Source organism: Taudactylus pleione, unplaced genomic scaffold (genome assembly GCF_031769625.1).
Source record: "Taudactylus pleione unplaced genomic scaffold, aTauple2 ptg000206l, whole genome shotgun sequence".
In the NCBI taxonomy this organism is placed as follows: Eukaryota; Metazoa; Chordata; class Amphibia; order Anura; family Myobatrachidae; genus Taudactylus; species Taudactylus pleione.
Genome location: NW_028284608.1, coordinates 2394267 through 2466355, shown reverse-complemented (window position 1 = coordinate 2466355; position 72089 = coordinate 2394267). Strand labels below are relative to the sequence as shown.

Sequence of the window (72089 nt, the reverse complement as noted above, 5' to 3'; positions counted from 1 at the left end):
TCTTTTTATAGCTGGAATTAATTGAATATTCATTCCCTAAGGTTTTGCCCAGAGTTGCACAGGTTAATATAGGAGTGCCGGAGTTTTAAATATGGCGGCTGGTTAAGAAGTATCCAGAAAGATGGCCGCGGTTACAAGATATCCTGAGGTGAATAGGATCCATAAAGATGGCCGCCGCCAGGAGGCACTACGCATGCGCAGTAGCAAAAGGATAAGCGGAAGTACCGTATCCTGGGAGCGGAAGCATGCACCTCGACAAGCACTATTAGCGCGACTGGACGAGTCGCACTTTGATGACGCGGCTACCAGATCGAAACCCAGGGTGGAAGTGCGTACCTATACAGCACTGTAAGCACGACGCAATGAGTCGCGTGTTTGGTGATGACGGGATCACAAGACTGAGCATCAGGGTGGAAGTGGCCGGACTTCCAAGACAAAACTGGCCTGACTTTTGGGCGGAAGTGATGACAGCCCGCAGTTTGTTATTCAATTTATATTTTATAAAACTACTAAATTACATGCTTTTAGGACTGATGGACATAACGTGACTACAGAATATATAGATTCACTGTAATATATCAGTAATAAGGAAGATTTAAAAAAAAAAAAAAAATTACTGACAGGAAGTGATGTCATAATGAGTGTCAATTGTCCCTATTAGTGGGGTTTATAAGCCGGAGGGCATTAACAGCTAGGTATCCCCTTGATGAAGTCATAGATTGACGAAACGCGTTGGGAGTCTGCTCATACATCCATGAACTCTTCAATTTCTTTTTTATCTAAAAGATAAGCTTTTTTCAGTTTATTCCTCCTTTTTATCATATGTATATCATTTATTGCTATGTTTTTATGTACTTTTCATGATTGTAGGTGTCATATTTATGAATTAAATATTTTTTTTAATATTTAGATATATTCCTATTATTTTAAACACGTATTTATTCACTTGCATATATTATTTATTGAGGTTAAATTATTCACTTGGCACTTTATGTGTTTATTTCTGCACTTTGTTTTAAAACACTACATATGAATTACTAAGCGTTTTTCACAGATTTACTGAATTATTTAAATAGTTAATAGAGTGTACTAAGCACTTTTGTCGCTCACATTTCAACCTTTGTGTACACTATCTTTATTTTAATTTATGGTGGCTAGCCACCACCAGACTTTTGTTGTTAAGAGCTGACACCTTTAATAGAGGAGTGCAATACACTGAGAGTCATTATAAACCCAGAAGGGTTATAAGGTGGTAATTTTTTCTGCTGTTGGCGCTGGGTACATCTACAATATCAAAATATATATATCCTTATTGTTTCCAATTCCTCTGGGATGTTTATTTATTTATTTATTATTTTCTTGCATTGCCGATTTACTGTTCCCCCTAACACAGCTGTTTTAGATACAGCAATTAATGAATGACTGTGGATTTACCTAAGTCCTCCCATTGAAGGATACTATTGGAGGAAAGTTCCTTCTCTCTTAATTGTACTATCCAATCAGCTAACAGCGGGTATTATTTACATCCAGCTAGCGGGATGCATGACGAGCTTCCTTGAAAAAGCCCCCAGCAAAACTTGTGTCGGCAACGCTCACGGGTTCCTCTGTGCACACGGAGGTCCCCTTCACCTTGGATCACTGACCATCCTGCCGTATTATATACAATCACTACAAACCAGGTACTTTTCTCCCTCCCTGCTCTCTCTCCTACTATGGCTCAGTACGGGCACACTGCACTGCTTGTCATCAGTGTGCTGTCACGAATATAAACAGCAGAGGCAGCAGAAGCAGCTGCTTTCTTTCTTCACTGTGCCATTAGCCTGAAACTCTCATTCCCAATCCTCTGTATATCAAGATTGGGAAAAGCAGATTTCATGATATATCAGAACACAGGTACTAATTTCCACGAGAGAGATACATTCTATTGGGGGAACCTGGCACCCCTTTCCTAGTACATTTATACCATCTTATTGATTAAAAGCAATAGGAATTATACAATTTATGTTTTTCCAAGTTCTATATTCTACATCTTTAAACAGCTGGGTTTATTCATATGATTATAGACCAGGTACTTTTTCTCTCCTCCCTGCTCTCTCACTGGCAACGGCTCAGTATTGATACACTGCACTATTTGTTAACAGTGTCACAGCCAGAGATCAGCACCGGCAGCAGAAGCAGTTGCTATTCTTATTTCACTGTGTCTGTACTGTGGAACTCTCATTCCCAATCCTATGCTTTGTATGATTGGCAAAAGTAGATTCTGTGGTACCATACATAAGAACACAGGCACTTTTTTCACTAAAATTAGGAAATGTTCTATCTATTAGGGTGATCTGGTACCCTATTTTCTGATTATTTGATACCTGATATTTCACATTTTCCATTTCAGGATGGTCTCCAATTAATGACATATTTATTTAGAAAATTAATTATTAATTTTTTTGACATTGGTGCATTTTAATATGTGTAATTTTTTCACTTGTATCTTTTCTATTGTCACTTATATTTTCGCTGATATTTACACTAGGTAATTATTCACCTTGTTTACACAGTACACTATTTGTGTTTCCTTTTCTTCATTGTTGAATTTGTCATTGTCTTTTTTACTGGAATTCTTTCCAGATATTATGCTCATCGTTTTGTACAATTTTTTGAATCCTTTTTAATAGACTTCAATAAAGATTTATCTTTTATCTCATTAATAGGAGGTGTGCCTCTTAATAGGAATACCTTTTTTTGTGCTCTTGCCTACCCTGTTTATGCCTAATGGAATGGTTGGCCTTCCACTGAATGGATTTAGACGACATCACATAATAATTAGCAAACTAGTATTCTGCGCCGTTGTGTATATAAATAAATAAACAAGTATATTTGTTATTTATCAATTGTGTATTTATTTTTATGAAGGGTAAAAATAGAAACAGACATGTATTAAGATAAAACCATAATATAATAGTTCAAAACAATATTACGTATATTGTAAAAATTACCCTATGGACTCAATAAATTATGAAGTGAAAAATAGCAATATATAAACTATATAACTACACTGAACAAGACCTATATGTGTAGAAAGTCCAGTGCAATAGTAGCAGCATTAGTTATCAGTGCAAGACTTCCAGACATATATCAATTATATCCAAATGTTGCAAGGTTTAAAAATGCAAAAAGTGAGTACCCACAAAAAGAAAAAATATCGCTCATAGAGCTAAAACAGATGGATGGATACTTGTACTATCTCCAGGTGAATTATTATTATGGTGCCGTCTTGCTGTTACGTTCTGGGTTGTTTGTGGACCCGAGGTGGTAGCAGGAGCGATCACAGAAGCGGATTTGAATAAAAAACTAGGTTTTTTAATAAGTGCTTGAGAAGACATAAAATATGGCAGTAAATAAAAGTCCAGGAATATATAAATGTGTACAAGAGTTCTGTGGTGGGAGTAATGGGTTAATGTAAAAGTAGAAACAATTAGAGCTGTCCAGGTGTGCAGGTAGTGAGACTGAAAATAATCAACCAGGTATGCAGGTAGAGATGCATGAAAATAATAGCCAGGTATGCAGGTAGTGAACTAAGGCAATGAGCAGGATGTCAGCAGGCTCAGGCACTCAGGTATGGGCAAGGGTGATGGAGGAAGCGGGGTAGTCCAGCGGAAGCTAGGAGCTGACAGGCAGACTGGCAGACAGCGAATTCACAGGAACAGGATAAGCACAGAGAACATTGCACTGGCAAAGAAGGAAGGTACTGACCCTTCCTAAATACCCCATGCCGTGCTGTTACTGGCCGGAGGGAACATGTGACTCACCAGGATTGGCCAGCCGCATCACATGGCCAGAAGGCAAGATGGCGGTGCCCATGCCAAACGGAACGGAGACGCCGCCAGGCCTTACCAGTGCAGAGTGACAACAGGCCCGCACAACAACGTGCGCAGCCAAAGCCCCCCGCCAGACACCAGCTCCGCCACCAGACAGCCCGCGCCACAACGACCTCACAGGTAACACCCGCCTAGCGCCATGCTGAAATACCCTGGCCGTGACAATTGCCAAGGTCCCCACCAAGCATAGGGGTCTCTAGTGGCAGCCAGGGAGTGTCCTCCCTATTAGATGTCAGTGGCCAAATGAAGCTTCTGCCGTGAGATAGTTCAGAGGCACCACTGCTGATATTCCAACTTGTCTCTATAATGTGGGGATTATACAATAATAGGCTAATCGTTTTTTGAAAGCTAAACTCATGCAGAAAAACGGCACAAATGCATATTCCCAATAGATGGGCTTAAACCAATGAGAAGTATGTGGGTGTGTAGCAGTAGACCAATCAGACTATGACAAAAAATGCATGCAGAAATAGAAGAGGACACACAAATGATGCTAGATGCTATACTTTTGGTGAGAATAAGCAAAATGGCCTGAATGAGAAGGATCAAAAGTTTTTCTTTAAAAAGTGAGCATTAAAATAATTCAGCAACAAAAAGGCTTGCACTAATAATTGGTAACCTTCAAAGTTTAAAAAGGACAATGCAATCCCATTGGTAAAAAGTGAAACACATTAGTTTATAGCTGTTACAAATGCAGAAGCAGTAATAATACCAATACACTTACAAAGAGACTAGATAGAAAACAAAGGAAAATATAAAAAAGAGCTACTTTTCAAACTCTTGCTTTTTAGCTACAGTACAGTACCTTATCTTGGTCAATGTGTAATTAAATCAAATATACTTGTGCTATATGAATACATTTTGATAAATAAATGGGAGAAAAAAAATAAGTCTCTCTAAGGGGCCTATTCATGATGAATGGCCCCCAATACTTAATATTTTATCTTGTTGCAAGCCAATTCATCATTGTTCCAGTGTGGAAGTGCTAGTGCGCCTGCATGAAAGCCCCGGCATCCAGTGGAAGGAGCCAGGCAGTGGCAAAGGGATCCGAACGGGACTCCTTCACATAGGAGCTTGAGCAATTTAGGTCCTCATACTAGTGTATGGGGACAGAGGGCCAGATTGGCTAAAAGGTAAGCAGGAGATATCAGTGATATCTCCTGCATTACTTTTATAATGAATGGCCCCAAAACTTAATTTATACAAAAGTAGTTGAAAATTTTAATTTTCACCTGCTTTTGTATAAATTAAGTGATGATAAATAATACCCTAAGAACTAAAGGCCCCATTTAATTACAAATGATATGCTTGTTACTTGTTACTAATCTTAATTGGTGCTTCAACCAATCAGCTCCTAACTGTCATTTTTAAAACACAGCCTGCAAAATGACAGTTAGGAGCTGATTAGCTGGAGCACCATTTAAGATTAGTAACGACTACGAGTGATAACTAGCATATCACTTTATCATTATCCTTAAAGAAATTTATTTTCCTTAAAGATAATGTATACTCATTTTAATTCCCCGATTCTTAATGAGATTTTTTGCAAGCATTCTATTAGTTTTCTCATACTTATGAGTTCTGCAGCACTAAGGCGTGAATCCCACTGGAGTTATATCATAGCAATTTAAAGGCTAGATTACGTAAACACGTTGGAAAATGAAAGCCATAATATTTGACATGATTATTCAGTACCATTTCTTATCGTGTGCACGTTTACCTTCAGTTGCATTACAATATGTTTTTTTCAATGTTTGCTATATTTTGATGAGTTCAGGTCAATGCACTTAAAAAGCCTATTAATTTCAATGAGAATGCATTGTGCTCATTAACCAGCTGCAAGTACAGTATACCAAAACACGGCTTTACAAATCATGAAGAAGCAAAGGCTCCAACTTTAGATGGAAAAGCCAGGGCCATCAAAAGCTCTGCCAGGGCATGGTGCTAAGGGGTGTGGCCACAAATAGGGACATGTCTACACCAATTGGAGGGACCTTTACAGAAGCAGTGATGCTTGCAGAGGAGGTTTGGCTGTGCCAATCTCACGGGCAGGGGTGGGCTGGGACGGGGGGCAGGGTGCCTTCTGCCCCCCAGGCCAGTACAATTTTAATATTCTTGTGCCATTAGGCTACGGCAGGCAGAGGATGCTCCTGCTCCCCAGCCGCTGCTTAGCTATAGAGAGATCCGAGTAGCAGGGGTTAAAAGAAATTGGATGCCCCCATATCAGGCTACAAAAAGATGGCCACTGTCGACCAATGGGGTGCCAGGTTTCCCTACCTAGAAACCCAAGAGGCTGGAGATGGGAAAAAGGGCCATGGCTTATCAGGGGAGTTGGAAGAGGAGCTGAAAAAATAAATGTTGTGGTACCACATCCATGGAGGAGAGAGTCAGAGAGGGCAGAGATGAGGAGTACCACAAAATGGAGGAGATTCTGCTTCCTGTCTTCTCCACCCATACCAGGTAAATGGAGGGTAGAGTGGGGCTTATATATATGTCACAGTTACATAAACTTTGCAGGGGGGCGTTGTTTTGTTATTTAAAAAATGTGTGTGCTGACTAAGTGTGTCTGTATGTTGTGTGTGTGTATGCATATAGGTTTGGGTATGGAATCCTGGCAGTCAGGAAGACCGACAGCATCATCCCGATGCTGAGGATCCCAACAGGGGATAAGTATGCTATCCCTGCCCCCTTCACCCCCTAACCATCCTTTTCTTTACCCTAACCCTCACTATTCTGCACCCTAACCCTCCCTACTCCACACTCTAACCCTATCCCTTCCGCTTAGTGCCTAAATCTAACCCTTCCCTCCCACTCGGCTTATAGCTAAGGGCACCCGCTGTACTTATGATCGGGATGCCAACTGTTGGGATCCTGGTGTCGGCATCTCATCTCGTGTTGGGATTACGGTGCCGGTCTTCTGTCCACAGTTTGGAATTCTGGTGCCAGGATTTCATTAGTCGGCATCCCGATCTTAGGTTTTTTAACTACATCCCATATATATATATATATATATGGTCATAAAACTCGTTAGTAAATGGGGGCCTAAATATTAAATATTAACTCTGCCATATAGCTTAAATATGCACAGAAATATTAACATTTAAATATGTTAAGCAGCTCCATCCTGTGCATCACAGTGAAAGGCAACATTTTCATGCTGTACTAATATTAATCATCACAAAACAAAGCCACCACAGCTCATCTTTGTAGTCTGAATATGTAACTAAACTCTATGAACAAATTAAGATAATTGTTTATATTTGCTCTAAAATACAGAAAAACAAAAGTGTCACGTGCATCACACAAATCAAACTAAATCTGGGAAGTAGTAATACCCTCTTGCATTTGCAACTTCTGGAGGCTGTATCTTTCATACAATGTTGTCCTGGGTGTAAAACACCTTATCCTCCTGTGTTGGCCATTTCCACTGTTTAGTTCTACTGTGCTGAATCATTACTGAAACTTCAACTTCAGACCCAATAACCTGAAGGGGTTAAGGGTTACAGGAGGGGCATCTCTAGAGCACGGTGGGCCAATACGTTGATCGCGATCTACCAGTAGCTCGTGGAGTTCCTGCTGGTAGATCATGACCAACTTGCTGCAGGAACTAGGTATGCTGGTCTCTGAAGTGATCAGAGACTAAAGAGGCCTCTGATCACTTCAGAGACCAGCGTTCCCAGTGGTGCAGTGCGCGGGTGACGTCATGATGTCACAAGCATCTCTCGCGATGAGAAGAGCCTGTGCGTCTGGATCTACTACTTAGATCTAGTCAGCGGCAGTCAGCGACTATGCAGGAGAACTGAACAGCAAGAAGAGTGGTAAGTATTGCTCAGGGGAGGGGGCACGAGTACTAGGGGCACTACTAGGGGCACTACTGGGGGCACAGCATTAGGGGCATTACTGGGGGCACAGCATTAAGGGCATTACTGGGGGCACAGTATTAAGGCATTCCTGGGGGCACTATAAAGGGCACTACTGGGGGCATGGTATAAAGAGCACTATTGGGAGTACTGCATAGAGGGCATTGCATAATGGGCACTACTACTGGAGGCATTTAACAAGGGGCATTACTACAGTGGGCTTTATATAAGGGGCACTACTGTGGGAATTGTGTATAAGGGGCACTACTCTACTGTGTGGTGTAATGTGAATAAGATTGTGCTGCTGTGGAGTAATTTGAATTGGGTATACTATGTGTGATTTCGGCAGGACAGACATCCCTTGCTGTGAGATCACGCCCCCTTTTTTGCATACCACGCCTCCTTTTTCAGGCTTGGTAGATCACAAAAGGTTTTTAGTTTTAAAAGTAGATCACCGAGTCCAAAGGTCTGGTCACCCCTGATCTAGAGGATAGAGATATAAGGAACATGGAGGTTTCAAGGGGGGGTGTCACATTTCTAAAAGTGATTTATTCCCTGTATAGTCCTATATGTGAAACACTGACATTAGACTTACAATTTTTCTTGTGTTCATGTTGAACTTCTGCCTGAAATTGAATCCAGCAGTCTCCTGTCCGGACAGTCACTGTCTGGGGGTGGGAGTGTATGCGCTCTGATTGGCAGAGTGACTGTGTTTGATGTGTCACTCAGCCAATAGGAGCACAGCAGATACTGCTGAGTAGTTCCTGCACTAATCAGGAATCTCCTCAGCATTATAGCAGGGCAACCCACTGGGTGCAGCTCAGCAGCTGTCAGTGGGCAGAGCTACAGAGCAGAAGCCATTAGAAATTGACCCGATAGCTCAGTCGTCTGACTTAGGTGAACAATAACTTGTCTGGAGGGGCCAGGGGGCGGAGCTGGCAGACAGAGTTTTATTTCATACAGAATGTAGGGTGGACGGAGCTTCGGCCGGCCAGTTTGAGAACCTCTGAAGTATATTTAAATAGAAAATGCATTTCACAAGCATGTACCCTTTCACACTTCACAGAATTATTCATTACATTTTGTTAAGGTAGAAAATAATATTTTCTATGAGTCCCATACATCACATGCTTTTAAATTTGTTTTCCTTTTAAACTGGTCTGTTAAGAAATAGTTGTTATATGAAAACTTAATTGCTTAGTAACAATGCCTTACCCCAGTGGTTCCCAAACTTTTTGCAACCACGGCGCCCTAGAGTATCATGGCACCCCTAGGCCAAAAGTTTGTTATTGAGAAATTAAGAAAAAAATGTAGTATAATGGTAAAGTGAAGTAATTAGTGCTTACATTTCGTCCTTAGGGGTCAGTTCTGTGGTGGTGGACAGGTTTGCACTTCTGTTAGTCCACATATTTACATTACATTGACTATAAATAAATTGATATTTTGCAGGGACCATTAGCGCTGCTCCCAGACTCTCTTCCTTTATTTTCCTCCTATACCTGCTTACACAGTAATAGAGGCACACAGTACCTTCCCATGTGTGCCCATACCCACATTACGCAAACCAAACCCCCAATTTTAAAATTGCATTTGCTGGAAGAAAAGCTGGGCCACTTGCTCTTGTTTGCCCCCCCAGCTGAAAGTTGCCAGCCAGCCCCTGATCACGAGGCCTTTGTTCTGCCTCCCCTGCACTCCCACTCCACAAAGAGGCCCAGGGCTGGGTTCATGGCTCCCCTTAGAGCAGCTAAATGGATGCCAAGAAACGTATAATTTGATGTTACTGGATTTGACGTTGTCGAGAAGAGGTGACTAAAGATTTTACAGAAAGAATGCAAACTGTATTCCATGTCATGTATGTTTATCAGTCATGATGTATCAATAGTGTGCACACACACACACACACTCTCTCTCTTTCTCTCTCTTTTATTTACTTACAGATGTGCCCTCTTGCATCTTTGCCATTGAAAGAGAGAGAAAAGGGAGAGGATACTTACTACCGGTGTCGGGATCTCCTACTGTCGGCCTTCCACTGGCGACTGTTGAGCCGTCGTTATTTCAATCCCATTCCAGATTACTATAGTCCTTTTTGAGAAAATTGCTTATTAATGCATTTGTCTTCTTTTTTCTACAAATAAACTTATTATTATTATTATTATACTAGATTTGGATTGTGAATCTCTTTGGTCCAGGAAAGGCTATTGGTGCTATTGCTTCCTAGTCAGTATTAATATTATGCTGATTAAACAAATTCTATTTTGTTTTAATTATTTTTTAGAGGTGAGCATTTCGGATTTGGAGAAATTAATTGTGGGGTACCGAGTCGCACCGAGTCAGCGTTTCTCCCGCCAAATTCTGTTCTCAAAATGAGGCAAACCATCATATTCTTGGAAATCCTGGATTTTGCATGTTTTGGATTACCTATATATGTCCCTCCCTTGTGATTTCAGGTGCCACTTTACACAGGAGAGTGAATGGAAAGGGTTGTGGGCTGTGGCTGTACTGCAGTAGTCACCAGTGGAGAGAGTTGTAGGTGGTTGGAGTGGATGGAAAAGAAGGTATCTGTGTGTCTGTGAGAGTCAGACACTAGCAAACAATCTGCAATACAGGCTCCTCCTGTGTATGTTTAAAAGTGAGCTGCACAATAACTATCTACAGTATATATTAAGTATGAGGGCAGAGAAAGTATTGTGATTTCAAGTTTTGCTGAACAAAGATTTAGTTTGCTCAGTGTTGTGTCTTGGAGGACCAAACAGCAAAGTCTTTTAAATTGTACATATCAAATATAGGAGATAAAGGCACAGACACTATAGCTAGCAATCAGCACAGGCTCCTCCTTATTGTGTTTCAATCTAAGCTGCACTTACTGGGCATGATACATCGTTGGCGGGATACATCCCTGCGATGCATCCTGCCACTGTTTGCATGCATGCCCCTCTGGCATCCTTCTGAGCATGCCGTGAGGGGTGCTGGGAGGGATCCAATTGGATCCCTCTCTCAATACTCTCCCGAATGAAGCCCATAGGCTTCTGTAGGGTAACGCCATCAGGAATGCGGCATTACCCACTGCAACCAAGCCCCGCAGTGCATCACATCCAGGGCTTGGTGCATATGAGAAATGCAGTCAAACCCCCATTTTTGAGGTTTGACCGCATTTCTACTTTCCCGCCCACTGTATATATATTTTGTGCATTAGGGGCAGAGACAGTACTATGATTACAAGCTTAGCTGACCAAAAAATACTGTGCTGTGTCTGAGTGAGCTTTAACCCAAGGAAGATATCTTTTTTCAGTTTTTTTTCTTTAATTCTCAAGTATTTTAATTCATTTGAGATATTTCTAGAGAATATTGTGTGTGTTTGAGAGGCATACTTAGTCAGTGTTTTCGCTCTAACAGCTGCACCCCAAAATATTAGAAGCTGAAGGAAGACATTTTTTCTGGTTTAAAAAAAAATCTTAAGCCTCTTAGTTAAACTTTATAATATATATATTTTGGAAGATTGTCTGTATTTGAGGGGCAGTGGAGATTTGCCAGAAAACAGTTAAATGCTATACTTACTGGGTCTCATGGCACTGTCAGCCACACACCAAAATAATAAGAGTTGGTTAACCCTTGGATACACAGACACCAAGATAATTTCCAAAAATGCTGAGTACTGTACCTCCTTTTTTCTATTGTTCCTCCAAGTTTGAAATTATTTTATACATTGCTGTAAATAGTAATGTGACCCAAATTGTTGCACCTACGAGTCTCCCTGAAGCTGCTATTTTTTGGGGCGCTATCACAACCCTCCCTCCTCTTTAACAAATATTTGACCATGCAGTACAACTTGAATATGTGCTTCTGTTGTCCACATGGGATCCTGTTTTGTCTTGTAGTGTTCTATATGAAGGAACACACTAATTACTTTTTCATTTAAGGTTTTGTAATAAGATTTATTTGAAGCTAATTGATATTTGTGTAGGAACATATTGATTTTTTTAATTTATTCCTTTTTAATATTGTTAACGTGCAAATAAAAGATATGTGATTATCGGATTTTCTTTATTCATTATTTTAGAATGTTCATGTGAAGATAATATATTCATGTGAATGAACATATTGATTATTTTTTTATTTATTGATTTGTACTAAAAAAAGAATGTTTTTTTTTCAGAAGTTGATTTAACTTTTTTTTTATTTCAGTAAGCTATCCAAATAAAAATAAAGCAGACAACACTCAACATAACAATAAGGTATTCAATATTTTTAGAAGAATACCATTGTTTGACATTAAGATTAATGAAATCTCATTTGCTGTTTGCCATCATGAATTCCATAGTTCTCAATCATTTTCCACCTGGCTACCACTTTTCAGTGTATTTATTTAAAGGCCCCCATACATCTGATATATAATTGGGGCAATTCCCTGATCCTCAAATGCCGGGGTCGGTGCTTCGGTGAAATCCAGCATGTTGGATTTCCCTGATTTTGGGAATTTTCACATGAAACATTTCACTGATTCCCAGACAGATCGGTAGTTATCGATGGGCACCGATCAGCATTTTCGATTCAGTCCAACTGGGAAAATGGCTATAAGTAAGATTTTCTTAACCTAAATTACATAAGTACATACTTACATATTTCTCACATATTGCAATTAAAGAAATAAATTAAATTGACAATAAAACTATAGTCCACATAATGATTTCTTAGTATCTGTTAAGGTATGTTGTGTTCTAATAATTACAGGTATACAGAAATAGACTATTTTTTTTTAACTTTAATGTTTACAATTTTTTTACAACTTTATTTTTGAATAAACAAGAAACTAGTAAAACAGATATAAGATGCAATAGCTTAGGGTGATGTTCTAGTCATAAATTCTAACATAAGGGGTCGCAGTGTCAACCATGATCTGATTTCAGAACATGCAGATGATTTTTTTCATGCAAGAAACACCAGTGATCATGTCACTGAATTTCCTTGCCTGCTATCAGGGTCATATTGTAATGCATAGGGGTAGAGATCCAGAGGACATGGCTTTATCTACAGTATGTTTCTAATTATCACCCGGATGCACCACTCCTGCCCTTCCCCCTCCCCCCCCACAGTATAGATTATTCTCTTTACTGTAGTCCAGGTTGATAACTACTGGTCTAGATGAAATAAGCAGATTCCACAAGCTACATATATATATATATATATATATATATATATATATATATATATATATGTATATATACACAAATGTAATTAAAAAGTCCCAGGGGTATCCAATAGTGCAGCACTCCATAGTAACCCTTTCCTCAGGCCAGTCTAATACATGAAAACAGAAGAAAGAAAACGCACAATGGTGAAGTACATTTTTAGAATATAATCTTTACTTCACAACATGAACCACTCACATAAAAACACGTAATATGCAAAGATACCACAATAAGCACATGAATCACATTTGTCTCCCCAGTCCTATCACCAGACCTGGCACGGCTGGCGTCCACACTGCATGTCAAGCTTCGTTTGGACCCCATGAAGCCACTGCATCCATGTTCTGATGGTCCTTTCCAAATGTGTTTCATCTCCTTGACGGGGGTGCACATATAGTGACTACAACGTCAGACTCCACATAAACACAGACATAGGGACTCGCAATCCCTCCAATCCGGCAATTCATGCAACTAATAGTAATAATGCATTATGTCCAGCACAATAGGTGCAGTGCACATTGCACTCATGGCACACATGGAAATTAATATCAGACACCACTACACACACTATGCTAGGCTGGTTACACCAAGAAGAGGAAGACATGCTCAGACTCCACCTTATAATGACCAAATACCAACAATAAAAAACGTTCATATAAAAAAAAACCTCAGATATCAGTAGGATATAAATAGTGTGGCAGTATCACCAGAGATGGCACTGGTGAGCAGCAGATTCTGTGTGTGGCAGGAGAGATCCACCTACACAGAATACAAAAATATTCTGGGAAGATGTGTAAGGGCTGACTTGTGGAGAGAGCTCAGGTGTGGACTGAAGAGAAGGAAGACCAGTCAGGCTGTGGGACTGTGGCAGCCAGAGAGCCCAGTGAAGCTGAGCAAGCCATTGGGGAGGCAGGAGGCCTGGATCTGTACCTGCGGGAGGCAGGGGGAACCCAAACTCTCAGACTGTGTGACAATTAAGCAGTGAAGCTGCAGGCTGAGGAAGCCAGGGCCTATATCTGTAGGATACAGAGAAGGCCACCAAGACTGACTGTGTTTGTGTAGCTGTGGCAGCCAAGCCAGGCTGGAGCTGGCGATAGACCTGCAGAGAAGCAGGCAGAGACTGTGTTGGCAGACTAACTGCACCATGATAGAGAGGGTTCAAGAAGTGAGTTAGATACCCTAAATAGGGGCTTGGTTGTTTATTATTTTCTATTTCTGTTTCCTGGTTTGCATGCTGGAAGTAAAAGCACCATTTTCATTTATTTTACTAGAATGCCATGTGTAGACTCTAATTCTGCACCTAATCACTGCACCACTGACACCAATCTACCGAGCTAATTATCCCCAAGTAATCACATATGGTGGAGAATGCGAGCATAAAGATTCTATGCAAGAATACAAATGGAAATATGGATACTTATTGCACTGCATAATTGGCCTCTCCTAGAAAGCCAAAAGGAGACTCACTGCACTTGCATGGTGGAATGCTCATCAAGGTTGTGAGTGAAGATAAGTTTGTTGTGAAGTGTTATTTAAAAAAAAATGTCTGCAAGTGGAAGGGAAAGAAAGAGAAATAAGTGTTACACAAGTTGCTGGAGAATTGTTTTGCTTATGGGAGAGGCAAAGTTTGCCTGAAACAGAAGTATTCAAGTGTTTTGCAAAAGAGAAAAGTGCAAGTATATTGTCTGTGCAGAGAAATGTGCACTTCCTTAGCATTGGAAGGGTTAAAAGAAATTGTGTGGTTTATACTGGTGAATTGCTCAAGCTCATTAAGTCAGGTGTGGCTAATCAAGTATGATATAGTGAAAACAAAACCAAGTTGTTCCTGTGTATTTTGTGCCAAGAATTATGGGAAAGAAAGGAAATATTCTAAAGGTAGACCAACCTCAAAGGTTCATTCTCAGTCTAGAGAGATGGAAAATCCAGGCTGGAGTTTACAGTCAGAATGTGAAGAAAGTCGGTTACATGGAAGTGATTTAAAGCTGTTTGAAATCCTCTGTGGTGAATCCTTTCAAATTGATGGGGTAAAAAGTGTTATTCCATACAAAGAGACATTAAAAGAGACATTTAATAAGCAGAATTAAGACGTCAATGTGTGTGGTCAGTGTATGGTGCAAGGTCCACTAGGAGAGGACTACGTCAACATGGAAAAAGTTGACTCTCTGTGTGAAGTTTGGCATGAAACACTTATGCGCTATTGCGACCAGATAAGTGACTTGGAGGACAAGTCTACAAAAGAGAAGCTTTTGCATGCGCAAATTGAAAAGTAGTTACAGAGTGAATTCTCGTCTTTGAAAATAGCATTGGTGCAAGAAGAAGAAAAAAGACTTGAAGTTCTTAAAGAGACAGACCTCAAATTAGCGGTTATGTCTGAACACCTTGAGAAGGCTAAAATGTTCCAATGTGTTACAAAGTATGAGAATGATGTGCTCCTATCAAAGAATGATGTATTAGAGCAAGACATTATTGAAGTGCAGCAAAAGTGTGTGGTACTTCAGCAGGAAGTAGAAGAGTTGAAAGAATGTGTCCAGAGACATCAGAGTGATGTAGAGCGCACGCAAGTGAAAGTGGTGGATCTGACTCTGGTGTTAAAAGAAAAAGACTCTTTAAGTGTGTCCACATAAGTAAAGCTTAAAGATTGTGAATTGGAGAAATATTCTCTGGCGGAAAAGTTTTGTGAAGTAAAAGAGAAGTATCTCCAGATGCTGCAGACTCGTGCTCAGTGGGAAACTGACCATGAAGGAAAAGAGATGGAGATGGTCCATCTTAAAGTCAGCTGTAAGGAGAAAGTCCAAACTCTCCACTCCAATTTAGGTGCAGCTAGAGCAGTTTCAGAATGTCTGACGGAAAAAAAATTATTCCTGGAGGAAAGTCTGCATAAAGCCGCCAAGTGAATCTTTGAAGAGAGAGCTTAACCTTGCTCATGGCAGGGCTTGGAAGTTGCAAGAACAGAATAAGAACCTTGAGAAGTGTCTGCTAAGTACATAGGACATGTTGTAAAGATTTCAAGTGGAGATGCGTACCAAAGAACTGGAGTTGCAAAGTGAATTAAAGTGAATTAAACATAGCAGAGTCAGAAATAATTGTCCAAAAGTTGCGACTTGCAGAACATGAAGTTGTGGAGCGCAATCTACTGCAATCTGAGAGCAAGTTGGAAAGCACCATGGTGAAAATTTCCCAGCTGGAAGAGCAGCTGTCTATGGCTCAGAAAAAGTTCCACGTGGTAGTGGGAAAATCAAAAGAGGAAAAGAAGTTAAATAACATTCTGAAGTTGGATTCTGGAACCAAAATTACGTCTGATGTGCTCGCTAAACCCAGTGTGGCAGAAGTACATAAACACAAGCAGCAATTGTTACATATTGATCCTGAAAAGGCTGGCATGCAGAGTGATATGCTACCAGTACAGAGTGTCTTGTGTGATGAGCAGCGGACAAACAGTGAATTGCGGGAACTAAATAACATGTTCCAGAGTTATGTCTTTCAGAAGCAATGGGACCATAGAGATGTCCTCATTAACGATACCAGTGTACAAGAAGGGACAGAAGTATCGGAGTTGGGAAATTCCCTAAAGGTCCGTCTTGGAAAAGTGGATGAGATTCCTTGCAGAGACTTTCAGCTCACAGTGATAGCTGGGGTTATGAAGTAACTCTAGTGTGTATGTGTGAATGTGTGTTAGGGAATATAGATTGTAAGCTCCACTGGGACAGGGTCTGATGTGAATGGCCAAATATTCTCTCTGTAAAGCACTGCGGAATATGTGTGCGCAATATAAATAACTGGTAATAAATAATACAATAAATAAGTCCTCCAAAAGGGGCACAGGTCCAGATTGCAAAACTGCAAAACTTCGGACTGTGTCCGAAGTTGATAATAAAGAATTGACATATACAGATTGTGATCGCATGACCTGTGAAGTAAAGGTACAAGATGTACAAAATTCTACGAAGTTAGTGATGGCCTCAAAGGATGAGACCCTTTTGTTGCCGGGTGTTCAGAGTGATGAGAATCTGACTCAATCATACAGTTTTACAGGGAAAAGCAGAACCTTGGAGAAAGTTAATGCTAAGACTCTTGTGAAGAATAATACTCATGTATGTGAAACAATGCCATCATGGAAGCAGGATGGAATTTGCAGTGCTGATGAATATGTCTATGAGGAAGTGGAGTGGTCTCACATGATAAAGCTTGAAGCAAGTAGTCCAGCTAGACCAGTGGCGTAGCTATAAATTTTTCTCCCCCCTGCCAAAATATTTCTGGCGCCCCCCTCCCCTCAAAAAAAAAAAGAAGACGGCGTATAAAGATTACATATTTGTTATAGTTAAGAACTAAGTAAATTTAAAAACTTTGCAAGCCCCATACATTATGATGCAGCTGGTTGGAATAGTAGTGGGAGGCAGGGGGCAGGTTGGGAGTAGCAGTGAGGCAGGGGCAGGATGGGGATAGCAGTGGGAGGCAGGGGGCAGGATGGGAATAGCAGTGGGAGGCAGGATGGGAATAGCAGTGGGAAGCATTGGAGTGGAAGGACTCGCTGGGAAGGTCACACACAGTATGCTGAAGGAAAAGCTATGGGGATCACCTCATCTCTGCTGCTCCCAGATCCCAGCCGCTATCTCTCTGTCCATGAACAATGCTGACTGCAGCAGCCGCCCTCACACAGAATAGCCAGTGTGACCAGAGAGCAGCACCTGGCATTTCCTGCTTCTCCCATCCACACCGCAGCATGCCAGCTCCTACCCCTCTCCTGAGTCTCCTCCCCTTCTGCTCCTTGCATGGTTCAGCGGACCTCCAGGGAGCAGCTCTAGAGTGCAGCGTAGACAGTATTACCTCCCCAAGTAAAAAACAAATACACCCTTTCCTTATTGAATAAGTATACTATCCCCCTAGTTCTGATGGGCAATGTCGCTGACGAAGCGCAGGAGCATGCCTCGTCAGTGACATAGCGGGTACACACTGGCCTATGTGCCCGATATGTACATATCTTCTAGCGTGTACTAGATATTAAGTTTAGGGAGGGAGAGGTTAGGTTTAGGCACTATGGGGGAGGGGTAGGCACTAGGGGGGAGGGTTAGGCACTAAGGGGGGAGGGCTAGGCACTAATGGGGGAGGGTTAGACATAGTGGGGAGACTTAGGCACTATGGGGGAGGGTTAGGGTGCAGGGAGGGAGAGATGAGATTTAGGCACTGGGGAGGAATGGTTATGGGTAGGGAGAGGGAAGGTTAGGATACCGACTGGCAGGTGTAGGTATCCTATCCCTGTTGGGATGCTGGCATCAGGATTTTGACCGCCAGAATCCTCAGAGCTGGCATCCCTTACTCATCCCAAAGGAAATGCTAGGTTAGGTAAGCAAGACATAGTAATGGGGAAAGGGAATGAAAACAGAACTCCGCACAGACCAGGCAGTAATGACAATGCGAATAAGCCTTGAATTTTATATAAAAAACATAACTGACAATATTTATTCTCCAGGAGCAATTAAAGAGATTTAGTTTAAATAACTTGGTAACACAATGCACCACTAAATAGGGCGACCCTGTGACTGAAATTACACAGCCATCCGAGAGATAAAGCATAGGGAGAACACAGCCCCTGCGGGCACAGTTATAATAGACACACACACACAATGGGGCCCATTTATTAATGATCGCATTTTGCAATGCGATCAGGGCATCTAGTACCGCCCATGATCGCATTGCAAAATGCGATCATAGTGGCTGAATGTATTATCCGGCACATGCAGGGAGATGGGCTCCAAAAGGAGCCCGTCCCTGCGATGTGGCCAGAGTGCATGCGGGGCTGCTGCGCATGCGCAGTCCCACGGACTGTACATGAGCGGTGCCCAATGCCGGCGGAGGGATCTGGGAGATCCCTCCGCCGGCTGACATGCGGTAAGTGCTCATAAGCTACAGCGGCTAACGCTATCTTCAGATGGTGTTAGCTGCTGGCGCCAATATTGGGAATGCGAAGCATTCCCGATATTGATACAATTGGCAGCATCACATCCCCCATAGAAACCTATGGGAGAGGCGCCTGCCAGCGGCAATGGAGGGATCACAGCAGGTCCCTCCTTCATACATCCGGGGGATACTTAGTATTTGAGGTAAACCATGAAAACAGGTGGGGAATTTACCTCAAATGAACTTTGATAGCTGGGCCCCAATGACAGGTAATGCTCCCCCCCCATCTCAGCTACTCCTCCCTAAATTATTTACTTCCCATTACACGGTCACCTATACATTCATAATAGACAATAGTTACTGTACTCACTGCAGTGCTTTCTCCCGGTTCCTTCTCTACTTTTTCCCTGACTGGGAGCCGGAGGTCAGGAGTCACGCTGGGAACAAGCAGGGACAGTGTACAAACTACTTGCCACTATTCAAGTGTAATCAACAGTGTGTTAAATTGAATACACTTGTAAACTGGCATATATTTTGCAGACTGACGATCTTTTAAGCCGGGAACAGGAAGAGAGGGACTCACTGAAGAGAGAGAGAAGGAGCAGATGCTCAGCTGCCATCCAGGCATCCACCACGGCGCTTCATTTCAGGCTGATCATCTTACAGGTGCTGTAGCTAGTCAGCGCCCTGCCTCTGACACCCCCTCCCATGGATGGGACTGTATGAAGAGCGCTGCTCAGCCGCACTTTTCTCCACAGTAGGCTGCCGCTGGCTGTTTCAGTGTGACAGGCGCAGCGGCAGCCGGCAGAAAACAAGAATTGTATCAGCAGCTGCTGCAGGGAGAGCTCCTCTCCAGCCTGGTGCCTCCCTGCAGTGCAGGACCTGCTGAGTGGTTTGCACTGTCCCTGGCCCTGCGACTCCCACTCTTAATCGCCCCCAAGCCACCGCAGGGTCTGTGTGCGCTGTTGTTACGCCACTGAGCTAGACAGTATTTGAAAATTAAGACTTCTGTGGAGAGTGAACTCCAACTTGTGCTGGTGGAACATGTTGAAATTGTTCATCAGATTTTCAAGGCTCAAATATCGGGAGCACAAGAAAATCCAAGAGATCTATGCCTTAATGAAGTGGCAGATAGCCATCAAAGTCGTGAGATAAATTCTGTGGATCAATGGAGTAAATACTCAAGTATCTTATGTGGACATGAGAGTCTGGAATCTGAGGGTGGCAGTGCCAGTACATGGTCGGTTGACATAAAGCCAAGGTCCAGAAGTTGTGATGCTGCTGCCTCTCATGATACTGCAAACCCCTTGAAAGAAGAGGCGGTATCAGTGAAATATGCCATAAGCCAATACAGGGCTTTAAGGCTGAAGGTTAAAGATATGACAAGCAGAAGTTGGCTGAAAAGTGTGCCTTTTAGAGGTTTGAGCAACAGGAAACTTTGTTCTATGAAAAATAAACAAAGAAAAAGCTGTTTTTGATCTGAATCAGAAGATTCTGAGGAAAACAACAAGATGAATATGTCCCTTTGGGAAAAGTAACTTCAAGTTTTGATGCCTGATGTGGTACCCAGGTTTGACCCTCAAGTACTGCATAAAGAAAGCAAGAAGTACCATTGCTACCATAAAGTGAGAAAAAAGTTTGGAGGGAAATAAATTCTGGAATCTGGAGGATTTATATGACTATGAATGCGGTGGATTTCCCTCATCAGGAGAGTGAAGCGGGACATCATCATGAGAATGCCTCATCCATGTCGCTGAACCCAGGGGTTTCAAGCTGGGGAGAGGGAAATGTGGCAGTATCACCAGAGATGGAGCTGGTGAGCAGCAGATTCTGTGTGTGGCAGGAGAGATCCACCCACACAGAATACAAAAGCATTCTGGGAAAATGTGTAAGGGCTGCCTTGTGGAGAGAGCTCAGGTGTGGGCTGACTAGTCAGGCTGCTGTTGGAGACAGTCTATGTGGGACTGTGGCAGCCAGAAAGCCCAGTGAAGCTGAGCAAGCCATTGGAGGGTGTCAGGAGGCCTGGGTCTGTACCTGCAGGAGGTAGGGGGGACCCAAACTCTCAGGCTGTGTGACAATAAAGCAGTGAAGCTGCAGGCTGAGGAATCCAGGGCCTATATCTGTAGGATACAGGGAAGGCCACCAAGACTGACTGTGTTTGTGTAGCTGTGGCAGCCAAGCCAGGCTGGAGCTGGCGATAGACCTGCAGATAAGCAGACAGAGACTGTGTTGGCAGACTAGCTGCATCACGATAGAGAGGGTTCAAGAAGTGGGTTAGATGCCCTAAATTGGGGCTAGGTTGTTTATTATTTTCTATTTCTTTTTCCTGGTTTGCATGCTGGAAGTAAAAGCACCATTTTCATTTATTTTACTGGAATGCCATGTGTGGACTCTAATTCTGCATCTAATCACTGCACCACTGACACCAATCTACCGAGCTAATTACCCCCAAGTTATCATAATAGCTACACATTTAGGGCCTTATTTATCCTTGCATATGTTAATGGTGCTGCAGCCAATCAGCTCCCAACTGTCATCTGTTTGAAAAATGACAGCTGATTGGCTGGAGAACCATTTATCATACACAACGAGTTTTATCACTCATTGGTAAATGAGGCCCTCAAGTTGGTTTTGTTTAGTCCTAATACAATAGGAGGTGTTAATCGTATGTAAAGAAAGCAAATGTGCAAACTAATTTTCTCTAAACTTTATCCTCTAATAAGTCATACACGTTACATGCAAGTGTATATGTGTATCCAACATAGTAATACCTCACTGCTTCTGTTCAATAAGGGGGGCTCCATTTTACTTCAGCATTCAGCAAAGGTTATACAGGCCCAGCAGACACTTCCTTGCTCTGGTGCATCCCATTACAAGAGCAGTACAATAATGAGTATCTTAACAGGCAACATTGAAGCATGGTGGAGGTTCCTTACCTATCTGGATCTGCAATTCTGCAGATGGAGTTGGGTATTTGGTCAGGATAAATGGTGTCCTCAATGCTGAGAAATGCAGACAGGTACTTATTCATCATGCAGTACCATCAGGGAGGCATCTGATTATCTCCAAATGTATTCTGCCGCAGGACCGTGTGCCCAAACATACAACCAAAGTCATTAAGAACTATCTTCAGCGTAACAAGGAAAAAGGAACAATGTCATACAATAGCAAGGGTGGTTCCAGTGGAGCACCTGCTCCAGGTGCCTGCTCTGGCCAGGCTACTGGAGAGTAGCCACCCTACTGGGGTGTAGATCACCTGCTGCTGAGCTCAGTCTAAAGCACATAAAGAGATCAGTGCCTTCAGACAGGGGGCATGGTGTGGGCGGAGTGGCACTTGTGGCTCCACCCACACCGCGCCCCCAGTATGGAGGCACTGATCTGTTTATGTGCTTCAGGCTAAGCTCAGCAGCAGATGATCTGCCCCTCACCCTTTCCCTGGTTGGATGGCTGCTCTATGACACCCTGCAACAGTCAAGAGGGGGGAGGAAAAAGGTAACATGGGAAATCTGTGTATGTGAAGGGAGGAGCTATATTAAGGGGAAGAGCTGTGTGTGTATGACAGTGTGTGGGTTTTGCTTTGTGTGAGGATGGTGAGATCTGCATGTATGTATGTGTGTAGGGGGACGCATGGGTTAGGGGGAAATAAGTTGTGTGTGCAGATCTCAATGAATAAGGAAAGCTGTGTGTGAGGGAGAGAGCTGTGGGGGTGGGTTCCCAGTGAGGAGGGGATCTGAGTGATGGGGAGTGCTGTGTGTGGGTGGGGAGTCTGAGTGAAGGGGGAGAGCTTTGTAAGGGTAGGGGGAGAGCTGTGGGGGTGGGTTCCCAGTGAGGAGGAGATCTGAGTGATGGGGGAGTGCTGTGTGTGTGGGGTAGTCTGAGTGAGGTGGAGCATTGTGTGTGTTTGAGGGGAGTAGAGCTGAGTGTGTGGGGGGCTATGTGTGAGAGGAGAGAGATCTGAGTGAGGGGAGAGAGTTGTGTGAAAAATGTATATAAGCAGGGCTTAAAGTGGCCCTGGAGAGGTGGCTGAACTCATCTCCCACGCTGCCTACTCCCCCCTACCCCCCCACGCTAGGCAGAGCTACTCTGAGAGGCCAGAACAAATGTGAAAACTGTTCTTTACACACACTGTTGTGTATAAGAAACTTTAAAGTGAATGGCCGGGGGCCAGAATCTTTGGGGGTTTTGACAGTGTGAAATACATTTTGGATGCTTTTTTTAGCACTCCTGCCATCAGCTGAGTCTACAATGGGGGTCATTCAGACCCACTCACGAGTGGCAGTACGCTTGCAAGTGGGTCGATGTTCCCCACTGCGCATGCGCACGACAGAGGGAGCTCCGTCGTGCGCATGCGCGAGACCCGACGAGCGAAGGACTTTCCTTCGCTCGGAGTGTCTCATCAAAGGGGGCGTGCTGTCGATGGTGACTGACAGCACGCCCCCTTTGGTGGGCGTGCCGGGGGTGTGCCTGCCAGACGGAGGCGTTCCCAAGGGAACGCCTACCGTCTGAAGCCGGCCCCACTGACATCACTAGTGATGTCAGTGGGAGTGATTTTGGCTCTGATAGAGCCAAAATCACTCCTGGCCTTGCGGTTGAGAAACCCAACCACAGGCTTTTACTCGCAGTTCCGATGGTTGCGATGGTCAAGACCATCGCGACCATCATTTTGCACGCTCGTATATGCTGTGGGTGGTGACCCACAGCAATATGAGCGTCCAGGAGGACGCTCCATATTAATGGAGGTGGGCCCTGATTCACAGCGAGCACTCTGGTCAGAGCGTCCGGCTCTGAATCAGGGCCAATGTTAGGTCACTTAAAAAGAAAAAAAATGTTCTATATCATCAGTGTAACTCTTAAATATTTTTCTGCCGTGCCTCTGAGTTTTTTTTATGGGGTCCCCACAAACAAGTCTATGCCACTTGGGTGCCCCATGTTTTTTACAACTACTATGTATCACCTGCGCTTTCTTTGCAATGAGGGACCTCTGAAAAAAATTGAGCCTCCCTAGGTAGACAGTGTCTTGAGACAGTATTCAGTATGAATATAAAAGAACAGTAGCCACCAGTTTGGGTAGGATATTCAAACAAGATAATACATAGTAATGTACATTTTAGGGTTAAGCAAAACGTGAACTTCCCTGAACAAACATCCTGGAGAGACATCCTCCAACGTCTCTCCAACATCATCCCTCTGCATCTCTACAGTGCCACTCCCCTTGCTAGTCATCAGTACCATCCCCCGTATCTCACTAGCTTCAACCCCCTTGTGTCTAACCAGCTTTATCCCCTCTGCATCTCTCCAACGCCATCACCCCAATGTCTCTTCAGGCCCATCTTCCTTGTTTCACCCACATCAGCTCCCCCCCTGCAACTCACCAGTGCCATTCTCATATCTTCATTCCAACACCATCCCCCTGTGTCTCTTCAGCTTACTCCCTTGTGTTCTTCCAGCAGCTACCTGGTCCAGTATCTCTCACCATCAACTCTCTGGTCCTGCTGCTCCCTGCCCATTTTTATTCTCTTGCAAGCAGCTTATAACACCCCCCTGCCCGGGGCCCTCTAGCAGCAGCTACCTGCTCCTGTGTCTCCTTTCCCACCAGCAGCTTACCCCCTGTCCCTCTAGCAGAAGCTCCCTGCACCTGTGTCTCCTCTCCCAATAGCTGCTTATCCCCCCATGTCCCTCTAGCAACAGCTCCCTGCCCCTGTGTCTCCTATCCCACCAGCAGCTTATCCCCCCCCTCCCATGTCCTTCTAGCAGAAGCTCCCCTTCATGCCTGCCATGGCCCCAGCTCCTCCTTGCGGCTCCTCAGTACACTATGCAGCTTCGATGAGGGCATGATGTCACACACACCGTGCTGCAAAAGGCCCACAAAGTGAGTGACAGGAGGGGCGGGCCACTGGCGGAGGAACATGGAGGCAGAAACCGAGGAAGGGGAGGCTAGACAGAGTGGCTCTCAGTTTGTGGGGGATACAATCGGGAAGCCAGCTGACATTATACCGACAGCCGGCTTCCCAACTGTCACATTCCAGTTAGGGTGAAATGCCCGGCATCTAGATGTAGACGCTGCTCATTTCACCAACGCCGGGAGACCGGCGCCCGGCATCCTGATCGAAGGGATGCCGGGAGCCACGAGCGGACAGCCGCGGGGGGGGGAGGGTTAGGTTTAGAGCACCCAGGGGGGACTTAGGGTTAGGAACCCCCCCAGGAGGGTTAGACTAGGGGGAGGGAGGGTTAGGCACCCCCCGGGGGGGACTTAGGGTTAGGCACACCCCTGGGGGACTTAGGTTTAGGTAGCAGGGAAGGGGGGGTTAGGGTTAGGCACTTACAGGGGGGATTAGGGTTAGGCACTTGGGGGGGAGGTTAGGATTAGGCACCACTAATTAGGATTAGGGGGGATAGGTTAGGTTAGTCATTACTTACCTTATGACGATCAGGATTTCCAGCACTGTCGGGCTGCTGCTGCCGGGATCTGTTCCAGTGTTGGGCTGCTGCTACCGGGAATCGAACCACCGGCCATGTGGCTGGCGGTATTTCATACCGATTCCGTTTGTGGAACTTCTGTGCAGTGACGTGGTGGAGGAGGATCTAGTTCCGCCTACCATTAGTGGTGACGGAAACCAGTTCCACCCCGTTCTGCCACTTTAAACCCTGTATATAATATGTATTTATATATATATCAATAGGGAGCCCGTGGTGGTATTTTGTGTAGGACCCTGTGCGTCTTAATCCAGCTCTGGGACTGAGGAAGGGTGGATCCATAGGCAATAACAAAGAGGGAGAAGGAGGCTGGCCATCATCACTCCCAGCTTCTACTCTTTTCCACCTCTGTAGTGTGTCCCACCTACCACTCTGGTCCTTACGTCAGTCTGCCTAGTTCGGATGGAGGAGAGAACATTAGATGCTGTTTAGGGAAAGTCTGAGCATGGGTGCTGCTGAGAGCCTGGGTCATGGCACCCGTGACTGGGAGAAGCCCTAGCAGTGATGAGTCTGGTGAGTTCACATCTGACTGCTCTGATGCCATATGCCAAGAAGGAGCACTAATGTTTATTTTTATTTCCCTATAATTTGCCCCTACATGCTGGACACCTGGCACACTGGAGGGGGGGGGCAGTAGCACACACATGCTCCAGGTGCCATGGCTGCACACCACACCCCTAACAAGGAGTCCTGGAAGTGATGATATGACCCCCTGATATCAACATCATCAAGTCTGTCCAGGATTACATGAACAGACAGAAGGATTTGAGCAAGCCTACATCCACAGAAGATCTGTGGTTACTTCTCCAAATGTGTATCGAACAACCTCCCTGGCGAGTTCCTTCAAAAACTGTGTGAAAGTGTTACTAGAAGAAATGAAGAATTTATGCTGTTTTGAAGACAAGGGTGATCCCACCAAATATTGATTTGATTTAGACTTCTCTTATGTTCATTCACTTTGCATTTTGCTAATTGATAAAAAATAAACTATTAGCACTTCTATTTTTTAAAGCATTCTTACTTTGCAGTATTTTTCCATACCTACCTGAAACTATTGCACAGTACTGTATATATAGTGAGTGGCACTCAAACAGACTTGTAAAGAAACAGCAAGACACGATAGTCCAAGGTCAACATTTCAGATTTTACTCCTTCGTCAGGACAATAAATCAAAAGACAGTGAAACAGTACACATACATAAATGAGAACTCACCACAGCAAATCCCATGCGACTGGCACTGCCACTGGGCCCGGGGCTCCTTCACTTCTGGATCCACGTCACATCTGGAAACACCAAGATCACGATGGTCGGAGTCTGTAAACCGGAAGTGTAGTCATGGCAACCCGGTGGCACAGCATCAGGCCGTCGCTGTGGATACCAATATACACAAAACCAAATTACAACGAATGTGATATACACAAATAACCTACCCCCTAATAGGTAAAAAGACACATGGGATAAATAATCAATATACCAGTCTAAATAAACAGGTACTGTAAGTAGACAGGAAGGTAGAGAAGAATGAGCATAATGGTACAGCAAAGCTGAATAGCATCTGCATTAGATAACGCAAGCAAAGAAAGGACTAGAAAGTACAAAATAAAAAACAAAAAGATACAAATAAAAAACTAAAAAACAAGGCTGAGGTAGAGAGCTGAACTGCAATGTTAAAAAAAAACATGTTGAAAGATAATTGATCATTTAGACCCCTTGGTCTAACGGTATCTAGTCTCCAAATCCACTGTGTTTCCAGTTGTAGAAGTCTTTTGCCACGATAGCTACCTCAACTATCTTCTTGGGCCTGATCTATAATGATATATCTAACTGATGCAAGGCTATGTTTAGCTGTGGTGAAGTGCTTAGCAACTAGGGGTGTGCACCGGCCACTTTTCGTGTTTTGTGTTTTGGTTTTGGATCTGGATCTTTCTTCGTGTTTTGGATCTGGATTGGTTTTGCCAATACCACCCTTCCGTGTTTTGGGTTCTGGGTTTTGTGTTTTGGATCTGTATTTTTTTGAAAAAAAGCATAAAAACAGCTAAAATCACAGAATTTGTAGGTTTTTCTGCTCCTATGCTATTATTAACCTCAATAACCTTAATTTCCACTCATTTCCAGTCTATTCTGAATACCTCACAATAGTGTTTTTATGTCCAAAAGGTTGCACCGAGGTAGCTGGATGACTATGCTAAGCGACACGAGTGGGCGGCACAAACACGTGACCCATCTAGGCATGAAACTGCAGTGGCAGACAGGATGGCATTGAAAAACTAGGCCCCAAACTGTACATAATGCAAAGAAAAAAAAGAGGTGCAAGATGGAATTGTCCTTGGGCCCTCACACCCACCCTTATGTTGTATAAACAGGACATGCACACTTTAACAAACCAATCATTTCAGCGCCAGGGTCTGCCACACAACTGTGGCTGAAATGATTGGTTCGTTTGGGCCCCCACAAAACAAGCTGGCAATTTATCTGTCCCTGCACAAACTGGCTCTACGGAGTCAAGATGTCATCCTCATCCTCCTCATCCACCGATTCCTCACCCTCTTCAGTGTGTACATCCTCATCCTCACAGAGTATTAATTCATCCCTGCTGGAACCACAGGTCCCTCTGTACGTTCTGGAGGCTGGTCTCCCTGGAAGAGTTGATAATTCATTTTATGAACATCATCTTCTCCACATTTTGTGGAAGCAACCTCCTACGCCTTTCGCTGACAAGGTTCCCGGCTGCACTAAACACTCTTTCGGAGTACACACTGGAGGGGGGGCAACTCAGGTAAAATAGAGCCAGTTTGTACAGGGACCTCCAAATTGCTTCTTTTTCCTGCCAGTACAGGTACGGACTGTCTGACATGCCTACTTGGATGCTGTCACTGATGTAATCCTTTAACAGACAGACGCACGCTTGTCGCTGCTGCTTTGAGGATTCAAGTGCGGCTACAGCCCACACAATTCACAAAGACAGAAAAAAAAAAAGAATATTTTTATTGTTTGTGGAGCACACTTTGAGGGTTACACCACCCTTTAACAGACAGACGCACGCTTGTCGCTGCTGCTTTGAGGATGCAAGTGCGGCTACAGCCCACACAATTCACAAAGACAGAAAAAAGAAGAAGAATATTTTTATTGTTTGTGTAGCACACTTTGAGGGTGTCATCACCCTTTAACAGACAGATGCACGCTTGTCGCTGCTGCTTTAAGGATGCAGGTGCGGCTACAGCCCACACATTTCACAAAGACCGAAAAAAAAAGAACAATATTTTAATTGTTTGTGTAGCACTCTTTGAGGGTGTCACCACCCTTTAACAGACAGACGCACGCTTGTCGCTGCTGCTTTAAGGATGCAGGTGCGGCTACAGCCCACACAATTCACAAAGACAGAAAAAAGAAGAATATTTTCATTGTTTGTGTAGCACACTTTGAGGGTGTCACCACCCTTTAACAGACAGACGCACGCTTGTCGTTGCTGCTTTAAGGATGCAGGTGCGGCTACAGCCCACACAATTCACAAAGACAGAAAAAAGAAGAAGAATATTTTTATTGTTTGTGTAGCACACTTTGAGGGTATCACCACCCTTTAACAGACAGACGCACGCTTGTCGCTGCTGCTTTAAGGATGCAGGTGCGGCTACAGCCCACACATTTCACAAAGACCGAAAAAGAAGAACAATATTTTAATTGTTTGTGTAGCACTCTTTGAGGGTGTCACCACCCTTTAACAGACAGACGCACGCTTGTCGCTGCTGCTTTAAGGATGCAGGTGCGGCTACAGCCCACACAATTCACAAAGACAGAAAAAAGAAGAATATTTTTATTGTTTGTGTAGCACACTTTGAGGGTGTCACCACCCTTTAACAGACAGATGCACGCTTGTTGCTGCTGCTTTAAGGATGCAGGTGCGGCTACAGCCCACACAATTCACAAAGACAGAAAAAAGAAGAAGAATATTTTTATTGTTTGTGTAGCACACTTTGAGGGTGTCACCACCCTTTAACAGACAGACGCACGCTTGTCGCTGCTGCTTTAAGGATGCAGGTGCGGCTACAGCCCACACATTTCACAAAGACCGAAAAAAAAAGAACAATATTTTAATTGTTTGTGTAGCACACTTTGAGGGTGTCACCACCCTTTAACAGACAGACGCACGCTTGTCGCTGCTGCTTTCAGGATGCAGGTGCGGCTACAGCCCACACAATTCACAAAGACAGAAAAAAGAAGAAGAATATTTTTATTGTTTGTGTAGCACACTTTGAGGGTGTCACCACCCTTTAACAGACAGACGCACGCTTGTCGCTGCTGCTTTGAGGATGCAAGTGCGGCTACATCGCACACAAGTCACAAAAACATTAAAAAAATAGTTTTTTATTTTTTGGAGCACTTTGAGAGTTACACCACCCTTTAACAGACAGACGCACGCTTGTCGCTGCTGCTTTAAGGATGCAGGTGCGGCTACAGCCCACACATTTCACAAAGACAGAAAAAAGAAGAAGAATATTTTTATTGTTTGTGTAGCACACTTTGAGGGTGTCACCACCCTTTAACAGACAGACGCACGCTTGTCGCTGCTGCTTTGAGGATGCAAGTGCGGCTACATCGCACACAAGTCACAAAAACATTAAAAAACTAGTTTTTTTATTTTTTGGAGCACTTTGAGAGATACACCACCCTTTAACAGACAGACGCACGCTTGTCGCTGCTGCTTTAAGGATGCAGGTGCGGCTACAGCCCACACATTTCACAAAGACCGAAAAAAAAAGAACAATATTTTAATTGTTTGTGTAGCATACTGTGAGGGTGTCACCACCCTTTAACAGACAGACGCACGCTTGTCGCTGCTGCTTTAAGGATGCAGGTGCGGCTACAGCCCACACAATTCACAAAGACAGAAAAAAAAAGAACAATATTTTAATTGTTTGTGTAGCACACTTTGAGGGTGTCACCACCCTTTAACAGACAGACGCACGCTTGTCGCTGCTGCTTTGAGGATGGAGGTGGAATCTAGACGGGATTTGGAACCGAGGACACACTACCTCCATCAATTGTCTAAATCCCACTGCACTAATGTCGGATACCGGACGCACGCCTAACACCAACATAGCAGTCAAGGCCTCAGTTATACGTTTTGCTTCAGGATGACTGCTGTCGTACTTCATCCTCATCGCTAGGGACTGTTGGAGGGTCAATTGTTTAGTAAAAGTAGTGATGTTCCTACTTCCTCTCTGGGATGATGAACAACTCCCAGCAGCAGCAACAGCACTAGGAGGAAGTGGTTCTTGATCTTTCCCTATTTTATTTTTATCGGAGAAAGTTTGGTCCTCCATTTATGTTATATTGATATATATACGTGCGGCTAAAGCGCACACAAACACAGAAAATATTTTTTTATTTTTGCTGGAGAGTAGTGCACTTTGTGGGTTACACCACCCTTTAAGAAATGAGCCAGCCGGCTCTTTACTTATGGGACACAGGCGCACGCTTGGCGCTGCTCCTTTGTTGATGCACGTGCAGCCACAGTGCACACAAGTCACAAACACAGAAAATATATATTTTTTTGGTTTGGAGTGTACTTTGGGGGTTACAGAACCCTTTAACGGTCAAGCCAGCCGGCCCTTTACTTATGACACAGGCGCACGCTTGGCACTACTTTGTTGATGCACGTGCGGCTACTGCGCACACAATTCACAAACACAGAAAATAATTTTTTTTTTGGTTTGGACTGGACTGTACTTTCGGGGGTTACAGCACCCTTTAACGGTCAAGCCAGCCGGCCCTTTACTTATGACACAGGCGCACACTTGGCACTACTTTGTTGATGCACGTGCGGCTACTGCGCACACAATTCACAAACACAGAAAATAATTTTTTTTTTGGTTTGGACTGGAGTGTACTTTGGGGGTTACAGCACCCTTTAATGGTCAAGCCAGCCGGCCCTTTACTTATGACACAGGCGCACGCTTGGCACTACTTTGTTGATGCACATGCGGCTACTGCGCACACAATTCACAAACACAGAAAATAATTTTTTTTTTGGTTTGGACTGGAGTGTACTTTCGGGGGTTACAGCACCCTTTAACGGTCAAGCCAGCCGGCCTTTTACTTATGACACAGGCGCACGCTTGGCACTACTTTGTTGATGCACGTGCGGCTACTGCGCACACAATTCACAAACACAGAAAATAATTTTTTTTTTGGTTTGGACTGGAGTGTACTTTGGGGGTTACAGCACCCTTTAACGGTCAAGCCAGCCGGCCCTTTACTTATGACACAGGTGCACGCTTGGCACTACTTTGTTGATGCACATGCGGATACTGCGCACACAATTCACAAACACAGAAAATAATTTTTTTTTTGGTTTGGACTGGAGTGTACTTTCGGGGGTTACAGTACCCTTAACGGTCAAGCCAGCCGGCCCTTTACTTATGACACAGGCGCACGCTTGGCACTACTTTGTTGATGCACGTGCGGCTACTGCGCACACAATTCACAAACACAGAAAATATTTTTTTTTTTGGTTTGGACTGGAGTGTACTTTCGGGGGTTACAGCACCCTTAACGGTCAAGCCAGCCGGCCCTTTACTTATGACACATGCGCACACTTGGCACTACTTTGTTGATGCACGTGCGGCTACTGCGCACACAATTCACAAACACAGAAAATAATTTTTTTTTTGGTTTGGACTGGAGTGTACTTTGGGGGTTACAGCACCCTTTAACGGTCAAGCCAGCCGGCCCTTTACTTATGACACAGGCGCACGCTTGGCACTACTTTGTTGATGCACGTGCGGCTACTGCGCACACAATTCACAAACACAGAAAATAATTTTTTTTTTGGTTTTGACTGGAGTGTACTTTCGGGGGTTACAGCACCCTTTAACGGTCAAGCCAGCTGGCCTTTTACTTATGACACAGGCGCACGCTTGGCACTACTTTGTTGATGCACGTGCGGCTACTGCGCACACAATTCACAAACACAGAAAATAATTTTTTTTTTGGTTTGGACTGGAGTGTACTTTCGGGGGTTACAGCACCCTTAACGGTCAAGCCAGCCAGCCCTTTACTTATGACACAGGCGCAACCTTTGGCACTACTTTGTTGATGCACGTGCGGCTACTGCGCACACAATTCACAAACACAGAAAATAATTTTTTTTTTGGTTTGGACTGGAGTGTACTTTGGGGGTTACAGCACCCTTTAACGGTCAAGCCAGCCGGCCCTTTACTTATGACACAGGCGCACGCTTGGCACTACTTTGTTGATGCACATGCGGCTACTGCGCACACAATTCACAAACACAGAAAATAATTTTTTTTTTGGTTTGGACTGGAGTGTACTTTCGGGGGTTACAGCACCCTTAACGGTCAAGCCAGCCGGCCCTTTACTTATGACACAGGCGCACGCTTGGCACTACTTTGTTGATGCACGTGCGTCTACTGCGCACACAATTCACAAACACAGAAAATATATTATTTTTTAGCACTTGGGGGGAGCACCCCTGATGGACAGAGCACCCCCTGGACAACACTACAGCACCCCTTTAGGACTGGGACACTGCACAGGACTTTGGAGTGGACACAGCCCCTATGGAGAACTGTCTGCACAACACAGTCCAGCCAGCCCCTATGGACTTTGAAGTAGTGGACACAGCCCCTATTAACAACAGCAGCACAGCACAACACAGCCAGCCCCTATGGACTTTGAAGTAGTGGACAACAGCAGCACTACACTACACTACACTACACAGCCCTAACTCCCACCCTCCCTCTTCACTGTCCACAGCCGAGTGAGAAAATGGCGCCGACGCGGGTACCTTATATAGGATCCAAAACCCGCGAGACACGGAAGGCGGGATGATGACGTTTTGCCTCGATTTCAGATCCGAGTCAGGCGGGAAAAGTCGAGCCTGATTCGGATCGGACTCGGATCGGGGGGGCTCGGGGGGGTTCGGATTTCAGAAATCCGAACCCGCTCACCCCTATTAGCAACGGGTTGGTCCATATCTTTGTTATTAAGTGCTGCTCTGATGGTGGAGCGGTGGTGTCCCTTCCATTCTTTGAAGGACCTTATGGTTTTCCCGATGTAAAATAAGCCACAGGGGCATTTAATGAGATATACTGCAAATGTGCTAATACAAGAGAGTGGATATTGGATTTGAATCATGAAGCTGCAAGAAGTACAGCCCAGGCATTTATAGCAACTGCCTGGCTTTGTTTAGATATTAGAAGATTTTCACTTTGCGATATCTGTTTGCACTAACCAGTCTATAATATTCCTTCCATGAGTGTAACAAGACATGATATTCATATACTTTAGGCTTTTCAAATCTTTGTCATGCTGTATAATTGGCCAGAGTTGCTTAGCCATATTAGTAATAGTCCTGTCCGCCGTATGAAATTCATGCTTTTGTTATTGGTGGAAGGATCAGTTTTGAGTAAAGCATCACTCCGAGAAATACAGCTGATTTTTAGCCTCCTGTAGTAATGATCTAGAGTATCCCCTTTGCTGGAATTTTGTCAGCATACTATCGATAGTAGCCTTGAGATCTTCTGGATTACTGGAAATTCTTTTAGCCCTCAAGAGTTGGGAGAATGGCAAACCTCTCATGAGAGTTGGTGGATGCTGGCTTTGAGCTGCCAGCAGGGTGTTCCGGTCTGTAGGTTTATTGTATATTTTAGTACTTATGCCGTCATCTTTCAGAAAAATATCCACATCGAGGAAATGAACATTCGATTGGCTAATTGAAAAAGTAAATTTAATTGAACAATGTTTGTTGTTATTAATATTCTGAAGATGAGATTCAAAATGTTCCTTAGTGCCAGTCCACAGCAACAGCACGTCTATAATATAGCATGAGTAAAAATGTATAAATGGTCTCATGGAGGATTCAAAATACAACTGGTGTTCAATGAAAAACATATAGGAGTTAGCGTACGAGGGTGCGACATTAGAGCCCATTGCACACCCTGTATGCTGTAAATAAAATTCCACATTATATAGGAAGAAATTCCTATTGAGTGTTAGAGGCAGAAGTTGTGTAAAACAGTTGGTATCTGGACCACCATAGAACGCAGATCTCTCAATTAACTCTTTGGTAGCTATAAGACCTTCACTGTGTGAGATGCTAGTATATAGGCTTGTAATATCCAATGAGCAGAGCCAAATGTTGGAAGGCAGTTTGCCCAGAGCATCTAATTTCATAAGAAAAGAGGTGATGTCCTGTAGATATGTGGGTTCACTTTGGAAACATGGTTGTAGGAAAAAAATCCAGGAAACAAGATACGGAACTGTATAGCGAATTACGGGCTGAGATGATAGGCCGACCTGGAGGCTGTTAGCTTCTTGTGGATTTTGGGAAGACAGTACAAGCTAGGTTCCCAAGGATAAGCAGTTTTGAGATATAGAGCTACTTCAGATGTAATCTATAATCTCTACAGCTACATCTATAATGGAATGAAGTTCCCATTTATATAGTATGGTCGGATCCTGGGTTAGCTGTTCATATACCATAGTATCCGATAGTTGTGAGTACACCTCTCTCTTATAGTCATCCAGATCCCAGATAATGACGCCCCCTCCTTTATCTACTGGCAAGATCATAATGTCATCATAAGACTTCAAGGATTTTAGTGCTGCACATTCTTCTTTAGTGAGGTTAGAGAACCTTGTAGAATTATTTTGACTTTGTGTTTGTGTACAGACTTGTGAATCACCACTCTGATGAAGCTTGCCAAAGATAGATTATTGGATACTGGATCAAAACTTGATTTTTTCCGAAAGGAGCTATACTTAGAATCAGGTGGTTTATAGCCTTGCTCTTTGTTGTAATATAAATATTTTAATTTCAATTGTGAATTTAAGCGTGCAAGGTCAATTTTCCATTGAAATTCATCAAATTTATTTGTCGGCACATAGGACAATCCCTTTTTAAGAAGAGAGATTGCAACCGGAGACAGAGTGCTCTTAGAGATATTGAAAGTTAGGTTTTCTTGGGACGTCCTCATTGTTTTACCACGGTGGCCCTGTCCCCCTCTTCTGATTGGTCGCCATCTTTTCCGTGCTTGGCGAGAAGTCTCTACCCCTAAAGTGGGCTTATGGATGTTTTTGCCAGAGGGTAAAGCCATTTCTCTCGATTCACCTGCTGAAGAGTATGAATCGCTTGTTGATTCTGCATCTAGATTGTTACATCTCCAAAGTATTCTATATTGTGTTAATTTCTTCCTATCAGTATTGGATCCAGTGAGCCATGCATATACCTTTCGTTCAGAATAGTTTTTGTTAACCATTTCAAATTTGTTCTTTTTAAAAGCCACTAGTTCTTTTTTATATGTGGCTATTTGTTGCTCCAGTTTGTCATACCAATTACATGCGACCCTGTATTGCCTACTTTGGAACAAAGAGGACAGATCCACACATACAGTAGGAGTATGGATTTTTTATTACATGTACTCCATTGGATTATCTACTGGAGAAGAGGACATATTGGCTTCAGGGATAATAGGTTAGTATGTGAGATAGTGTGTATGCATGTGTGTGTACATGTGTGTGTGCATGTATGTTTTAATAAAATTTTACTTTTCTACGGTGTGTGTGTTCTGCGTTTATTTAATATTGCTTTTGTTGTGCAACTACAGGTATCAGCTGGCCTGTAATGCTCCGCATGCTTATACTTGTGGTTCTCCAAGTACTAGCATGCGGGGGAGGCTTGCTGGGAACTGTAGCTCCACAGCAAAAGCCAATATTTTAACTTGACTTGCACCACACTTTACACAATTAACCCGACACCCACCACCCAGGGGTGCCAGGTATAGCCCCGGGCTATTAGCCTGGGCCTGGGGTGCCCTGGAGAGGGGGACCCCTTTATTGGGGGGGTCCCCAGCTCCCCAGGGATTCCCGGCCTGGGCTGACTAGCATTTCGGGGCAATGCTTTGGCTGGGGAGCCCAGTGAAAGGGCTCCCCTGGCTGTGGCATAACCCTCCCTCTAAAGCAATGTCAGCCAGTGCACTATCAATAGTGGTAAATCAGCAGGCATCATTAAAAAAATGGGGGACAGATAGAAACTAGGACTCAGAAAAGGACACACAGCACTATAGTTCTAGCTAAAATATAAATACCGTATCCCTGCCACATATACCCGCTACCAACCCAGTGATGACAGAGGATCCAGTGATGGATTCTCTGTCCAATCACATCTGCCTGGCTAACAGGGATGTGCTTTCATGTGGGCTTAAAGCATGTCCCTGGCACTTCCATAGGCTCCGCTTTGCCCTATTTTTTCAATGGGCTTTTACAGCCCGTGGCATGGCCCGCCCCGTGCTTCAGCACTTTTCTATTGTCAGCGGTGGCAGCGCTCTCGCTGCCTCCTGACTGATTTTAACTATAGAGATTAGAATAATGCAAAGCTGATATTTATGACAAAGAATCTATGTTATAAATATATTCTATGTATTATTTACTCAGTATGACAGGGGAGGCTTTGCCTCCCCTGCCCCCCCTGACTGCACGTCCCTGACCTCTGTGTACACATAATCCTACATAGATAGCAGTTCTGTCAACGTGGCCTATACACTTGGCTCCAGCTTAAATCCAGTGCTAAAAAGCATATGATCTTATTATACAATGTTTAGAATATTAGAAATATTTTCTTGCCACAAAAACCATAAAATGGAGTCTGCGGGCAAAATTTGGTCTAGAAAGAAACATGAGCGTACCTACCTAGGTCCAGAGGGGCCCCCACTGCACACCCTGCAAACATTCATGACATGACTCACTGTCGTGATGCAGAAGTCAGCAGGAAAATGATACAGCCACCATTTTCCCATAGATCCCATGTGCAGTACTGAAATCACAGGAAAAATGGTGCGAGTGACATATTCCCGGAGATTTGCACAAGTGCAGTAGACCCTGGTATAATGCCAGAATCTACTCAGCGCAAGTAGGGGGCAGGGACACTCATGAAGGAAACAATAAGAATGTAGGGATGAACTTTTCCCCATTTAAAAATATAATTTCTTACACATCTTAATTGTTCACTATGTTCATGAACCGGGTTGTGTACAGCAGGGGCGTATCTATAATGGGTGCAGGGTGTGCTGGGAACACGGGCCCCTGGGTCCAGGGAGGCCCCACACCGTACACCCTGCACACATAATATTACTTACCTCTCTGGAGTCCCACGTCGGTCCGACGCTGTAAAACGACTGGAAAATGGCTGTGGCAGCCATTTTCCTGTAGTTTGCACATGCCCATGCCCAGAGTCTATAACTCCGGCGCTGTCCACGCACAGCTCAGTGCGCTGCCGGCCGCAGGGAGGAGAGGAGGGGTCCCATATCAGAGATTGCACACGGGCCCCCACCTCTCTAGAAATGCCCCTGGTGTACAGGATGCCGGCGCTCAGGATCCAACAGGGTTAAGATACCAACAACTGTGGGTAAGTATCCTAAACCTCCCCATAACCCTATCCCCCCTCCCCACCGTCTAAACTAACCTCCCCCCTAGGGCCTAACCTTCCCAATAGTGCCTAGCCCTAACCCCAATATTTGCCTTCAGGATGCCAGCGCCGGGATTCTGACTGGTGTCAGGAATCCAGTGCCGACATCCTGACAGCCATGATTTCAACTACCTCCCCATAAACTATGCCCCAAGCCCTCGCTGTGCGCATTAGGGGCCTGATTCAGTAAGGATCGCTATTGCAAAGTTCAACTGCGATAGTATTTAATCCATTGTGATCTCTATGGCGCTGCAGCACAACATAAGGACGCCCACTTTACCTTACACACATCCATAATGTTTAGTAAGACTGCGAAACCATCAGGACAATCTAGTACCATCGCAGCCTCACACACACTTGCACAAGGTTAGACTTTACTCAGAAATTGCTAACTTCATCGCACGCTATGAGGCCTCAGGCTGCGTAGGGCATCTCAGTGGATAATTTATGCACGCCCATGCAACGGCTTTCAAACGCACTGGCACGCCTGCGTTTCACCGACCACTCCCCCGTCACCTCCCACAATCGTCACTTCCTGTCAATCACTCTGCGATGGGTCTGCGTAGTCACTGCGATTGCAGTCCCGATCGCAGTGGCCAGTTCGCACACGCGCACTGTGATGAATACGCATGCGCAGTGCGCAACAATCGGCCTATTGCGTGCGTATTAGCAGTTGCGATCCAAGCTGAATCAGACCCTAGCACTCTTCTGTTCTATCCTATACAATACTGGGTTCAATTATATCTACAGTATATTGTAGCACAGAATAAAAAGGTAGGGCTATCATTGCATTCACCGGTGGATGAAAAACAAGGTAAGCATAGGTAAACGCAATACATAATATATTATATATATCTAGCATGGTAAAGGACATTTAAATGCGACAAAAGAAACACTTTCCTATTCTGCAGTTTGATTTTAGCTAATAAACTTATAAATTCTGTTACTGTAACCTGCTCATGGATAGAATGTTTCTGATTGCATACAATAGAATGACTTAAGTTTGTGTCTACACAATATAATATATACAGTATTAAGCATAGGTGGCTAGATCACTATAATTACAGTAGATCAAAAGAAATGTAAGGGATTATGATTACAGGGTGCAAACGAAAAGTTTTCACACAAGGTTATTTATTACCCATTTAAAGCAGACTTATAGAAAGCCTCTTTCTCCCTCATAATGCTAGTTTTAATTAAGCTCTCCTGTCTCTTTTCTCTTGTTAAAGCTGAAAACACTAATGTGGTTGAAGATTGTCAGAGGAACAATACTTGTCCAATGTTGCTCTGATTACAGGGCGGATGCAGCACTTATAACATTTCAATGAATACATTTAATGAAAACCTCAATGTATGTCCAATTGAATTGACTCCAAGAATACATTAATATCACTGGATGTAAAATACAAAGACTCGGGTAATTGAGAGTACAATTTGTCAGAACACAATAATAAGAAAAGGAAAGAGACAATTATTTAGCGGATTATCATATGGCCAGAGTGGTATTTAAAGCTTCACAGAGATTTTCAAAAATTAGAAGACGTCTTCTTCCCTGATGGCTTAAAGGCTATGCCCCAACAGATGTTGTTTAGAACCAGAGCAAGTCCTCATTGCTGAATTAATAGATCAAGGGTTCTGGATTGAATAAGTGCCATGTCTGGTCAACCAGGACCTCTGGAAACATTGGGGGGAGGGGGGGGACTATCCAACCCCATAAAGAGTGGAGAACTGGATAAGTGGTAAAGTTACTCATAGCAACCAAATAGCTTCTCGTTATCACTTACACAGGCTTGACCTGCCATCTTAACCTACATTTTAAGCATGTCATCTGAAGCATGGAGTTAGAACTAGACCAGAAATTTGATACCATCTCTTATCTCTTTATAGATACATTAAGTCCATCTTCCATACCTGATTTCATTACCATACCTGATGTTCATACCTTCATTTAAAGAATAGTCTGTATTGAAAGTTTGATTTGCAAATGTACTGTAAGGCTTCAACTCCCCCCACCATTAATTAGCTTGTTGAACAAACTGTGGAAACACTCCCTCTCCTTGTACCAGCTGACACACCATCTCGTACAAAAGTGAATTATTCGATAGACTGCACCCAAAGGCTTGACATGCCACCATAGCGTGCATCTTAAGCATGTCATCTGAAGCTTGAAATCAACACCTGAGTTTGAACTGGATTTGAGCTTTGGTTTAGTTTCTAACCTCAAATTAAACAATTTGTCAAACACTATAGCACAAAAATGTTACAGCTCCACATTCCATTCAACTCCCCTGAGACTGGGTTCGGAGGCAGTATCATGCTGCAGCTCAATTGCACTCAACAAACTGCTGGATGCGACAAAACCACACACATGACCGAGGGAGACGCTAGGCGCAGCCTGAGTCATGCAGATTTTTGTAGTTTACTGATTAACTTTACCATAGTTTTTATAATGCTGTTGCCATTGTTTTAATTCTGCCATTTTATGCCTTTGTATTCACCTTCTCTATTCATTTTTTTCTCTCCGCCTGGATGTTATACTTCCGCTAATTGCACACTCTGCCAGATGTAACCTATGCAGTGTACTCCAGATGGCTGCCTGAGATGGCTGGATGAACAACACATTGATCTGTTCATTCAGTGTATAACATATTATACATGTTTCAGTCACCTGTATGTCTTAGAATCTTCTTTGGCTTAGCTCATACATTGAAACCTTAGTAGTGCACCCAAAATGACTGTCTTTATTGGTAGGACAATGGGTGGGATAAAAGATTCTTGGAACTGATGCTTATGTAACCTGTATATACGAGTGGTCCCCAATCGCCTTCTCATCATTGGGAGTGAGACAAACCTTTAGAGTAAGTATTTTTCCATACAGCTATGGTTTTGCCGCTGCCATACATCCCCCTATGGAATAGTTGCTATGCACAGTGGCGGGCTGGGCCGGGGGGCAGGGTGCCATGTGCCCCTCGGGCCGCAGCATCATGCGGGCCGCGGGCCGGTGCAGTCTGTGTCACTGTGACACAGACTGCACCGCATGTGTAGCGCTGACCGGACAGAGTTCGGTCAGCGCTACACTGACAAATACACAGCTGCCGGCTCTGGCAGCTGTGTGTTTGTCAGTGTAGCGCTGACCGACTCTCATTAGCTGCTGCTGCTGCACCCACTGCGGGAGCCACTCCATCTTCCGGCTCCCGCACTACAAGGGGGGACTACTACTACTGGGGGCACTACAAGTGGGGACTACTACTGGGGGCACTACAAGCGGGAGGGGACTACTACTGGGGACTACTACTACTGGGGGCACTATAAGGAAACTACTACTACTGGGGGCACTACAAAGGGGGTGGGGGACTACTACTACTGGGGACACTACAAGGGTGGGCTACTACTACTGGGGGCACTACAAGGGGGAGGGGACTACTACTACTGGGGACTACTGCTGGGGGCACTATAAGGGGACTACTACTACTACTGGGAGCACTACAGGGGGGGTGGGGGACTACTACTACTGGGGACTACTACTGCTGGGGACACTACAAGGGGGGGTGGGGGGACTACTGCTACTAGGGGCACTACAAGGGGGATGGGACTACTACTACTGGGGACTACTACTACTGGGGGCACTATAAGGGGACTACTACTACTACTGGGGGCACTACTAGGGGGGTGGGGGACTACTACTACTGGGGATACTACAAGGGGGGTGGGGGACTACTACTACTGGGGGCACTACAAGGGGGAGGGGACTACTACAACTGGGGACTACTACTACTGGGGGCACTATAAGGGGACTACTACTGGGAGCACTACAAGGGGGGTGGGGGACTACTACTACTGGGGACTACTACTACTGGGGACTACTACTACTACTGGGGACACTACAAGGGGGGGACTACTACTAATGGGGGCACTACAAAGGGGGGGACTACTACTACTTGGGGCACTGCAAGGGGGGGGGACTACTACTACTGGGCGCACTACAAAGGGGGGGACTACTACTACTGGAGGCACTACAAGGGGGGGACTACTACTGGGGGCACTACTGGAGGCCTGCATAAGGGTGTTCTCTCCTGTGGCACATGGGGGCACTGCATATGGGCACTACGACAGGGGGCTGCCCTAATCTTTATTTTTACCTTACATTAATCCCATATGGACCCGCCTCCTCCCTGGAACACTTGAGGGGGGGGCGCCGTAGCACGCATATTCTTTGGACACCCTAGCTACACGCTACTCCTCTGCCAGGGCCGCCTGCATGCATTTGCCCCCCAGGCTAAAAGTTGCCAGCCAGCCCCTGGCTATGCAACTACAGGTAGTGGTGGAACTTGTGTGGTGAGAATTGTAGGGCGGCAGCCTGCTCATGTACTCACCTGAATGTGCTGAGTTCAGCAATAAGTCATTTGTTCCTTTTGTTTGTCTCTTTTATTTGTGCAGAGATAGAGTGAATGCTTTCCAAACTTCAATGGCAATATATTCACGGGTGGAAGGTTGCTGAGTACTGTTTGTGTCCTTAATCATGGAGTTTCAGTGAATCTCCCTTTGATGCTTGTAAAGTTCACTTATTCATTAGGGATTAGGGATTTTAAGCATAATGCTTGTCAGGGCTACATATAACAGAACACACTTACAGGGGTATCCAGTTGCTGGTTAAAAGTCATCAGGATGGTCAAACACCATCACTATGTAACCACCAACATCACCAATTTTCCTTTGTACACCATAGATGTGTGCAGGAAATTTGGCAATGTTGGTGTACCATATTCTGGGCTTGATTCCGGAAAGGATGTATTTGCTATTGCAGCTGCTAAGATGTTAGCAACTGCAATAGCACTAATATGGCAATGCAGCAAGAGGCGACGTGCCTCCTGCATGCATTACTGATTCTCAACATTGGATCATCTGCGTGATCGTCAGCCGGCTAAGTGACCCATGGGGTCATGCAAGTCGGCCGCCACAGATGCACGAAAGAGGCCAGGAAATCTCCGTCAGCCAACAGAAGTCTTGGCCTTATCACCCCCCCCCAATGGCGGCCACACATCTCCATTTTGGAATTGGAGGCCATCAAAGTCCCTTCTGTGCCCCGAAATGGCAGCAGACTGTCAATTGCTGACAGTACGATGCAGGACTGTGTGCGTGATCGCAGACCCATAATGCGCATGCTTAGTATGGGTCCGGTGCATGCTTAGATTCCCAACCATCGGGAATCAGTGTCATTTCTTCTCCTGCTTCCAAAAGTGAATTAGGCCTTCTGTTGTGATGTGCACAGTTGCACATCATGGAAAAGTGAATAACCACTAGATACTAAACCTGTAATTCTAACTCTATAAGGGCCTATTTATCGAAAAAAGACACAAATATTAAGTATCCCTGAATGTACTATGAAGGTAGTGCAGCAGGTATCTCCTATATCTGCTGTGGTCTCTCCATTTCCAACAGCAGCAATAGCTACCATCAGCTACAAAGCTGTCATATATTTAGCATGCTCCAGATAGCGTTGTCCTATAGTAGTCTATGGGCTACTAATTAGCACATAACTACTAACTATCCCCAGCTGGTGGCACGTCTTCTGCACTTCCGGCTCCATCTGATATCGGAAGTGACATTTGTGGGGACCGGAACTATCTGACCGCCGTCTATTTCCTCTGTGTGTTCCATTGTGTATTCCGGAAGTGACGAAAAACCAGAAGTTTATGTCCACTGGTATTTGCGTTACAATGTGCGATGCGTAAGTGACTTCATCCCTGACCGGAACAAGATGGCCACCGGTCTCTTTATTCCTTTATTTTCCAATTGTGACTAGATATACAAACTAGGGATATCCATATTGTACCATTTTTCAAGTCCATATATTTTCAAAGTGTCCATAGTGCATGAAAATAATTTTAAAAAATTATAATTAGCAAAAAGATCTATATATTGGTTTATAAATTGAAATACCATGAGTAAAAATACATCAATAAAATTAATCAATAAAAATAAAAGAACATGGGAGATATAAAGGTAAGTTTATAGAGGGATATAATATACTAAAGGAAAGTCATACCACATTCTATATAAGAGATATAAAATAAAAGACTATAAAAAACACTTTATTTCATTATCTCCATTAAGACCTTCTGGGGTTAATGTCTTCAACTTGCAGATCCATCTCATCTCCAATTCAGCTAATCTTATATCCACATTTTTGCATCTCCCAGTTGGATTTATCTTTTGAATACCCCAGAAGGCCTTTAAGTGGCATACACTGGATTTATGGTTTTGTTTAAAGTGTGCAGATACATTGTGTGTATCTAATGATCCTTTTTTAATGTTATAGATATGTTCAGCTAAACTAGTCTTAAGATTCCTACAAATTTTTTCAACATAGACTAACCCTCATTCACATTTTAAGGCATAAACAACATTTTTAGAGTTGCAAGTGATGAATTCCTTTATTGGGTATTTAGTTCCACCTACTTGGAATTCTTTTATTTTGCTTACTCCCTTCACTGAACGCCACATTAAACATAATCCACACCTATGGAATTCTCAAATTCTGTTACTTGTCCACTTTGTACTAATTTGTCTTTAACTGTCGGGGGCCCTTCTACAATTAAACAATGTTTTTTCTGGTAACATTTTCCTGATTATAGGGTTTTTCCTTAAACTATTCCACTTCCTCCACAGATTCTACTTCTTTAAATTGAGTATTACAATACGTAATGAATGACCATTGGAAATCATTTATTAGACTTTTTTTCTAAAAGCAGATCATTCCTATCAATATCATTGACTTTATCTAGTGCATTTTTTATCATTCTCTCATTGTAGCCTTTATCCAGAAAGCAGTTACCCATTTCTTGTGTTTGAATATCCCAGGTTTCTTTTTCAGAACAATTATGTTTTACCCTCAGGAACTGGCCAAAGGGAATAATCTCTAACAAGTTCCTGTGGCGCTGACTACTTCTCTTTATGTTACTGTTTGAATCTATCTTTTATGGTGGGTTTTATTTTATAATTTACCATCTTTAATATATATGCATAAGTCTAAAAAGACAATTTCTGATTGAATGATAAAAAAACTTAAATTAATATTAAAATCATTCCCATTAATGATTCACAAAAGGACTTAAGTACATCACTTGTTCCTCTCAATATAAAAAATACATTGTCGATAAAATGCTGCCAGGATGCCAGATCTGCCCGCAAGCAATTATCTATCCATATTACTTGATTTTCCCAGAATGCCATGAATTAATTTGCATAACTGGGGGAAAACTGGTGCCCATAGCAGTACCCACCTGTTGAATATAGTAGGGGACATTAATTTAAAAATAATTATAGAGTACAATGAATTTTATACCTTCTAAAAAATAAATCTTTAACATCCTCGGATAGGTCAGAAGTATCTAAGAAGTCCCAAATAGCCTGAATACCTTTTTCTGTTTCTGTGATTGTATAGAGTGTTGATACATCTGCACTAACTAAAAAATATTAATTTTCCCAATCCATTGAATCAATTCTATTCAGCACATCTCCCGTGTCTTTTGGATACACTTTGGTTTTCTTAACCAAAGGTTGTAAGCATCAATATATAACTGCTGATAAGTTTGAGGTGATACTATATGTACCTGAAATTATGGGTCTTCCAGAAGGGTGGAGGGAGTCCTTATGTATTTTAGGTAAGATGTATAATGTTGGTATTGATGGATTCTTAATATTCATAAAATCATGCTCATTCTTATTTAATACACCTTTTAAAAAGCTTTACTAGTATGTTTAGATAACTCCTTAGTGACCATTGCTGTAGGGTCATTCACCTTTTATATATTTCATCCTTAGTTAATTGTTTATTTACTTCTATCATGTAATTCTCTTTATTCATATGAGCCACCTTTATCTAATGGCTTTATTATTCATTCATCATCATCTTTCAATGTCTTATGGGCTCTACACTCTTTATTTGTGAGGTTGCATTTCTTTGTTTTTTTTCTTCAGAACTATTTCTACTTCTTCATTTACAATTTTGTTGAAACAATCTTTGAAACTCCCCTTTAAATGGATTGGGAAAAATGACCATTTACAGTAGGTTTATATGAAGATCTGGAGGAACATCCATCTCACCTTCTTCATTTTCCGTATTGGCAAAAAAAATTATTTACTGTTAATTTATGTGTAAAATTCTGTAAATCCACAAAAAAATCAAATGGATAAAATTGGCTCATGGGGCAAATTTTAAGCCCTTTTCAAGGACTCTCTCTTCTTTAGAAATAAGTATTCTTTTACTCAGATGAAATATTTATCCTTCTCTGTACTCTACTAAAGGGGCATTTATTCTACTTTTATTCCTAATTCCCCCTCTTTTACCTCTATTAGTTTATTTTTTATCTTGATTTAAAATCTCCTTTTTGTTCTTTTGTCTCCTTCTAAAAAAGGGGACTGTACTACCTCATCCTTTTTCTATGCTTGGAACCATTAGGTCCACATGGTATTTCATTTCCTCATTTATAATCCCTACCTATCTCAGGTTCTCTGTATGGACTATTTCTCCAATAGTTTCTCTGTTTCTCTCAAATTTTCGATAATGGGTGATCCATTTTTTATCTCTCCAATTTCGGGGAGACCTATTATAATACATTTTTCTTCTATCTACTACATTCCATTTTGGTTGTCTCCCATTTTTTACCAGTCTTTATCTCATCGTATTCAACATCCTCTTCCATCTGGTCCACTTCTTTCAATATATTTTTCTTGTACTCCTTATTGTTTCCGTTTTCCATCTCTCTTAAATCCCTATGATATTTATTTTGCTTTTTCTCCTTTAATTCTTTTTTTATTTACTTACTAATTTACTATTCTGTGTCTTTAAAATCTTTTCAAATCAACAAATGGTTGTACTATTGTTTGGAGGGAGTCTATTTCTTCATTTAAGCTCTGTAAAGTATTTCTCTATTCTTTTAGGATTAGTTCTATAAACTGAAATTAAATCAAATCACACTCCCTTTTAAAATCCTTATTAAAGAATTAAAGGAAGGGGTTTGAACATATTCAAATCTTTAGGGATGAGTTCATCCACTTGATATCTTTCTAAAGTTATTATTTCCCACCAAAAGGTAATTCTCTTTTAATACTGCCAATTCTGATTTGTGTAAAACAGTCATCAAATCCTCATCACTGACATTAATATCACCTTTATCGGAAACAAATAAATCGCTCAGAAATCACTTCACTTTTCTCTAAATGTAAAAATAATTGCAGCTGTTTTAGATTGTGTGAAGAAAATGGATAATAAATAAAAAATTATCCTAATCCTGCACAATAAACTGTTTCAGCTGGATAATGAGAAACAAATGGAACCTTCACTATTGTTCCCAAAAACATATACATATAATATAATATATTACAATAAATATGTTACAATGGTGTATTCACAGTAATATCATACAGTTCATCACAAAAGTAAAAACAAATGTCTCTTCTTCACTCAATTCATTACTCTACAGTGCTTTAATGCTTTTTGCTATTCAGCAAAGCAACAAGTGTTAAATTCCAATAAACATTACTTTATATAACGGCATCTCAGAATGGTGTTATATGAAGAAAATACTTAATATCCCGAAAACTGCAGGGACAGAGGGAAATTTTCCCATAAGTCCCTGCAGAATCTTGTAAGTCCGCCCAGTCTTCGTCCCTGCTTTTCAGTGACCACCGACAGGTAAGTCCAACTAGAGCATGTTAAACATGTCTAAATTGATTGACATGTGTATACAAGCTTTATACTAGCCTGTATACATTTATGTTTATGTGCGATTATATTTAACATATAATGTTAAATATAAAAGGGACAGAGACTATTTCTGAGCACATGACTGAGCATGCGCAGAAGAACAAAAAGAAGGTATTGTTTTCGGAATCCCGAAAACAATGCCTTCTGTAACATTGCAGGGACAGCGTGTTACTGCTGAATAGCAGCCATAAATGCTCACAATTGATAAAAACTTGTGACAATGTTGCCTGATAATATTCTGGGCAACATCATCACTCTTGCTGAATAGACCCCATAGTCCTTAAATTTCCATTTCCTTTGATGTATGCAGTAACACACACTGGCAACCAATCAGCTTTAAGGTTGCATTTATCAAGTACATTCTATAAATTAATAGGCAGGAGCTGATTGGTTGCTATGGGTAACTTCTTCACTGGTCCACTTCTCCATGCTTTTCACTGCTTCAGACATCTACCCCTGTGTGTTTTATACATCTACCCCCTAGTTCTTAAATTCCAATGTTTTTATTATTTTCATGCACTATGGACACTTTAAAAATGGATGGACTTGAAAAATGAATTTGGAACAATATGGATGTCCCTTTAAATATCTTTTGACAATTGGAAAATAAAGGAATAAAGAGACCGGCAGCCATCTTGTTTTGGTTGGGGATGTTATCACACATTGGAATGCAAATACCAGCGTCCACATCACTTCCAGTTTTTCATCACTTCCGGAAGACAAAGTGGAATGCACAGAGGAAATAGCAGGCAGTCAGATGGTTCCCGTCCCCGCAACATCACTTCCAGTATCGGATGGAGCCGGAAGTGCGGGAGACGTGTCACCAGCTGGGGATCATTAGTAGTTATGGGGAGGGTATTTAAGGACTAATTTTGAAGAATATCACCATGCTTCTGATGAACAACTTAAAAGTCTGAAACGCATTAAGCAGGTGGAACTGATCTGTCTGAACGAGGACTTACCCCACCAGGACATGTGGTTACAAGTATCCTTGCTCCAGAATTCAATCTAAAGAGGGCAATCGAGTGCCAACAGTTTGCCAGTGACCAGGGGGGGACTGTTTATCCACCTATGTGGTGATATCTGATTTTATTTATATTTAATGTGTGAGTGTAATATGATAAATGTTTCCATTTGTTTGACAATATTACACTTCTTTTGCTTTTTTCCACTGTACCTTTGAGAGAGCAAGTTTGTGAAGTACTCACTGAAAATCCTTCAATACAAATGAGAATTCCATAAATGAGAGAAAGAAGTTTGAGTGTTATTGCATACATCAAAGCAAATGGGAATTTAAGGACTATGGGGTAGATGTATAAAGGGAATCAGTTTGATTTACCACCGGCAGCCCGATACAGGTGGAAATCCTGAACGTCGGAAGGTAAGTATAAACTAACCTACTCTACCCCCTAACTAACCCTCCCTTATGGGTGCCTAACCCTAACCTTCCCCCCAAGTGCCTAACCCTAATCCCCCTCCTAAGTGCCTAAACCTAACCCCCCCTTCCCCGCCGCCTAAACCTAAGTCCCCAGGGGGGGTGCCTAACCCTAACTTCCCCCCCGGGGGTTCCTAACCCTAACCCCCCCTTCCCCTAGCCTAACCTTAACCTCCCAAGGGGGTGCCTAACCCTAAGTCCCCACCGGGAGCCCTAAACCTATCCCTCCCCCCCGCGGCTGTCTGTGCCCGGCATCCCTTCAATCGAGATGCCGGGAGCCGGTCTCCTGGGGTAGGTAAAATGACAGGCATCAAGATATCAATGCCTGTCATTTAACCCTTGCTGGGATTAAGCAGTCGGGAAGCCGGCGGTCGGCATTGCGTCCGCCGACTTCCCGACTGTTTCCCATATAAAGCATACAGGGGTAGACATCTGAAGCAGTGAAAAGAGTGGAGAAGGGAACCAGTGAAGAAGTTACCCATAGCAACCAACAAGGTCCTACCTATTATTTTATAGAATGTACTTGAGAAATGCAACCTCAAAGCTGATTGGTTGCCTTGGGCAACTTCTCCACTGGCACACTTCTCTGCTCTTTCCACTGCTTCAGACATCTACCCCTATGTGCTTTAACACTATATACTTGGAGATCTTAATGAATTGAGTGAAGAAGTAAGAGACATTAGTTTTTAATTTTGTGATGAACTGTATAATATTACTGCGAGTGCGCCATTGTGAGATATTTATTGTAGGATACGAAAAATATATATCACATTCGCATAAATAATGCGGATTGTTATAAATATTGCAACCATAAAAACCACTGTAATTCATAAATAGCAATAAGGCATCCAAGCGCCAGCCACATAACTATAATTGTTGCTACTTGTTTCTCTTGTAGATGTGACACTAAAATTAGAGGACATACAGTATCTTCTCATTGTAGCTCTATTGCCATTTAAACATATCAAACTATTGGCACAAATCTTTCAAAATAAATACTTTGAAAATCATTTTATTAAGCATATTAATGTAACCTCTTTTTAATCTAGCTTAATAATGTATGCATACACATTATAAATGAGTTCTGTTGACAGGTTTTAAACAATCACGAGAACTGTCAGATTATAAAATGTCTATTATAATCATGTATCATTGAAAGTGCTTTACAAGCATAATCTCTCGCTGCTTTCGATGATTTAAAAAGCAGAGTGTTTATAGAGACGTGGACTGGAAATGTCTGATATTTATACAATTAATATGGATCACTTGACTCCGTTCTCTGGCCTCGTATTCATCAAGTGTGTACTCTAAAGTCTTCACTACTGCTGATTGTAAAGTCTTATTTTAAATGATTACAAAGTATTATATTACTGATTCTACCATCACTTCACAATTTTAATATTAAGCTCATGTATTTAGTGAATTGTTTCCTATAGATTGTAAGCATGGCCATAACTAGGGGTGTGCCCAATGGCACCTGTATCTGGTTAGCAGGGTGCCTGGAACAACACCCGGCAGCCAAAATTGCTGCTGCAGTGACATCCGGACAGTCCAATGAACAGTCCATATATGCACACTGCAAAGTGTACAGCCCCACGGAATATCTTGAAGATGCTTCGGGCAGTGCTGAAATTCCAGTCGCTGGTGGCCCAATCCCACAGTGACTTCTACAGCATACCTTTAATAGGGGCCTGACTGTGTAGGACTTAAAGTGACTTACCAACAGCCTACCTTTAATTGAGGACTGGCTGTGGGGGAATACATTGATTTAGTACAGCCTACCTTTCATGGGGGCCTGACTACCTAACCAATGGGCTACTAACCATGCAATTAAAACAATACCAATAGGGCCCAGGGCCCTCTGTACCCTGGTCTAGTGCTGCCTAACATGGGGGTCAAAATACCAATTTTGCATAAGGCCTAAAGCCCTCTATGGCTCGGGCATACTGCCCATCTAATGGGAAATGATACTGTAGGGCATAATGCCCTTCCAGAGCCCTCGAGCCTTGTATGTGCCTAACTTTGGGTTAGAGGTCAAATTCCCAAATTTCTAAAAGGCCTAATGTCCTCCATGGCTCTAGCCTACTGCTAGCCTAAACAGAAAAAATACTATAGAGACTAAAGCCCTTTCTGAGCCCTCTGGCCTAGTGCCCGCCTAACCTGGGGGACGGACCAATGTCTACACAGCCTAGTGCCCTCAAGGCCACAGACTAATGCCACCTAACATTGGGGCAAATCATGTCTAAGGAGCCTAGTACCAGTCCTACCAGGGCCTAGTGCTCTTTATATTCCCTGGGCCTAGTACCCTCCTATGTTGCTAGGGCCTACTGCCCCACTACTGCCCACAGGCCTAGTGCCTGATAGTGACGAATGGGCATTGTGCCAGAACCCAGGTGGTCTAGGGGTAAAATAACACTGGACTTACCAGTCCTGTACTCTTTGGCTGGACCAAGCCTAGACCTGCACGCCCATTGTGTGGTCTTCACTGGAGGTGGGATACTGCCCACCACCTCTAGCCTTCCTGAAGCCTTCACCTTGGCAGTAGAGGCTGGCATTAAATCTTTTGCATGGACCACAGTTGTCCCAGGGCTTTTGATATCTTCACAGGCCCCATTTCCAGTGGGCTCATTGAACTTCACTCAGAGGGCAGTGGCCTGTTTAAACTCTTTTGCAATGGTCACCGCCCTCCTGGACCCGCTGTCTTGTAGGCTCTGCTTTTGCTCCTGCCTGTGAGTCCCGACCCCCTTTACTCCAGAGCAGAGACTAGACAGTGACAGCAGCATCCGGCTTCCCACACCTCGAAGCAGCAGCAGCTGCGTGTGTTTGACAATGCTGGGATACTGGGAGGAGGAGACACCCGGAGCAGCTTAAGATGACAGTGCTGCATTGTGGGTTCTTCAGAGGAATAGGGTGGGCTGGTGGGGTGTGGGGAGGAAAGATGGGAAGTAGCTACATTGCTGAATCCCTCTGATAGTGTCAGTGATACAGGTTTAAGTTTCAGGGCTGGGCAGAGAGGCTGCTGCCATCCTGTCTCCCACTTCCATGATGTGCCCTCTATTACTGACCACCCCTACCCCAGTCCCCTGGATCTAGCCCTGGCTGAGTTGCTGGCAGTGCTGCACAGAGCATTTTTTTATTTGTTTTTGCCATGTCCCCCAGTACTAGGGCCCATCCTTCTCTGTGCCCATGTTCATGCCCCAACTCCTGGAGCCCTATACTGCAGCCTAATCAGCCAAATGGTTGGTCAGGCACTGCAAAATATGAGGATATTTAGAGCTTGTATACATTTGTAGACAGGGCTGTAGAGGGCTTTGCCATCCCCTGGTAATTTTGTGGGGCATGGCCTAATGTAAGGTGTTATGGCCACAACTCCTTACAAAAAATAAAAACAAAATAGTATGACACAGGTCCTGATTCATTACCGAACTCCACTGCGATTACTCACAGAATCGGACAATTGTTGCATTCTGTGCATGCGTATACATCACAGTGCGCCTGCGCAAACCAGCCACTGTGAATGGGACAGCGATTGCAGTGACTATGCAGACTCATCGGAGAGTGATTGACAGATAGTGTCCTTTGTGGGAGGTGATGGGCCACTTACCTGACTTCCTGACCCCCTAATCACCACTGGCTTCTCCCTCTGTCCCTTTCCTGGACTTTGTTTGCTCCTTTGTGGGACACTGCAGTCACCCACAGCCTGAGGCAGCCATTACAGCAAAGAAGTGTGCAGCTGTGCAACGAATCTCCACTTTAGAAGATGATCTCACAGCGGCCCAAACCCAACTTCGCTCACAAGAATCCTCAATTGCAGCCATAATTGGTCTTCCCGAATCCGTTAAAACATAGGATCTCATGGATTTAGGGCCTGATTCAGACCCGTTTGCAAGCGCTGAGTGCTTGCAACCGGGTCTTTGGTGGCCCACAGCACAAGTGCACGACGAAGCCGCCTCCATCGTGCGCATGCGCGAGACCTGGCTAGCGATGGGCACTCCGTCGCTCCGGGGGCGAGCTGTCGATGTTGAGTGACAGCTCGCCCCGTTTGGTGGGCGGGCCAGGGGGGGGTAGCTGCCCAAACGGAGGCATTCCCATGAGAACGCCTGCCATTTGGGGGCGGCCACACTGACATCACAAGTGATGTCAGTGGAGAGCTTCCGGCTCTGTTAGAGCCGAAAGCTCTCTGGGGCTTGCGATGAACAAAACCCTACCACAAGGGTCTCGTTGCAAGCCCGATGGTCGCAATGGTCTTGACCATCGTGACCATCATCATGGACTCTCACAATACCTGTGGGTGGTCACCAAGAGGCCACTCCAAAATAAAAAAAGTCCGGCCCTGATTCAGATCGAGCGCTCTGTCAGAGCGACTGGGTCTGAATCAGGCCCTTAGTTTCTACATGGCTACCTAGGGAACTGGGCTGTACACCTACATCTGGGACCATGATGATTGAACATGTACACCAAATTGGACTGAAACAACAAGCAACCAGTCGTCAACCCCAACCAGTTATACTGCGATTTCTCAACTATGTGGATAAAGTTTATGTACTGGTGTTACAAGTCCAGTCCAGCACGTGTACATGGCTCAAGACTCTCCTGCTTCTCTCCCCACTGGATCTGCTCCCAGGAGATCGGGATGTCTGAGACCTGGGCTGGGTTCCTCCCATGTAACCTGATGAGTCTTTCCTCTATTTCTACACACTGGATTCTAGCTGCCTGGCCAGCTATAGCGTTTATTTCACAGCGCTTAACTTAGCTGCATGGTCAGCTATTTTCTCCCAGCGATTTCACTGTGGACTGTTACCCGGCTTCTCAGCCACTCCAGCAGCCATTTTCCCACAGCCTGCATACCCGGCTTCTCAGCCACTCCAGCAGCCGTTCTCCCACAGTCTGCATACCCGGCTTCTTAGCCACTCCAGCAGCCGTTCTCCCACAGCCTGCATACCCGGCTTCTTAGCCACTCCAGCAGCCGTTCTCCCACAGCCTGCATATCCGGCTTCTTAGCCACTCCAGCAGCCGTTCTCCCACAGCCTGCACTCCCAGCTTCTTAGCCGCCACAGCAGCCATTCTCCCACAACATCGGACTCAAACCACAACATCGGCCTCAGGCACCAACATCGGGTTCAAGCCACAACATCTGCCTCAAGTCGCAACATCGGCCTCTGACCACAACATCGGCCTCAAGCCACAACATCGGCCTCAAGCTGCAACATCGGCCTCAAGCCACAAACCTCGGCCTCAGCTGCTCCGCCCAGCCACTCAGCCAAATCTTTGGCACCAACTTCATCTTCCCCGGTTGGCCAACCGCTACAGCTATCTGGCGCAAACGCCTTCACTTGTGTCTTCTACCATCAACAAGACTTCTTCTACCAGATTTCAGCCAGTTGTCCTTGGCAATTAGTAAACTTCCCTTGCCATCACCGACAACCATAACAACTGGAAAAATACAGCAAATCCAAAGGTTTATTTTATTAGGGCAACAAGCAGTTGCTTTTCCAGGATTTCTCTTACCAGGTGACCATGAAGAGGAGAGAATTTTCCCCAATTTGCTAGTCGCTATATGATGCTGGACTGCGTTTTGCACTTCTGTATCCTGCAAAGCTGTGTATACAATATGAAGGGAAGCAGTATTTCTTTGACTCTGTGGCAACGGCAACAACTTTTGTGGACTCTCTACTGAGGCCATTCCCCTTTCTAAAGGATTCCGTGGACTGAATTGTTGCAAGTATCATACTTTATAATGTAATTCTACTGTATTTATGCTTCTTACATGTTTTCTGTTGTTCTGGAAATGTCTTTATGATTTTTTCTTCCTATTGTTTTGTTTTGTTCACAAAAATGACTCATGGGTTTCACACCATACACTTATCCCTATGTTTTCTTTGTCTTGTTTGATAGATTGGGAATTGGCTGACTTTGCACTTACTGCAGTCTCCCCCTCAATAATAAAGGGGCATATTAAGTTCCTCACATGAAACATAGAGAGCATGAATACACCTATAAAACATCAAAAGCTCTTACAACACCTTTAAGAGGCTGAAATCAGATGTTGCTGTGCTTCAAGAGACCCACTGGAGGGAGGGGATCCTAATGTCCTTAGAGATAATTTGATAGGCACATATAAAATGGCCTCTTTTATCCCACAGCAGAGGGGCTTGGTTGTTATTTTTCATAAGTTTCTCCATTATAATATTTTAGATACATTGTGTGTTCTCTTTATTAAATTTTATTTGGAAAGGAAGCTTTGTACTATTGCCAGGCTTTATGCCCCCACAAGCACCAATTATCTATTTTATTCTGATACATATATACTAAATTGCAGGATTGGGCTGGAGGTGCTATAATTTTGGGGGGAGTGATTTTAACATTACATTAAATCCAACATTGGATAAATCTAGACACTCTAGTGGGGGGTGGGCAGCATGCCGTTGGCACTACAGTTGTTAGTGAGTTCTCTTCAGTTCATAGACCCTTGGAGGTACCAACATCCCATGGTGCAGGAATACACATTTTATTCTCACCAACACCACAGTCCATTAGGATTGAAAATTGGCTGCTTTCATTTGGGTTAACCCCAGGATCCAAAATTCTTGTGTAGAACATATTGTTCTTTTTGACCATGCTCCTGCTTGGTTCACTTTGTACCTTTCCACTCCCAAAATGTCTTCATTTAATTGGCGGTTTCCCACATATTTGTTCACCTCTCCTGATTTTAAATTATCTTTGGAAAGACAATTTTCAAATTACTTGATGATAACAGAGCATATTGAAGATATAAATTTATTTTGGGCGGCATCTAAGCCGGTGTTGCGAGGGCACATTATAGCATATGTGTTTGACAAATGGAAGTGCCTCTACCAAAAATGTCATGAGTTAAGTATGGCATTATCACAGTCTTATGTGGAAATGCTTAGAATTGACACTCAAAATTACTCGCCAGACGTATTCGGACACTAAACAACTTTATGACACTCTATGCATGGAACGTGGACAATGTAATTTAGACTATCAAAAGCATCATTACTTTTGATGGGGTAATAAAGCATGCAAGCTTTTGGAGAGTGTAGTTAGAAGTCAAAGGGCCCCTTCTCATATACTGAAAATCGTCTCTTCCACAGTACTTCAGAAATAGCGAATTCTTTCTTAAATTATTATTATTATTATTATTATCATTTATTTATATGGCACCACAAGTGTTCCGCAGCGCCTAACAAAGTACATAAACAAGTTGTAGACAAGCGACTTACAGAACAATACAAAACAGGACCAGGACATGGATAATATATATTGCTAGATTAGCAACCATAACACCCAGATAAGCAGCAGAGCATAAGCAACCAAGTGTTAGGTGCCCTAGTGGTAAGTAAGAAGTAGATGAAACAAGTCAGGAGAAGCACAAGAGGGTAGAGAGCCCTGCTCGTAAGAGTTTACATTCTAAAAGGGAGGGGAAGACAAACAGGGGTGACACAGATGGTGTAGATGGGGAGGAAAGAGCATGTATCAGGGAGTTAGAATGATAGGTGGAAGGCTTTGATGAAGTAGTGGGTCTTGAGAGCCCATTTGAAGGATTGCAAAGAGGTGGAGAGTCTTATGGGAAGTGGGAGAGAGTTCCCGAGGTGGGGAGCAGTGCGGGCAAAATCTTGGAAGTGGGAGTGGGAGGAAGTAATCAGCTGGCATGCATTAGTTGAACACAGAGAGCGGAGAGGAGAGTGAAGGGAGATGAGATCAGAGATGTATATGGGGCAAGATTGGGTGAGGACTTTGTAAGTGAGTGTGAGAACCCCGCTTACAAAGCCCTGTGTGTGAGGCAGATGTAGAGCGTTTGGAGAGGAAGATAAGCTGTGCAGCAGCATTAAGGATAGACTGAAGAGGAGAGAGATGGGATTTGGGGAGACCAGATAGGAGGAGGTTACAGTAGTCCAATCTGGAGATGACCAATGAGTGCATGAGGGTTTTTGTAGCATCCTGGGTGAGATAGGGTCTGATCTTAGAAATATTTTTGAGATGGAAATGACAGGACTGAGAGTTTCTGGATATGTGGTTTGATGGAGAGGGAAGAGTCCAGGATAACTCCAACACAGCGCACCTTAGGACTAGATGAGATAGTTATTCCATCAATTGATAATGAAATAGTGGGAAGTGGGGTTATGTGGGAGGGTGGGAGGACAATCAGATCTGTCTTAGACATATTACATTTAAGAAATCGCTGGGACATCCAGGAAGAGATAGCAGAGAGACAGTTTGAGATACGAGTCAGAAGAGAGGGGGAGAGATCCGAGGGTAGAAAGGTAGATTTGAGTATCATCAGCATAGAGATGATAATGGAAGTCAAAAGAGTTGATGAGTTCACCTAGAGCGGAAGTATACAAGGAGAATAGGAGAGGTCCAAGAATAGAACCTTGGAGAACACCTACTGTAAGAGGCTGTGGGGGGGAAGAGGAGTCATGAGAGGAAACTGAGAAAGATCGGTCAGAGAGGTAGGATGACAGCCAGGAGAGGGCAGTGTCACGTAGACCAAGGTAGTGAAGGATATGCAGCAGTAGAGGGTGGTCCACAGTGTCAAAATCAGCAGAGAGAACAAGGAGAATGAGAAGAGAGTATTGGCCCTTGGATTTGGCAGCAAGGAGGTCATTGCTGACTTTTGTGAAGGCAGTTTCATTGGAGTGGAGAGAACCGAAGCCAGACTGAAAAGGGTGGAGTGGGAGGAAAGAAAAGTGGTAAGGCATTTGTAGACAATCTGCTTAAGGAGTTTGGAGGCAAAAGGGAGGAGAGAGATGGGTCGGTATTTAGAAAGAAGTTTAGGATCAAGGGTAGGTTTAAGAATGGGGAGACAAGGGCATGCTTGAATGCAGAAAGAACAGTGCCTGAGGAGAGGGAGAGGTTAATGAGGTGGGCAAGATGGGAGCAGGCAGAAAGAGAGAGGAATCGGAGGAGGTGGGAGGGGATAGGATCAAGGGAGGAGGTGACTTATATGCTGTATCTTCAGATGACCCAGTTTTAGGAATGAAAATGGCAGGCTTCCCGACTCTCATTGATGAAGAGCATGAATCCCTAACTGTCACGACTACTGAGCAAGAGACTATGTGTACTATAGGGCAATTAGCAAATGGTATAACAAAAGGCCCTGAAGGGCTAAGTGTCGAATACTATAAAATGTTGCCTCCCCATATTACTCCACATTGGCTGTCTCTATATGATTCGATTTTAGAGGGTAACAGAACACCTGAGGCTTTTAATCAGGGTTGAAATAGTAGTACTACCAAAACCGGGCAAGCATCCCACTTTAGTGCAGTCTTACTCCCCAATCTCTTAAATCCTAAACCAGGATCTTAAAATTCTCTCTACTATAATAGCACAAAGGTTACAAGTTCTGCTTCATGACAAGGTCCCCTTGGTTTTATTAGTTGCACACTCATAGATTTGCATATATTATTGTTAGCGCTGATAGCAAAAGTTTTTCTGCTTCTAAAATTACTTTATCCATCACAGACTGGCTTTGTGAAAGGCAGATCTTCAGTAATTATATTCTATTCAAATGTTGCCCTTAATAATATCGAGAACTGATCTCAAAACATTGAACAGGGCTATTAGCAAATTCATTTGGTCAGATAAAAAGCCAAGAATGTCTCTGTTTAAATTGAGTCAACCTCCAAAGTTAGAAGGAGTAAATATTCCATGCATTAAAACCTATGTATTAGCTGCAAATTACCGCTATGCAGTGGATTGGCTTCGAGAATCAGAAGAATTTACTAATACAAGACTGGAACAGGCTTTTTGCCCTGAAATACTGCAGACTCTTCAAATATTATCTTATGATCAATTGAGAATATCCTTTCCAGAGATAAATATTCTGTTATTTGTTTATTTTCAATTATGTAGCTGTATAACTAAGATTTTGGCTATGTTATCAGAAAAAGATAAATAACATGCACTTGATGGTGTATTGTGCCACTCTCCGAAGTTGAGATGTTCAACATATCAGGTACCCACTTAATCTATCAAAACTACACAAAAAAACCAAGCGCCACAAAGGGGTGTGAATCAGTAATTATGATAATAAAAATCAAATGTGTAGGAAGCTGCCCTCCACCTAGGAGTAAGCCACCACACCCAATAGGCACAGGAAAAGTGCCAGAAAACTGCAGAAAATATATAGGTGGGATGGCGCTAGGTACACATTACAACATGGAGATAATATAAATGTAAACCTTTTAATAAGATGCAAAAATCAATAAGCAGTGCTAGTTAAGCAGAAGGTAATATAGCAATAAAAACATATACAAATATAACAATATCTCTGCAACAGTAGATTTATAAGAAGGAAAATAATGTCCTGTATCAACTGCAACAATGATAGCAAAAGGTGAGTGTAACTGATCAAATGAATGTCTGTTCCAAGGAGAAAATGAAACTCCAAAAATAAATGGAATATTAATACCGGTTAACAGCCATGAATATGACAGAAATAGTGGAGTACCCCGGAAATAAAACTGTCTGGTAGTCTGGATGGCAAGTACACCACTCCTGAAAATTAGTAGCTCATATTTGATGCGCTCACCTCTCACCGAATGGGCTATGTTGGAAATTTACCCGGCTTCACAGAGGTCTAAACCTTCATCTGGTGCACGTTTGCTGTTAGCCAATATTGCGGCAGTAGGAAAAAAGACTATTCTTTTGACTTTGTTGATGCCTCAAATCTCTCATCTATTCCATATGGATTGGTTGGAGATGTCAACTAATAAAGAAAGCAAAGTAGAATTTTTCTTTGATGATTGGTTGCCATATATACATACTCTCACAGTTCCTGTGAAAGATTCACTGCATAAAAAAGTTGCTTTGACTTCTTGGTATAATCTAGAAATGCTCTCCTTAAGTCAACCTCCATCGGCTCTTTTAAACCCCTACTGGTCAGTTTTATTTTATATTGGTTTAGGTGGTTATTAGATTGTTAATTTTGCAAGCGCAGATTTCTCACTCCAACTGTTGTTTGATATATTCGACTATATGTTTGTTTGAACATTTGCAATGTTTTACATAGGTTGTTCTGATGTTTGACTGTGATGTATTTTATATGATTCAGTTCACCAATAAAATATTGTTTAAAAAAAAATATATATAAAAATATCAAAAATTTATAACAAAAACATAATAAACAATTATAAAAAGCCTATTAGCCCACCAGATCTCCAGCTTGCTCACCTCAGTTTCACTGTCTCAATAAAGCTCGGGAAGTGGCCTGTGTTTGGCAAACCATGTGGAGACCTGCAGAGGTGGTCACATTGCCACCTCGGTCTTTATTAGTGGTGTTGGGGTGACGAGGTTTCCTACCCCTGGACCAAGATATGAGAAACACTGCTCTTCTATTATTTTTCAGCCGGCTGGGGAGATAAGAATAAATCAGCACACACTGTGATTTATTTAACTCAGCTCTGAGGCACATCCTCTTTGAGCTGCCATTTATCAGTTCAAGAAAACTGCTGTGTTACAAGCATTTGCAAAAAATGGTTTAACATCAAACTATGCATATAATTGGTTAACAAGTACAGTACATAGGATGTGTCAGGGGATCTTCAATTTGTCTTGTCTTCACTGTGTCCAAACTTAGTGTCCTATTTTGGGAGCTGTCAGCTGTTCCTCTGTATCAGCTGCTGGTTCAATCTCATGATTTTTGTGTGAAGGAACATTAACCTTATGCTTTTTCTCATAAGTATTATGCTTTAATAAACACTCAACATTATTATAGACCCTCACAATCGCCTATTTTTATTAAAACATAATATCCCTCCCTTATTGGAGTCGTGGCATTTCCATAGTAACTATTTTACTTACATAGTCACCCTAAAATAATGCTATGCAAGTAGATGCAAGCATCAATCATTACTAGATTACCAAGAATCCCAGTGCATCTTTCCCTAGAAAGAGGGGTTTCTTCCAACATCAGTACTACAGAAAACACATTTCTCTTCAAGTGTAATCAATGTAATTCTATCACATGCTAAACACTTTTCCCACTTGGAGGCACTCTTCTTATGTGTGACAAAGAGAGTCCCTACCGGTGCATATGCATTATTTACCATCTTCCGAAAATTATAAGATAGATATCAATTCCACAGAATGAGCAAAATTAATACAATGATTATAACGATTACTGGGTGAATGAGACCACTAAACATCCTTTTGACTGAAGGTGAGTTACCTGTGAACACATCCCACCAATGGTGCTGTAAATTATCTTTTAATTGTGTGCCTACTTCCACCAATTTCTCTGCTTCTACAACTGTCTGCATTTGTGCATGATGGATGCAAGTGGTGAGCAAGTTTGTCTGTATTATTAATGGCAGTAAAGATAATTTGGAGATTAACTGTAAGGTTATTGGGAGGTATCTCACTCACCTGAAATTCAAACTGTACATCCTCTTGTATCTTTGATAGAACACATAAGTAGTGTTCTTCCACCTGAGGTGTGTAACATTAAATAAGCATCTGGAAAAAGGATTTGGTAAATTATAGAGGGAAGTTGTATTCATATCATATGTGACTAGGCATACAACCTTAGGCTCTACCTCTAAAAACATATCCACCTCTTTATCATGCAAATACCAGTTGCATACACTGGTTGGGTGTTCTAACTTACAAGGCTCATATACCTGTGTTTGCTGAAGACATACTAATCCATCATCGGTATCAGTACATAGGGATAAGTCATGTGTCCTATTACTGGTGTCTGTGTGTACCTCTCATCTGGGGAGTGCACAACTGAGTGTCTCCAGTAGTTGTCCACAGAGGGACTGGTAAGATGAAGTACTTACACATCACCTGTTTCTGTGTGACATTATACACATGAACTTCACCCATGCAAGAGTTGTCAGCACACAACATCTTCTTTCCCTGAATTTATATCCATAACAAGGAAGATATATTAAACATCCTTCTATATACTTGTTTGTTACCTGTCATTAACTGTGTTTGTGCTTTGCCATTTTGCATATGTTGATGCATGGTTCTAAGAGAACATTCAGCCCAATTAAACTGTTTAGAAACATTTGTTGACAGGTAAAGTGTGTTAAACAATGTGCTATTGAACACCTGTAAATATTAATTATCCCAAGATATACTGACCTGTAATGGGGTAAATACTGTAGGCATCCATGTAGCTCACATTGTAACTAATCTTCACATATCTTCTCCTGCATTACTCATTTTGCTGGCTAAAGTTTCTATATCTATACTATTAAGTAACCCTATACCTGTACCTGATGCTCCTAACAATGTATCATACCATTCTCTCTTCTATCTGCTATAGCATTTTGGATCTGGAGGGAAAGAAATCTTAAATCTTAATGTTGTGGTTTGTCTTTGGGTACCCACATTTACACAAGTAAAGGGAACTTTTACTAGTGAGTCATTCCTTATAGTGGGCTTGTTATTTAGGACGTACATCCTTGTCATCATTACTGAATTATTTGATAATTGTGTGGCATTAGTGCAAACTAGCACTACACCTCTTTCTATAGTTGTTGGGCTTCCTATGGGTATACCAGGGTCCGTACTATTGACACACTGAATATCCTGTGCCCACATTTTCTTAAATCCTTGTTAGCCCATAAACTTATCAGTACAACACTTAATTTTTATTCCACTTATGATAGTAATATTATCATGCTCCCTCGATGCCCAGTAGAGATGCCTTACATTATATTGTCCCAAACTTTTTATATATCGAACCTCCTGACCAGGTTACATTAATTCTGTGTAAGTGGTAAGTCTGGATACCATAGACTACCCTAGAGTACTCTATTTGTCCTCCTGTTGTCCCATGGTTTGTGTGCCATACCCCTAGACTAAGTATAGCCAACATTATTACACAAAAAGGATTCATGATGGCGGTTCAATCTTGACCGTGAACTTCTTGCAATGTGAGGCATGTATCCACATGCTCTTTCCTCCAAAATTCACTGCAGTTGGTATAGTCAACAAAACCTGATATGGACCATCAAATCATGGCTCCAGAGACTTTCTGACATGTCTTTTAGTGTATACCCAATCGCCGGTAACAATGAATGTACACCAGGTACCGCTTCTGGGTCTGGAAGGGAGGAGAAAACTAAATAATGGATGCTATTCACTTGACTACAAAGTGTAGCTACATAGTCTGTTAAATCTGCATGATTGTGCTGCAACTGTTAGGGGAAATAACACCCTGTTTTAGGAGGTCCTTAGAGTAGTATCTCAAAAGGTGACAACTTATGTTTCGTACTGGGGGTGGTTCTTACTGCAAATAAAGCTATGGGCAGACAGTCCACCAATGTCTTGTCTGTCTGTGCCATCATCTTTTGTTTCTTTATTTTGAGGGTACCATTTAGTCTCTCTACATGCCCACTGGCCTGTGGCCTATAAGTGATGTGAAAGGCATGTTCAATGCCCATATCCTTCATGATTTGCTGCATAACTTCTCCTGTAAAGTGTGACCCTCTATCAGACTCTATAGTTTCTGGTATCCCATATCTGCAAATTACTTCACTTATTAATTTCTTGGCTGTTGTTTTTGCAGTGGCTTTAGCAACTGGCCAAGCCTCTGGCCAATTAGAGAAGAGGTCTGTACAGACGAGGATGTACTCATATGTCCCCACCTTAGGCAACTGAATATAGTCAATCTGCAGTCTCTGAAACGGGTATAATGGCTTTGGTGCATGCCTCTATGGTACTTTTACAGTCTGTCCTGGATTGTATTTCCCACACACCTGGCATGATGCTACATACACTGTAGCTGCTACATTAAAGCCTGGTGCTATCCAGTGCTGGAGACCGTGTTAACCATGGCCTCCTTTGAATTATGTACTGGACCATCAGCCAGCTGGGTCATCAGGGGATAGAGAGCCCTTGGGAGGCACCACCTGGTGGCTTTAGCCCAATGCATATTAACACAGGTGGCTCCATCTCTTTTCCAGCCTTTCTTTTCACCTTCTGTGGCTTGTTCTTGAAACTGGAGTAATACCTGTATGTCCATGGGATTTTTTTTGTGTTTGTTTCTATACCATAGAGGGCTGGGATAGGTAACAGGGCACCTTGCTTAGCCGCAGCATCTGCTTTGGCATTCTCCTTGGCCTCAGCTGTTTTCTCCTTGGTGTGTGCTTGCACCTTTAAAATGGCTACTCTACTTAGAAGCTGTAAGGCTGCAAACAATGATCTAATGAGCTCAGCATGCTTAATGGGTTTATCAGATGAGCCCATAAAATCCCTACTCTTCCAAATAGGCCCAAAATCATGGGCCACACCTCAGGTATACCTGGAGTCAGTGTAAATGTTTGCTGTCTGATTTTCAGCCATTATACATGCCTCAGCGAGTGCCTTCAACTCTGCTTCCTATGCTGAGCAGGAAGGTGGGAGTGGTTGCTGAATCAATACCTCATCTAAGGTGGTGACTGCATATCCTGTTCTTGGGGACCCTTCATGATAATATCTAGAGCCATCTACAAACAATTCCCAGTCTTGATTAGATAAGGGAACATCTGTCACATTCTCTAGTTCCTTCATTTCCATTTTCATAAGTTCAAGACAATCATGTTCAGAAAAATGTTGATTTGTATTTTTATCTCAATGTATTTGCAGTACATTATCCCCCACATCATCCTAACTGTTGTGTTCCTTATTGCCATTACTTGGTATGTTATCAACAGGTGTATGTATGCTTTCCTCACTATTCCCCTCTTTTGAATCCTGCGTTGGATGCAATGTAGCAGGATTCAACACTGTGCACCTCTTAATGGTCACATTTGTAGGGCTTAGTAGGGCTATCTCATACTTATTTAACCTGGCTGCAGAAAGATGCTTAGCTCTGGCCTGGTATTTCTGTTACTGAGTGGGGAACCTGTATTATTAATGAGTGGTCCAGCACTAAATATGCTGCCTTGTCTTTAAGCATAGCTGCAGCTACTACTGCTCTTATACAAGAGGGTGCTCCTTTGATTATACTGTCAAGCTACAATTAATAATATGCCAGGGGCCTTTGTTCACCACCATGTTCCTGCACTAATACCCCTTGAGCATGTACTTGTGTTTCATGACAGAATAGCATAAAAGGTCTGTCATATCTGGGTAATCCTAGTGCTGGTGCTTGGGTAACTGCAGTTTTTATCTGCATAAAAGCTTCCTTCTGTTCTGATGTTAATGTTACTGTTTCGTCTTTTGTATCTGTCAATGCATCAAAGAGGGGCAGAATTATGAGAGATGCATTGGAAATCCATTCCCTGCAATACCCTATTAGTCCTAGAAATGCTCTGAGTTGCCTGGTGGTTTAGGGCTCTGGCACTTTCTGTATAGCTGATATCCTTTCTTGTGTCAAATGTCTTGTACCTTGAGAAATACAATGTCCTAAAAAGGTGACTTGTGCTTGAGCTGTTTGCAATTTTTCTTTTGACACTCTGCAATTTAATTCACACAAAAAAATAAGTAATGATTTGATTTAATTTTGATACTGTCCCTCTGTATCTGCACATAGGAGCAAATCATCCACATACTGCAACAACTGGGTGGTCTCAAACTGTGGTCTCCACCCTTGCAATATGATGGACATAGCCTCTGTAAATGCAGATGGAGAGGTTGCCCCTCCTTGGGGTAATCTAGTCCAACAATACTGTTTACCCATACTTGTAAAAGCTAAATAGAGCAGACACTCTGCTGTAAGAGGTGAAGAAAAAAATGCATTAGCTAAGTCAATTACTGTGAAATGAGTTGCTGTTGCTAGTACTTGGTTTAGCAAGGTGTGTGGATTGTGGGGGACCTGACACTGGACAGCCTATTTCCTATGGGCTATGCACTGTCTGAACCCCCACTCCAAATGTCTCTCTTTTCTCTGGCCATTCCTTATATTTCTGACAATCCCTTTTCATGTGACCAGAAGAAACATAACTTCTGGTGATGTCTAGGCTTTGGTTCATTATAGGGACCATCCTGCATCAAATGAACTGTCACTCTTGGAACCTGACCTTTCTCTCTTACTTTCCTTTTCCTTTCTTTATTTTGATAATCTATAGCTCTTAATACATCCAGTACAGCTGGAAGTGTCATAGCTCCTGCTTCTGGTCTCTTTTAATATAGTTCCACTCTCAAATATTCAAGTAAGCCTCCCAAGAAAGCAGTTCTAAGCAACCACTCATGGGTGTGAGTGGTGTGTTTGATCACAATAATCCTTCACTGACTGTCCCACTCTCTGCCTGCCTTCAGGCACAGCAGGCATATGCTGCTGTTGCTGCTCAAACCACCTCCTTAACCTAGTAACAAAGAGTGTTTCTGACTCAGGAGTTTTTCTGTTATCTGCAGCTGGGACTGCCACTACTCCTGCTTCACCTATTGGCAGAGCTAGTATTTCTGTCGGGCTGCCTGCTCCCACTGTCATCCTACATATTTCCTCCAAATCTGCCCAAGTAGCTACAAATCTCTCCACATATCTGTGGAGAGCAATTGGATTCTTTCTGGTGTCTGGGGCTTTATTTACAATATTATTCATCTCTGCTGCTGTCCAGGGTCTATACTGATTTTGGGTTCTTACTCTTATCATAACTGCTGCATTCTGGGGATCTGGTTCGAACACCTCATTTGTAGTTACAGGATTAACCTCTACAGATGTGTTTTGGTATGGGGGTGGGCCTGTCCATTTCTGAAAGTATATCTGTTCACCCACACAGTGTTCACAGCTACAAGGTTCATCATTATTGCCTGTGGCTTGCTTCTTGCACACCTGTGTCCTGTCTATTTTTATTAACCATCCAAGGCATTAAGGTGCCTGACCACCTTTGTATGGGAATAAGGCAGACATTTCCTCCTGCATAAGGCAGTGGAGGAGCTGGTGGTGTAACTGGAGATAAGTGTGGAGGTGATGGATATAAGGTGATCTGGTTAAGCCTTGTTGATCACAGGGTTCCCCTAGCCAGGTCACTTGATTCCCACAAAATGGGCAATTAGTGTTAGCATTAGCTACACATTTACCACATACTGGGCATTTCTTGTCATCCCTTACTGGTGTGGTAAATGGAGCCAAACATGGGTACTTTGGGCTTCTATCAGGGATTGTTAGTGATGCATGTTGATTTACAAAAGGGATAACTGGGACAGGCCCCACAGTATTTGGACCACAATCTTCCATAAACTCAGTGTCTTGTGTTGCCTCCTGTTCTTTATGTATTTCTTTGGCTACCTTTAACCAAGCCTGTACTTGCTTGTCTATTTTCTTACACTCTATCCAAGCCTTGTTTTTATTTGCAAAGGTCTCCCATCTTACAGGATCTAGGGAACCCACACTGGGCATCCCTGATTTCTGTAGTATATTTGAATATCTTTAAGTGCACCCCTCCCTGGATTCGACTAGATCCACAGGAGCACATGGTAATTCTTTTACCATGCCTATACTGCCCTGAGCCCCGATTGTGGGTTACCGGCTCCTAGTCTTTCCTGAATCCTCTAAGGAATCTTTATTTTATTCAAAAGAACACTCAGTACTTATTCCTTAATTCTGCACTCCTATTGGGTAACCATACAACAATACCTGTCTTATCAGCTTCAAATGCCTATCAGCTGGCAACCCCCTAATAACTGGACTGGCTACTACTGAACTATCCCTGCACAAATGACTGGGTAGCTAATTTGTTAGTCCAGCCCAGTCCTCCTCTATCCTGGTAGCCAAATATTTTGACACCCTATGATGCAAGTATACACCACAGGGATCCCCTTATTTACTACAGCTATTAGATCATGACTTATAAATGATCTAGTTTTCTGTAATATCACTACACAAGTTGTCGAAGCTGAATAATTGGCTGAGACAAGTTCAGTTTAAAATTTAATCGCGGCGACGCCATCTTACGAATGGCCGAAAGACTCCATTTTGGAAATGAGATCGCAAGACACCATTTTTGTGGTCAGCGTCAATTCAAGTTATAACTCAGGAGCTAAGAACAGATGGCAATGTTTTTGTTAACCTACCAAGGGCAACTGGAAAAACAAGCTTTCTGAGTAAAAGTAAATAAGAAGAGACAATGGGTATTTTTACATACAAATTGGGAATCCCTGGATGCAGATAAAGTATAGTTGTGGCAATTGTAATATAATATCTACACAATTGGATTTGACTGAATCCTAGACAGGATGGCCCCAAATTCCACAGCTTGAAGTGGTAATACATTTGCATTTCACACAAGAGTCTGTGAGAACAAAAGAGGTTTTGTTTTCCTTTGAACACACAACAGGTGGGGGCCTGCTGACAGAGGGCATGTAGAACTACAACCCTCAGCCATCCACACTGCTGGATGTTCACTTCATGTATGAGAGATTATGCACTTAAATCTCACCCATTAATAACTAGCGTCCTTATATCATACCCCGAATACTCACACACTACATATTCGCACACAAGGTTCCATTAGCATCAAATTGTATGATTCAAGTTGGTTAAGTTAGTTTAAATGCTAAGAAATAGAGGTTTTTGATATCTAAGGTATTATACATGATAAGCAAGGTGTGTTTGGTTTCGTTCTGATGCGTACGCTTTTTACAGAATCCCGGTGTTATCAGTGGAGAGATCGCATCATCCAAACTCAAGTTACGGATCACAGAACTTACAAGCAACAAAATGTTTAGTTGATGGAATGTTACAGGAGGCGTTACCAGAAAGACTCCGGCTGTTAGAGGCAGGGAAAGTCTATTTGAAACAACCTGTTAAATGTGTCGTTACATATGCTTCTCCTCTGGGAACCAATGAGATCAGCAGGAAGTTCCCCCTTTGTCCTGTTTCAGTCTGGGGGGAATAAATACGTCCGAACACTGGTTTGCCAGTTCATGCTGAATTTTGGGTGAACTGAGGATATCTAGTCAGAAGTCTATCTCTGGGTCCAGAGGCGCAGCGTATGTATAACCGTACTTGGGTCTGTATTATTTCCTTTTATGCCTAACTTGTGAATGTATAGATTGCGTGTAACTGACTGTACTTTTACCTGAATAATATTTGTGTGTTGGAAACACAGATTCCACTCCTGTCTTTATTTGCGGTTAAACTGCGTACGCAATTAGCGTTCTGTTTAGAGGTTTTAGGCAGGGTTTTGTCTATAGGCAGGTGAATCTTAGAGGTTTATAGGAAGGAATATATTAAAAGGTTTATTTACAAATTCAACAGTGGGGGCTCATCGGTTTATCACACTATCTGATACACGATAACACTCGGTCAGTTCTCTCTCAGCAAAAGGGTGGAGGCGCCTTTTGAGAGACGCATTAGTCTTTCATTACCACAGTGTTGCTGAGAGCGTACTGCCGGTTATTGTGTAGAGGAAGCCCTGATCAGAATCCAGGGACAAGAGAAGAAAAAAAAAAGTTTTTTTTTCTCTGTTGATAGAACCTTACCTTTAGAGGGGTGCTGCAGTATTGAGTATGCGGCTGAGATGCATTTTTGCGTACGCTGTAAAAAAGTCATTATAGGCTTGTGTGGTAGTCGCATAATTGTGTATGCGGCCGGTCGCACAATAAGCGTATACGCATTTCCGGTTCTGCTGCCACGTGTTTGAACAAAGCCATTGAGGTTTAAATTTTTTTCTATCTACCAATATCTGGGTTAAACGTTTATTTTCTGCGCAGAGAAAAAGTGAGTAACAGTGTGTGTATTGTTGGTAGGGGTAATTTATTCCCTAAAGTTAAGGGTACCGTATGATCCTTAAGGGCTAGGTGCAAGGGTTAGCCTAGTCGCTCGGTAAGTAGCTTTACCATTCTAAACACAGTAGCAGGTGTACATGTTGTCTTTGTTGTATAGAGGTGCGTGAGAGTGGCCGACATACAAACTCTCATAGGTTTGGAAGTTGCCTTACTAAAGCTTATCCGGGTCTGGAAGTTGCCTGTTTCAAAACTTATCTAGGTGTGGAAGTGGCCTTACGAAATCTTATCCAGGTGTGTGGGCGCCGCTGACTTAAATCGTTCACAGGTAAGTGAAAGTATCTTGATTGTCTTTCACCAGTTTAAATTTTTATTGAAAAGCGTAGGAGTTGTCTCAAAATGGGAGCCACGCAAACGGTAGAAATGTTAAGCAATGATGTGCTGCTAATGGAGGCTCTGATTGGATCAGCCCGTCGTATTACCAAGTAAGTAAGTATGGTACTTATGCAATAAGGTATTGTGATATATGGTTTAATATGACGAGAAAGAGTGTTAGACCGTTCCCAGAATTGGTAGTTTTGACAAAAATGTGTTAGATAATGTCCAGGATCACATCAGTATGGTGCGATCCCGAGAGAAAAAGATTAAGTATTTTGAATGTTTAAAAATATGGCAGCATGAAGGGGATGCTTGGCTTAAAAATGTGCAAACGATGCAAACTAGCATTGCGAACGCATTGCCAGAAAATACATCCGCGACGTTGAGTTGCAATACGGGCGAGTCGCAAATTGGCGCGCACGGGCGGCAAAGTAGCGTCGTGGAGAGTATTGCCAGCAGTTCACGCTCACCTCCCCCACCTTATGTGGATGGAGGTGCAAGTACGGTTACCAAAAATACCAATAAAAATTTAACAAGTAATTTGTACCCCCTCTTAAGTAACCATAAAGAAAATGTTTATGATGTAAAAGATGAGCTTATTGTAATGTCTGCCATTTCCCATGCTGTACAAATGATAGATGCTGCATCACCACAATCACGGGTGGTGCCGCCATCTCCATCGGTAACAGCGAGGGAAGTGTTAATACACTCAGCACCCATTGAGGAAGTTGTTAATACCATATGTAGCAGCAGCAGATTAAACCCCCAGCCAGGTAACCAGGTCAAAGGTAGCAACGCTGCCGTTCTGCATCCCATTCGGACAATAACTGTTCCAAATGGAAATGCAGATGCAAAAGGTGTAGTGCCCACGAGGGAAGTAGTAATGCATTGTCGATGGACAAGAGCAGAACTGAATTCCATCATAAATGATTTCCCCAATCCCAAAAAGGAACTAGCCAAATGTCAAAGATTTTTGAGAGTTTTGGGTAGTTCTCATGAGCCCACTAATAAAGATTGGCATGTGGTGTTAAGGGCCTGCCTGCCACACAATACCGACGTGACAAAATTTATCACGGACTGTGTATTGGATGGCGACGTTCCCTTAACAGACCAAGTAAACCAAGGTAACATTTCCCGCATTGTGACTCAATTGGGTGTATATTTTCCAGTAGTAGTTAACTGGAACAAAATCTTCACAATCAAACAAAAAGAGAGTGAAACTGCAGAAGAATATTGCGACCGGGCTCTGCAGGCTATCACCCAGTACACTGGGATAGAAGATATTAAAGATAGCACTCACCACAGGGGAATGATAGTCATGGTACTCATGGATGGTCTGAAAGACGATTTAAAGACTCGGGTTCAGACCTCACAGCCTGGCAGGCGGGGACTTACAATAGATAACCTCATAGAGTCTGCCATAGAACATGACAAAAACATCTCAATAAAGAGGGAGACCCAGAGTGAAAAATTAATGGCTGTCAGTATACAAGCTCTGGAGAGAATGACGTTAACATCACAGCCAACCGACACACCTGCACCCACACACACACCAGCACCTGAACAATTACACATCCTCACCAATCCCACACCACAGCAAACACATCCTTACCCCACATATCATACACAACCACAGGTCCCATACTCATATCCCCCACAATATCCTTACCCTCCCTATCCTTACCCTCCCTATCCTTACCCATACCCACCACCTTTCCCTCTTGCTCAAATCCACAACAATCTTTTCATCCACCCCGTTCAAAATTATGTTTTAACTGTCACCAAGTGGGACACATAAGTAAGTACTGCAAAGTGAAGAACACCACACAGGAACACGAGTTTCCCATGGGTTCATAGGTAACCCCAGTATCTTCTCCCAGGCCTTATATGACTGTTTACAATCTTTTCAACCTATCAATGGATCTGTTCTAATGAAAAATGTGGACGATTTATTGTTGTATTTTGGGTCATGTTTAAATGATATTAAACTGTTTTGCTTTATCTCCCACTCATAGGACACAAGGTTGCTAAGGATAAACGGCAGCCATGCCAGGCTGAGTTCGACTACTCGGAATACTATCCAACCCAGTGGCACAGGCATTATTTA

General features: G+C 43.0%; 1 pseudogene; it reads right to left on the bottom strand.

Annotated features, from left to right (window-relative positions):
* Positions 1-33724: 33724 nt before the first annotated feature.
* LOC148517870 (uncharacterized) lies at positions 33725-62422 on the bottom strand (annotated as a pseudogene).
* Between the last annotated feature and the right edge of the window lie 9667 nt (positions 62423-72089).